General features: G+C 36.7%; 1 protein-coding gene and 2 long non-coding RNA genes across 3 annotated transcripts; 2 read left to right on the top strand and 1 right to left on the bottom strand.

Annotated features, from left to right (window-relative positions):
- Positions 1–16,406: 16,406 nt before the first annotated feature.
- Positions 16,407–37,714, top strand: LOC123661105. The gene is made up of 4 exons (XR_006744295.1): positions 16,407–16,417; positions 21,484–21,493; positions 22,282–22,284; positions 37,643–37,714. It is a non-coding gene; the product is annotated as an uncharacterized LOC123661105 (long non-coding RNA).
- On the bottom strand, positions 34,483–35,421 carry LOC123661104. The gene is made up of 2 exons (XR_006744294.1): positions 34,886–35,421; positions 34,483–34,733 (listed from the first exon to the last, which is right to left on the bottom strand). It is a non-coding gene; the product is annotated as an uncharacterized LOC123661104 (long non-coding RNA).
- A 7,360-nt stretch (positions 37,715–45,074) lies between the features above and the next one.
- On the top strand, positions 45,075–55,161 carry LOC123661176 (SKI family transcriptional corepressor 2-like). The gene is made up of 7 exons (XM_045596162.1): positions 45,075–45,149; positions 50,050–50,136; positions 51,554–52,148; positions 53,891–54,465; positions 54,537–54,616; positions 54,702–54,727; positions 54,887–55,161. The coding sequence occupies exons 1-7, from the start codon at positions 45,075–45,077 to the stop codon at positions 55,159–55,161; spliced, it is 1,713 nt and encodes a 570-aa protein (XP_045452118.1).
- Positions 55,162–63,728: the final 8,567 nt, after the last annotated feature.

Genomic DNA, 63,728 nt, shown 5'->3' on the forward strand with positions numbered 1-63,728 from the left:
ACCAAAAACCACCCTCACCCCCTCCCCCCCCCCCCAAAACCTTCGATTTTCCCGGATTTTCTTGCGCCAACGGCTTCTCCGTTGGCCTTTTACCCTTATCCCAAATTTTCATCCTCCTGCCTCACAAGGGGACTACAATAATCCTGTTTCAATATATATTATTTAAACTCATAACTTCTTTATATAGATAATCGGATATTCGTGTTCTAAAAATAGAATTCTTTAATATTTTATTAAGGAAATATTAAAGAATTCTATTAATTGCTATAACTCAGCCATTTCTTAACCGATTTGGCTGCGGTTTTCACCTTTGACACCTACTTCACCCCCTTTACACAACCCCCCCCCTCACCACCCCCCCCCCCCCCCCCCCCAAAAAAATTTTTATTTTTTTTTTTAAATTCTTTATCTATCTTTTAGTTTCACCATTTCTACAAAACCCACCCCCTACCACCCCCCCCCCCCCACACCCCCACCACTAAAAATTTTTTTATTATATTTTCTCCTTTTCTCTACAGTAACCGCACTCACCTAGCAACCCCCCTTCTTCACAACCCCCCCCCCCCCCAAAAATTTTTTATTGTTCCGATTTCTTATACCTTACATTTGACTTAGTTTTACCTCACCCTGACACCATCCCCCTTCCCCCGTCATGGCTGCCCCCGCGGGGAAAAAAGATAAAACGAGCAAGAAGCTTCCATACCTGGGCTCCGACGTTCGAAGTGAGGCCAGCTTCCGCACAATTATCGAACAGCTTACTGAGACAATATGTCACGCTGTCCGTGAGGGTAAAAGCGTGACTTCGGTCAATAAGGACCTCATACAGTGCGCCGCCCAGGAGATTCGCGTGGCTTGCGAGACCTACCTCGAAATAAACATAGCAGAGCAAGAAAAATACGACCCAACATTCAACTCGCCCATGTGCTACAAAAATGTAGTCACCGATCTGACCCAATTAGTAAAAGACGAGGTCTCCAAGCTGCGCGAAGAGATCAAGGCCGAACACTCTGCGACTTCCAAAAATATTATTTCGACATATGCATCTATCGCCGGACGCCAAGCCCAGCCCAGGGACCTGCCTGGCCCTACCGCTCGACCTTCCCCGGCGGTCAAAGCCGCCTCTACCACACCGCCGAACACGAAACCAGCAATCGTCGTCGCCTCTAAAACTCCGGCCTCCTCCCGAGAGGAAACATTCAGAAACCTGAAATCTACAATATCCTTTCGCGAAACTAATTACGCTCCGGCCAAGGTAGCCCCACTATCTAAAAATAAACTTCGCATCGAGTTCGACACGGAGCGCGACCGCGACGATGCCCTGCAACGTATTAAAGCGGCTAACGACGCCAAAGTCTCCGCTGAGGTGGCTAGCCGCCTCAAGCCTATGATTATTCTGAAGGGTGTGTCCTGCGACGTCGCCGTTGAGGAGCTTACGGACATTATTATGCGACAAAACCCCGAGCTTAGTGAATTCGACTCCTCATATATTAAATATAAATTTAAAAGGGATAACAGAAACCCATTACTCTACAACGCCGTTTTCATAACACACCCCACAGCCTTCCGCACCTTACTGTCCCTCGATCGTGTGCGCGTTGATTATCAGCGCGTACACATCGAAGAATTCAGTCCCTTCTTACAGTGCCACAAGTGCCTGCAGTTCGGGCACACTGCCACCCACTGCAAGTCCTCTTCCACGCGGTGCGCGCACTGCGCGGAAGATGGACATATTCATAAAGAATGCCGACACAACACCTCCGTCTCTGTCGACGGCTCAACTGTCGCAGAGACCGGCACCTACAAATGCTTCAACTGTGTGTCTCATAATATGAAGTTTAATAACAAACACCCTACAGAACACAAAGCCACCTCTACCACTTGCCCTATTGTGCGTTCCATGCGTAACAAGACAAGGCAAAACATAGACTACGGAACTGCTCCGACACCCTCACCGAACAGTGCGGCACGGGCAGCTCCGTAAGTTCTAAATTGTTCGTCTTGTCTTGCTTCTCATTCGTACACTTTACACACCACACTCTCTTCCCACGAACTGCAGGTACCTGTTCACACTACTCTTTACCCATATATCGCTCAGACTCCTTTTACATTTATATATATTTCTATCCTTACTCTTACATATATATTATCCATTTAGTTAATATTTATATACATAATTCCTTTACACTCATACAATCATAATAACCACTTTAACTCTATCTTTTACACTCACGCATAACACTCCACATACTTCGCTCAGCTCGGGATTTTTCCTACTCTTACTTACACTTCTCATTATTCTAACGCGGCGACGCTTCAGGACTCACCCACCAGGGCTTCGCGGGAGTGCTCCGAGTCGAACTTGACTGTACTTTTAATCTATTATGTTTTACCTTGTCTTAAGATTAATAACTTATGTTATGATTGTTGTTCTTCATTTTTATTTTTATTTTTATTACCTCTTTTTGATTTTTATTCTACTTTGTCAATACTATATAAGATATATTAATATATAATAGTTTTTAAGATTAATTTTGTTCTTTAAGATTACTTAATATATTATCTATATTATTATATTATACAGAGTGGGGATGACAATACGACAAAAATTGATAACACAGGTAATACTAGTTTATAGGAGTATTTCAAAACCATCAAAAAAGTTCTAACGTCAAAATCAAAAAAATGATTTTTTCAAACAAACTAAATAAGAAAAATATAATAAAATTATACTACAACATGTGTGACTATAGGTTCACTGACCTGTTATGACGCGCGGTGACACAACGAACTACTACGAACTAGGTACGTTGGTTTGTTTGGTCGGTCATAGTAGGTTACTAAATTTTTAAATTCTATCTAAAATAATTATCTTCTTATAATTTAATTCATTAATTTTGACATGATGTCGCCATTAGTGGCCATATTTTTTAATTTATTAAAAGGTCTAATAATTCTATTTTTTAACTCATCAACTGTATTTACGTCTGTTGAGTACAAGTCGTTTGTTACAAAACTTCACAGAAAATGCGGGATTAAGCATTGATCTTCCCGTATCTTCTGAAAAGCATTTGAAATAGTGCGGCCATCGGTTGGACAAATACGGGTGTTCCCATATCTCTCCCGGTACTTCTGTATTGCTAAATTAGGCTTGCAGTGGCATTCTCCGTAAACAAAAATCATGTACTCCGAAGCTGTGTAATTATAACGTGGCATTGTAAATAAAATAAAAACTATTCTTACTATTAACACTAGCGCCTAATTTCGCACAATTCACCTAATAACTATTAAACTAGGCATTTATTCTACGTTAATGTTCTTGTCACTATAAAAATAAAGCGTTGAAATATCGCACAATCACTCCAAGTCTTTCGAGATAATCCAATAATTAATTAAAACGAACAAAACTCGTGCGCATATGTAGAAAATTGACAAATCAACGCGTATGACATCAAGAAACATGAGTACCTAAATAAACGGCACAGAGACCACTGGCCGCTTGTCGCGTACGCGGCAACTCAGGGAAAAACTAAAAACATGTTATAACATGTTTTGTTTACGCTAGCCTACGCACCAGGGCGGACAGATGTACGATTTTAATCGATACTATTTTTTTTTTTTTAATTTTTACTCATGTACGATCGCTAGACTAAAATCATACGCAAAATGTACGATTTTTATATTCCTATTACCTGGAAGCATTTCATAATTAAAAAAACATCATTCACCGGCAAGCTTGAATTTCGTTAATTTCCCTTACTTGAATGAATCTACCACTTTTATATGAATGAGGACTCTTTGAAAAATCATATAAAGGCTGTATTTGTTTGATTTCTAATGAAACCTATAATTTATCTTGTGGTAATAATTGCGACTTGAAAAAAAATACATTTTGAAATAAAAAACAATTTGAAAATTATAAAACACTGGCTCAATTGGCTTAAAATTTGTTATGTTTTTCCCATTACAGTGCAATCTGTAATGTGAACGAGAATTCAGCGAAGTTAATTTAATCAGAACAAAACTTAGAAACAGTTTATCCAATGATACCCTTAAGGGCACATTATTAGCCTAGCAATTAATAAGAAGAAACGAAAATGATACGAATTTTAAGCCAACAAATTCTTTTGTTAGAAAATATGCCCACAGAAAATTTTGTATGAGTGTGACAAATTTTTCTAGCAGCCCTGGCACAGCCAGTTGTCCTTTACACCGTTAGACGTTCTCAGGGTCATTGCAACACACGTGCCACGTTGATTGTTTTTTTCAGCTGTTGCAAGATTTAATATTTTAATGTAATAACGTGGTATTTTATTATTAATAATTGTTGTTATTGTTATTTGTTGTCTTTATCGCATTTGTTGAACTGCTCGAGCAAAAGTTTCGCGAATATTTTGATCTTGAAATAAATATAGTCAATGAAATACTTAAATTTATTAAATATTGTTGATATGCCATGTGTGCTCCCCGTGATATTACCTTCTTGCAAAAACTATGTTAGATTCAGAATTTAGATTTTCAGAATTTAAAATTTAAGCATTAAAAGAAACAATAAATTTTTTAAAAACAAACAATTATAAAAAGAAAATTATTAGAATCGTACTGAATATTAAAACTATTTAACAAATGTTTTCAATATGTCTAACACAACACTGACCTACCAAAATAGATAACAATTTTGCACGTTTTTAAATTACGCGTACGCGTAATATTATGTTTGTACCGATCGCGCTCAAAGGGTCGTTAACCTGCGGGTGACCGTTTATTAATGTTATACAACACGTAGTAATTTTAAAAAATGAAAAATCATATTTTTTGACTAAACTACTGGATGAATTTTATTGATTTTTTGTATGTGGGCTTGGAATATCATTACATATACGATGTCAAAGTTATTGTCGTATTGTCATCCCCACCCTGTATAAAAAAAAAAAAAAAAAAAAAAAAAAAAAAAAAAAAAAAAAATACTCTGTAAATCAATAAAAAACATAAATGTATAATCAAAAAGATCAATATACTCAAATAAAAAAAAAAAAAAAAAAAAAAAAAAAAAAAAAAAAAAAAAAAAAAACCATATATACTTTACTACCTTAGCTTAAGTTCATTTTGTTTATAATCTCCATCTTTTGTATATCTCATTTTATAATCACTTGTTAATTCATCATTTCATCACTTTGGGCCGGGCGTAAGGGTTACTCGGAATTGTAATATGGCCTTAACCCTTTGCCCACTCAGCCCACTCATCATCATCTCCATCATTCGCGCTGCATGGTCTGTAGGGGATTGAACAATTGTATCAAATCGCAAGTTCTGCCCCCCTGCACCCATGCAGCGTTCCATTTCAAGTCTCCACTGGGGCTACAAATTCAAGCATTTATTAGTCCATTATAGTTAAGCGAATTGACATAATTTTCTACACTCTTTTTATTCTATTACTGGCCGGAGCGTATTCATCTTACTCATTTATTACAATGTCTCATGTCATTCATCCTCGAAATAAAGAACCCAATTGTTTACCAACTTATTTTAAAAAAAAAAACCTAACCTAACCTAACCTAACCTAACCTAATCTAACCTTTTTTTTTTTTTTTTTTTTTTTTTTTTTTTTTTTTTTTTTTTTTTTTAACGTGGGGAAAATCCATCATGGACACCCTCCGGTAGGGGGGGCTCGGAGGGGATTCAGACTCTTACTGAATAAAAACCGCCACGTGTGTTCTGCCGTACGCCAATGTGGCGGGGTCACAAGGACGCTGTTAGCTCTTTCGCAACCCCGCCGGCGCTTGCCCTTTCGGGCCCACCGCGGTGCAAAGCACCTCGGAGGACGCACTCGAACACGAAGCGCGCCCTCCCCTCCTTGGGGGGACCGTGCAAGTCGGACGACGAATCCCCCGACCCATCGCCCGCGTGGCCCCCCCCGCGGGCAGGGGGACACCCCCCGCCCGCATTGCGCCGGTGGGTACAATCCCGCGCCGCCCTGGCGCCCCAGGCCTAGCCCGGCGTTGAGAGACACCAGGCACCTAGCCCGGGGCGGACAATGTCAGCCCGACGAAGCCGACAAAGGCCAGGGTGGCCGCAGTCTAGGCCCTCCAGCCGACCGCAGCCTCGGCGCGAGAAAGCGCCCTCGCACGCCTTAGGGCGGGCGAGCGAACCCGCCCACCCCGTCCTCCGCGTGGGGGAAGGAGAGACCGACCCCCACGTCACCGCGCCGTCTCAGCGCCACACACACCGCCGCGCCTCCGCGCCAACACACCCGCGCTCGCGGGACCACCCCAGTACTAGACCAGAGCGGGACCCGGAGCGCATCGTCTGGTTTTGGTCCGCGGGGATCCGGAGACCCCTACCGCCCGCAGTCGTGAAACCGCAGGCGGCACTCCCCTATCCGCCACCCGGGGGACGCGCCCAGTAGAAGTCCAGCAACTCCTCCCCTTGGAGCCCAGGTCCCAGACCTAAGTCTGGGGCCTGGGCTCCAAAGGCCTGGGAACCTCACCTAACCTAACCTAACCTAACCTAACCCAAACCTAACCCAAACCTAACCCAAACCTAACCCAAACCTAACCCAAACCTAACCCAAACCTAACCCAAACCTAACCCAAACCTAACCCAAACCTAACCCAAACCTAACCCAAACCTAACCCAAACCTAACCCAAACCTAACCCAAACCTAACCCAAACCTAACCCAAACCTAACCCAAACCTAACCCAAACCTAACCCAAACCTAACCCAAACCTAACCCAAACCTAACCCAAACCTAACCCAAACCTAACCCAAACCTAACCCAAACCTAACCCAAACCTAACCCAAACCTAACCCAAACCTAACCCAAACCTAACCCAAACCTAACCCAAACCTAACCCAAACCTAACCCAAACCTAACCCAAACCTAACCCAAACCTAACCCAAACCTAACCCAAACCTAACCCAAACCTAACCCAAACCTAACCCAAACCTAACCCAAACCTAACCCAAACCTAACCCAAACCTAACCCAAACCTAACCCAAACCTAACCCAAACCTAACCCAAACCTAACCCAAACCTAACCCAAACCTAACCCAAACCTAACCCAAACCTAACCCAAACCTAACCCAAACCTAACCCAAACCTAACCCAAACCTAACCCAAACCTAACCCAAACCTAACCCAAACCTAACCCAAACCTAACCCAAACCTAACCCAAACCTAACCCAAACCTAACCCAAACCTAACCCAAACCTAACCCAAACCTAACCCAAACCTAACCCAAACCTAACCCAAACCTAACCCAAACCTAACCCAAACCTAACCCAAACCTAACCCAAACCTAACCCAAACCTAACCCAAACCTAACCCAAACCTAACCCAAACCTAACCCAAACCTAACCCAAACCTAACCCAAACCTAACCCAAACCTAACCCAAACCTAACCCAAACCTAACCCAAACCTAACCCAAACCTAACCCAAACCTAACCCAAACCTAACCCAAACCTAACCCAAACCTAACCCAAACCTAACCCAAACCTAACCCAAACCTAACCCAAACCTAACCCAAACCTAACCCAAACCTAACCCAAACCTAACCCAAACCTAACCCAAACCTAACCCAAACCTAACCCAAACCTAACCCAAACCTAACCCAAACCTAACCCAAACCTAACCCAAACCTAACCCAAACCTAACCCAAACCTAACCCAAACCTAACCCAAACCTAACCCAAACCTAACCCAAACCTAACCCAAACCTAACCCAAACCTAACCCAAACCTAACCCAAACCTAACCCAAACCTAACCCAAACCTAACCCAAACCTAACCCAAACCTAACCCAAACCTAACCCAAACCTAACCCAAACCTAACCCAAACCTAACCCAAACCTAACCCAAACCTAACCCAAACCTAACCCAAACCTAACCCAAACCTAACCCAAACCTAACCCAAACCTAACCCAAACCTAACCCAAACCTAACCCAAACCTAACCCAAACCTAACCCAAACCTAACCCAAACCTAACCCAAACCTAACCCAAACCTAACCCAAACCTAACCCAAACCTAACCCAAACCTAACCCAAACCTAACCCAAACCTAACCCAAACCTAACCCAAACCTAACCCAAACCTAACCCAAACCTAACCCAAACCTAACCCAAACCTAACCCAAACCTAACCCAAACCTAACCCAAACCTAACCCAAACCTAACCCAAACCTAACCCAAACCTAACCCAAACCTAACCCAAACCTAACCCAAACCTAACCCAAACCTAACCCAAACCTAACCCAAACCTAACCCAAACCTAACCCAAACCTAACCCAAACCTAACCCAAACCTAACCCAAACCTAACCCAAACCTAACCCAAACCTAACCCAAACCTAACCCAAACCTAACCCAAACCTAACCCAAACCTAACCCAAACCTAACCCAAACCTAACCCAAACCTAACCCAAACCTAACCCAAACCTAACCCAAACCTAACCCAAACCTAACCCAAACCTAACCCAAACCTAACCCAAACCTAACCCAAACCTAACCCAAACCTAACCCAAACCTAACCCAAACCTAACCCAAACCTAACCCAAACCTAACCCAAACCTAACCCAAACCTAACCCAAACCTAACCCAAACCTAACCCAAACCTAACCCAAACCTAACCCAAACCTAACCCAAACCTAACCCAAACCTAACCCAAACCTAACCCAAACCTAACCCAAACCTAACCCAAACCTAACCCAAACCTAACCCAAACCTAACCCAAACCTAACCCAAACCTAACCCAAACCTAACCCAAACCTAACCCAAACCTAACCCAAACCTAACCCAAACCTAACCCAAACCTAACCCAAACCTAACCCAAACCTAACCCAAACCTAACCCAAACCTAACCCAAACCACCAAACCACCAAACCACCAAACCACCAAACCACCAAACCACCAAACCACCAAACCACCAAACCACCAAACCACCAAACCACCAAACCACCAAACCACCAAACCACCAAACCACCCGAAAACCGAACCATCGCTTACCATATGTTTTATGATTATCACAACGTTAGCGTGATTTAAAATACAACCACTGCCATCTAGTGTGAAGACGACAAACATATTTTTTTTTTTTTTTTTTGTTTAATTAGTTCTTTCTTTAAATATCGATCACAATACAAATTAGTGTATAAATCTTAATGATGAAGATTCTTTGTCTGTTTTTTTTTATATATAGCATATAATAACTTACAATTGGCAAGAACTTTAGATAATGTTTTACAATTAAATTAAATTAACTACAATTAAAGATGAAAACAACAGGAATCAAAGAATTGAAGAGAAATAAATGAGAAATAATTTGTTGTCGTTAAATAATTGTGTTTGCTTGCAAACGAAAAAAAAACCGACTTCAATTACATCGACAAGTAATACAACGTAGATCGACGAAAAAATAGTCAAGCAACTACGCGTTATCAAAGATTACTCAAAAAGTAGTTATCAGATCTCGATAAAATTTATATGTGACCACATGATAAACACCAGCTTTCGATTAAATTAAAAATTATCAAAATCGGTACACCCAGTAAAAAGTTATTACGGATTTTCGAGAGTTTCCCTCGATTCCTCTGGGATCCCATCATCAGATCCTGGTTTCCTTATCACGGTACCAAACTAGGAATATCCCCTTTCCAACAAAAAAAGAATTATCAAAATCGGTACATCCAGTAGAAAGTTATGCGGTATAATACAACGTAGGTCGACAAAAAAAGCGTCAAGTAAAAACGCATTATTAGATATAACTCGAAAAGTAGTTGTTAGATCTCAAATAAATTTAAATGGGACCAATTGGCACACATCACCTTTCGATTAAAACAAAATTTGTCGAAATCGGTCGACCCGGTCAAAAGTTCTGATGTAACATACATTAAAAAAAAAAAAAAAAAAAAATACAGTCGAATTGAGAACCTCCTCCTGTTTTGGAAGTCGGTAAAAAAAAAAAAAATCTATGTCCAGGTGTTTTTAATTAATGCAGTAGGATCTCATCATACTGTTTAAAGGCGTCTGAGAACCCAAGTTAGAACAAACTGTGGTACAATATAGTAGCATTCGTTTATTTATACGTAGACATTTACATATCTATTATAAATATAATTATAAAGGAATATATTCTTTTGAGTTTGTATATTTGTATAGTAACTTTTTTTTTTTTATAGCAGTAGTAATATGTATTGTTTTATAAAGAGATTTTTGACACTTCATAATAATCAAATATAAAAGAAATATTTAATTTTAATTTTATGTTTAGGAATTGGTAAATAACTTTAAATGTCGTTTCTTTGTTTTTTCAGGTAGGTTAAGGGTTTTTATAATTAATTTTGTATCATAATGTATAAAGAAAAATTGTAAAATAAAATCTTTGTGTTTTCAGAGCAACACATTGTATAATTTTCCGATTCCAATTTTAAGTAATGAGTAAGTCAACCTACCATCCCCCCTTTTAACCCCAAAAAGAAATGGATTTCTAAAGATACATTATTTGGACACCTTCTTACTATCTATAGAGCATACATTTTTAATTTCAAGTCTCTTACTTCAAAAACATAGGACTTTCATACAAACTTCCAAACCCCGTTTTATCCCTTTAGGGGTCTAATTTCGTAAAATCCGTTCTTAGCGGATGCCTACGTCTTATAAGAAGCCTACCTGCCAAATTTCAAGTTTGTAGGTGTTATAGTTTCGGAGATTTCGTGATGAGTGAGTGACCTTTCGCTTTTATATATTATATAATGTTTTATTTTATAATTATTCTAGTATATTATGGTGAACAGTAAAACAATAATTGTCTTGCTCTGAAAAGAGAAGTTTTTTATTTTAGCATATAAACTAATTTTACAAAATATTATTTAATATGTAATTATTTACAAACTAACCTAAAAGAGAAACAACATTTAAAGCTATTGCTTCACCAGTTCTTAATAATAACTATTATTTAAATATTTACAATTACAATATAATTCTCACAATCGTTTAATATGAAAATAATTGTGTTTGCTCGCAAACGAAAAAAAACCGACTTCAATCAATTACATCGACGAGTAATACAACGTAGATCGACGAAAAAATAGTCAAGTAACTACGCGTTATCAAAGATTAGTCCAAAATTAGTTGTCAGATCTCGATAAAATTTATATGTGACCACATGACAAACATCAGCTTTCGATTAAATTAAAAATTATCAAAATCGGTACACTCAGTAAAAAGTTATTGCGGATTTTCAAGAATTTCAATCAATTTCTCTGGGATCCCATCATCAGATCCTGGTTTCCTTATCATGATACCAAACTAGGGATATCTCCTTTCCGACAAAAAAAAAGAATTATCGAAATCGGTACATCCAGTAGAAAGTTATGCGGTATAATACAACGTAGGTCGACGAAAAAAGCGTCAAGTAAAAACGCATTATTAGATATAGCTCGAAAAGTAGTTGTTAGATCTCAAATAAATTTAAATGGGACCAATTGGCACACACCACCTTTCGATTAAAAGAAAATTTGTCGAAATCGCTCCACCCAGTCAAAAGTTCTGATTTAACATACATAAAAAAAAATACAGTCGAATTTAGAACCTCCTGCTTTTTTGGAAGTCGGTTAAAAACAGCTCCATAGCAACCAATTCGCAGATCAAATATCCATCAAAGAACAATTACAAATTATACTAATAACTTAAATGAAGTGTCACGCACTTTGTTTACACACATATATATATAGATAGATGTATACAGAGTGGGGATGACAATACGACAAAAATTGATAACACAGGTAATACTAGTTTATAGGAGTATTTGAAAACCATCAAAAAAGTTCTAACGTCAAAATCAAAAAAATGATTTTTTCAAACAAACTAAATAAGAAAAATATAATAAAATTATACTACAACATGTGTGACTATAGGTTCACTGACCTGTCATGACGCGCGGTGACACAACGAACTACTACGAACTAGGTACGTTGGTTTGTTTGGTCGGTCATAGTAGGTTACTAAATTTTTAAATTCTATCTAAAATAATTATCTTCTTATAATTTAATTCATTAATTTTCACATGATGTCGCCATTAGTGGCCATATTTTTTAATTTATTAAAAGGTCTAATAATTCTATTTTTTTTAATTCTATTTTTTAACTCATCAACTGTATTTACGTCTGTTGAGTACAAGTCGTTTGTTACAAAACTTCACAGAAAATGCGGGATTAAGCATTGATCTTCCCGTATCTTCTGAAAAGCATTTGAAATAGTGCGGCCATCGGTTGGACAAATACGGGTGTTCCCATATCTCTCCCGGTACTTCTGTATTGCTAAATTAGGCTTGCAGTGGCATTCTCCGTAAACAAAAATCATGTACTCCGAAGCTGTGTAATTATAACGTGGCATTGTAAATAAAATAAAAACTATTCTTACTATTAACACTAGCGCCTAATTTCGCACAATTCACCTAATAACTATTAAACTAGGCATTTATTCTACGTTAATGTTCTTGTCACTATAAAAATAAAGCGTTGAAATATCGCACAATCACTCCAAGTCTTTCGAGATAATCCAATAATTAATTAAAACGAACAAAACTCGTGCGCATATGTAGAAAATTGACAAATCAACGCGTATGACATCAAGAAACATGAGTACCTAAATAAACGGCACAGAGACCACTGGCCGCTTGTCGCGTACGCGGCAACTCAGGGAAAAACTAAAAACATGTTATAACATGTTTTGTTTACGCTAGCCTACGCACCAGGGCGGACAGATGTACGATTTTAATCGATACTATTTTTTTTTTTTTAATTTTTACTCATGTACGATCGCTAGACTAAAATCATACGCAAAATGTACGATTTTTATATTCCTATTACCTGGAAGCATTTCATAATTAAAAAAACATCATTCACCGGCAAGCTTGAATTTCGTTAATTTCCCTTACTTGAATGAATCTACCACTTTTATATGAATGAGGACTCTTTGAAAAATCATATAAAGGCTGTATTTGTTTGATTTCTAATGAAACCTATAATTTATCTTGTGGTAATAATTGCGACTTGAAAAAAAATACATTTTGAAATAAAAAACAATTTGAAAATTATAAAACACTGGCTCAATTGGCTTAAAATTTGTTATGTTTTTCCCATTACAGTGCAATCTGTAATGTGAACGAGAATTCAGCGAAGTTAATTTAATCAGAACAAAACTTAGAAACAGTTTATCCAATGATACCCTTAAGGGCACATTATTAGCCTAGCAATTAATAAGAAGAAACGAAAATGATACGAATTTTAAGCCAACAAATTCTTTTGTTAAAAAATATGACCACAGAAAATTTTATATGAGTGTGACAAATTTTTCTAGCAGCCCTGGCACAGCCAGTTGTCCTTTACACCGTTAGACGTTCTCAGGGTCATTGCAACACACGTGCCACGTTGATTGTTTTTTTCAGCTGTTGCAAGATTTAATATTTTAATGTAATAACGTGGTATTTTATTATTAATAATTGTTGTTATTGTTATTTGTTGTCTTTATCGCATTTGTTGAACTGCTCGAGCAAAAGTTTCGCGAATATTTTGATCTTGAAATAAATATAGTCAATGAAATACTTAAATTTATTAAATATTGTTGATATGCCATGTGTGCTCCCCGTGATATTACCTACTTGCAAAAACTATGTTAGATTCAGAATTTAGATTTTCAGAATTTAAAATTTAAGCATTAAAAGAAACAATAAATTTTTAAAAAACAAAAATTATAAAAAGAAAATTATTAGAATCATACTGAATATTAAATCTATTTAACAAATGTTTTTAATATGTCTTAACACAACACTGACCTACCAAAATAGTTAACAATTTTGCACGCTTTTAAATTACGCGTACGCGTATTATTATGTTTGTACCGATCGCGCTCAAAGGGTCGTTAACCTGCGGGTGACCGTTTATTAATGTTATACAACACGTAGTAATTGTAAAAAATGAAAAATCATATTTTTTGACTAAACTACTGGATGTATTTTATTGATTTTTTGTATGTGGGCTTGGAATATCATTACATATACGATGTCAAATTTATTGTCGTATTGTCATCCCCACCCTGTATATAGCAACTTAATTTTTTCATTCATGAAGATTTTTTTTTTCGATTGCTCTTCAAGCATTTATACTGTTTAGGACTCATAACTAACACACTTTTAATCTGTATTAAACGAAAGAGTAACAGTAACTGAAACATGACTAAACAAACCAATTCGTGCTGAAGTGTGTCAAACTCATCATGTCAGTCTATTGCAGTCCACTGCTGGACAAAGTGCTCCACAAGTTCGCGCCAAAAATGCGTGAACCCGCTATCGGACACAGCAGCAGTGTGTCAAACTAATTAATAAAAAAATGTATAGATTTGGTTCGAAATATAAAGAGATTTTGTAGTGAACTCGAAATGACTTTGAATTATAGAGAAGTTCGATTTATCGCAGGTTGGAATTAACGAGAGTCGACTGTATCCGCTTATTAGGTTATCAATTATAACAATATATCTTTATGTTTAAATACTTGATGTCAATATAGTACTATTATAGACACACTACACAACTTCTTTAAAAAAAAGAAAAAAAAAGAAAATCATTTAATCCTGACGATCCTTATTTCTAAATAATAATCTGGTAATCTTCAATCTTTAGTAAAATGTCAAATCATTGGGATACTGATATAAGATAGTGTTTATAAATCAAATCAAAAAATTTTTGAAGTGGGTCAAAATGAAGTCCAAAGGAGTCGGTTACAAACATACAGGTGAAGCTAATATAAAGCGTGTATATTTACACGTTTTATATTAGCTTATTATTAACACGCTTTATATTATTTATCTTATGACGATCCAATAGACGAGTACAACGACAACAAGGAACACGTTGCGGGAATGTAAGGTCTATGCTTCAATTTATTATTGCGGGATATATTATACTCGGCGATTTCTTCCAAGATTTGCTTTGAAATTTATTAGTAATATTCTAAAAAAACTAAATGGTAAGGCTATAGACAATCGGGGTCTAATTATATTTGCGTTACAAAAAAAAACGCGCTAACGCTCACTCATGCTCCGTTCCGCAGCGGAGGCTGCCTCAGCCGCTCCTCTACGCATTCGTTCGCGCGCTTTCGCGCGGCGGGCGAGGGCTTCCCTCCATCGGCGCCTCCAGCTTCAAAAAAAAAACACTAGGGGTAGGGCAGACCAAGACCACGTGGACAGTGGGGTGCTCCGATACGGTTTTGGGTATTTCGCGAATTTATATACCTATATTCTAGCACCCCCCCATTCATCACCTCTCCCCCCAAACCCCATAAATTAGATCCCGATTGTGTATGGCCAAGGCATTAATGTATAACGACCACTGACCTGATGGCATCGCATTATTTTGCTGCGTCGTTGAGACCAACGCTGCAAGCAGCAGGCGTATTTAATCTCCAATTACGTAGTTTCAACCAGAGTTCAAACAATTCGACTTACATACAGTTATTTTCACGAAACATTTCACTTCACTTTACACACAAATTATTACGACGTAAAAAAATGTCTAAATAAAATTCTATTAAGTCACATATCGTTAATAACTACGATTATTTTTACGATATTTACTAACGAATACATAAACAAAAGGCGTTCGGAAGAATAAGGTCTAATGACTACCGGTCTTTATGACGCACAGGAGTAAGGCTGTCATATTAAGGTTGTTCAAATTATTATTAGCCAATTGTACAACGCGCTGAAACCGTTACTCGTACACCTTTTTCAAATCGGTTCTTTCCCTCTGGGAATGTTTTTGGGGATACATTTTTTTTTAGGGTATTTTCTTGGGAACTCTTAATTCGTCAGAACATAATATATTTTTAATACTAAATAAAATTCTTCATTTATCCATTTACGAATATATTTTAGCAATTTATAATATATAATTCCTTGCTAAAGCAAAGTATAAGAAGAAAAGGGAAAGTATAAAAAAAAAATTCAATTTTAAAATCCTTTGAAAAATAAAATCTTATAAGAAAAACATTAATCTGACTGATTTTTAAATAATTTCAATTTTTGGTTTAGGCGGTTTTGTTTCCAATTTAGCGCGTACATACAGATAATCTACCTAAATGATTTGACAAGTTACGCGTATTTGAATGTCACTTAAATTATGCATTTAATTTCATACTCAACTTTATATTTAATTTTTTTTTTTTGTTCTTAAGCCAATCAAATGTTACATGAAATTAATATGAACCAAGGTTTAGTAACGTTACCAATTACCGTTAGAAAATAAGTTAATATTTATTGGCATCTTACATTAAGTTTAATTTTTTTTAACAGTAATAATGAGACGGAAACGCTTTAAAACGCTAAGTTTTACCGGTAAATAGAAGACAGATTGATTGTCACATAAAACTCTCGTAGATAAGCGAGTTTAACTTTAGATAATTTACTTAGACCGGTTGATAATACGTCGTTCACGCCATCTACAGCCTCCGCTCGTACTATTGCTGGTGAAAGCGCCACACGTTCACTGTTGTCTTAAAATGACTAAATAATAGGTAGAATAATTATGTACTATTAAATTAATTACATTTTAATTAGAAATAATTCAGACATTTTAAATAAAAATGTATTCGTATGCGGCCGCCAGTAATTTGAATATAGCATGTCTTGCGTTTATCAAACACGTAATATTCAGGTCACACTATGACATGATTGAGATTTCCCTTCAACGACAGTAGCAAAAAACCTTAAACATTATTTATATTATCGTCTTCATCATAAAACAGCAGCAACTCATCTTTTTAACCGACTTCCAAAAAAGGAGGAGGTTCTCAATTCGACTGTATTTTTTTTTTTTTTTTTTTTTTTTTTTTTTTTTTTTTTTTTTTTTTTTTTTTTTTTTTTTTATATGTATGTTACATCAGAACTTTTGACCAGGTAGACCGATTTCGACAAATTTTGTTTTAATCGAAAGGTGGTGTGTGCCGATTGGTCCCATTTAAATTTATTTGAGATCTAACAACTACTTTTCGAATTATATCTAATAATGCGTTTTTACTTGACGCTTTTTTCGTCGACCTACGTTGTATTATACCACATAACTTTCTACTGGGTGTACCGATTTTGATAATTCTTTTTTTGTTGGAAAGGGGATATCCCTAGTTTGGTACCATGATAAGGAAACCAGGATCTGATGATGGGATCCCAGAGAAATCGAGAGAAACTCTTGAAAATCCGCAATAACTTTTTACTGGGTGTATCGATTTTGATAATTTTTACTTTAATCGAAAGCTGATGTTTATCATGTGGTCACATATAAATTTTATCGAGATCTGATAACTACTTTTTGATTAATCTTTGATAACGCGTATTTACTTGACATTATTTTCGTCACCTTACGTTGTATTATACCTCATAACTTTTTACTGGGTGCACCGATTTTGACGTTTCTTATATAAATTAAAAGCTACTATTCGTCACGTGGTCCCATTCAAATTTAATTGAGATTTGATTAGTAATTTGTGAGTTATATCTAATATTGCGTATTTACTTGACGGTTTTTTCGTCACCCTACGTTGTATTATACGTTATATCTTTTTACTGGGTGCACTGATTTTGATCTTTTTTGTATAAATCAAAAGCTAATACTTGTCATGTCGTCCGTTTTAAATATGATTGAGATATAATGAGCAATTTTTGAGTAATCTTTGATGACACGTATTTACATGACGATGTTAAGACGACTGTGGTCATGTTCAATACTTTGCCACAACGCCATCTATCAAAATGTAATGAAATTACTTCGTTCACTATCGATCAAATTACAATATTCCACTAGAGTAGAGAGTAGCAGTTTATTCGTTATAAATATATTTGAGCTTTTAATTTTTGAGTTATCGCTAATACTGGGTATTTACTTGGCTATTTTACGTCGACCAACGTTATATTAACCTCATTACTATTTTACTGGGTGGACCGATATCGATGATTCTTTTTTTAATCGATAGGTGGTGCTTGTCATGTGGTCCCATTTAAATATAATTTAGATTTGACTCGAACTTTTTGAGCTATATCTGATATGGCGTATTTACTTGCCTGTTTTTGGAGTTTTCTCCTTAAGAATCGATTTTCATTTAAGGCCCCGGAATGAAAAAATTGAACAGTAAAATCTACTGAACGAATGACCTTGTTAGAGATGGCGTTCAGACGTTTTCTAATAACGCAATTAGGTTCCGATAGATGGCGTTATTGCATTCATTTATTTACAATTTGATATAGTAATAATATATTTCTTAGACTAGTAAGCCTTTTTGTGCCTATTTAGACAGTTGATCTGAAGGGGTAAACTCCAGTCGTGCATCGGAGCTGTGTGAAAACATGAACATTACATATTTTTAATAAAAAAGACATAAACCGTAATTCAATATAAATCCGCTTCAACTAAAAAACCCGCCGTAATAAGCGATGTCAGCGCTTCGCGCGAATCGACGACGGGCCTTTTATGAAATTTCTGCCTACAATTGCTAAAAAAAGATAGAAATAACAGTAGAACATTATATAATTCTACAATTTTATAATGTCGCGTTATATGGAATACGAACAAAGTATTACTATTTTTTCGTCGATCTACGTTGTATTACTCTTCGATGTAATTGAAGTCGGTTTTTTTGTCGTTTGCGAGCAAACACAATTATTGTGTAAAAGAAAGCACATTAGAACTACATAATTATTGATATCTACCAACAGATGGCATGAGGTGCCGTTTAAATCGCGCTAGCGTTTCGTTTAGTTTAAAATGTTTGTTTTTACATCATATTTGAAACAAATTTTCTTATAGACAATAAACGAGCTTACAAGCATTTAAGCACAGGTAAACAGGGATAAAAGTAAAACGACATTTTCTCAAAATGAATCCTAGCTTACCTAGCTATATCGATTTATTTCCCCTGAAATCCCCTGCATACTAAATTTCATGAAAATCGTTAGAGCCGTTTCCGAGTTTCTGAGAGAGATATATATAAGTGTGTGTGTGTGTGTGTGTGTGTGTGTGTGTGTGACGTTAGGTTTGAGATATCCTATTTTTTTTTTCTTAAATTACATTCAAAGTACACTTGGCAATTGGGGATGACAGATTATTTGTTTTTTTTTTGTAAATCTAAAAGTTAAAACTTTGAAGACTGTCCCCAAAATTTGAAGAATTTCTTATAATTCACGGACATGGGTTCACAATTTGGATTCAATTTCAACCGAACGTAGGAGGACTTATGACTGTGTACTTTGAAACTAAATATATAATTATTTTGAGGTCTGTCCTGAAAATTTCTACTTATTTCCAGGACAGTCTTCGAAATTTATACATATATCATTACAGCCTAATTTTTCAGCCTTTATACATATATAATGGAATATATTCCTTTGAGTTTGTATATTTGTGTACAGTACCTTTTTTATAGCAGTAGTAATATGTATTGTTTTATAAAGAGATTTTTGACACTCCATAATAGTCACATATAAAAGAAATATTTAATTTTAATTTTATGTTGAGGAATTGGTAAATAACTTTAAATGTCGTTTCTTTGTTTTTTCAGGTAGGTTAAGGGTTTTTATAATTTATTTTTGTATCATAATGTATAAAGAAAAATTGTAAAATAAAATCTTTGTTTTTTCAGAGCAACACTGTAGAATTTTCCGATTCCAATTTTAACCCTAAACTTGGCAGCGTATCTAATAATGCACATTTTATTTAAAAAAATCTGCTGGGTTACAGCGATTGCTTTATAATATATTTTTGTCATATAATGGTAGCATGAGTTATAAACTTTCTACCAATAAATATATTTTTGTGCCCTGGTTACACAATTTGACAGTAGCTCGTAAGATCTCGGATCCTGCGCGTGCGGCTACGAGGCTCAAGGCAAGAATTCACTAAATTTTCTTATTTTGCTTATTTAGGAAGTAGCTAATGTATTTATTTAATAGTTCAATAATTGAACTATAGGTTTTAATTTGTATCTGATAGTAAATAGTTTAATTTCCTGGTAAAATACAGACGTCTTTCCTGATGTATCCATAAATGCACATTGCCAGGTTCATTGACGGATTACATTGATTTTGTCGTGTGCACTTAGAGATACATTGCCATGTTACGAATATTATTGCTTGGGAGTGGTAATGTGCATTTTTGGATGCATTGCCAGTGATTCGGTGAAATAAATAAATACATTTTTTTATCTTTTTCTTGACATAATTAATAAATTAAACACTATTTAGTTAATTAAGTCTTGTTTGAATCTTCTACGTTGTTTTATCATTAATAATTTCATGGTTTGCAATCAATCACAAGATCTCAGCGAATTTTGCCATTAGTAACTAAGCCAGGAGCAGATTCATATTTAGAAAAAAGCGAAACTTCGGAAGACGAATTGAAACTTCCTGCACATATATCTGATTCTGACAGCTCACCTGTTCCATCTAAAGCTCCATCGTTAGAAAACTTACATTTGCTTTTAGACAATGATAGCGAAACAGAAGAAAATGTAATATCAACTAAAGATGGAAATCAATCAGTCGTTCTACCTACATCGACTTCGTCTTGTCCTGATGTTACTACGTATAGTCCACTGGCTCCAACACATTCACCTCTGACTCCATTAGTACAGTCTAATTCTCCAGCTGCACGAAATGTACAGTTCCAACATAATGTAGCAGTTTTTGACATAAATCCACACTTACCATCAGTTGCAACAAATAGCTTGAGCAGTTGTCCGGCCGTTTCCTCTTCTAATGCAACTCAGTCCGGATTTAAAAAAATCTACAGTTGTCATAAAAAACCTAGGAAAAAAATGGACAACCCAACATATTCGTGGGAATGCAGAAATCGAAAAATATTTAGCAAACCTCCTAATACACAGTCTCCTGCAGAATATTTTGCTATCTTCCTATCTGACGATATAATACAAATGATGGTGGAACAAACGACCTTGTACCATTTCCAATTAAAAGGTACATTGTTGGCGTACAATACTACTGACTATTGGTCAGCCTTTTTAAGATTCGATAAAGTAGCTGATGTAATGAGCATTAAACGGTTCCAGCAAATTCGAAGATATCTGCATTTTGCAGATAATCTACGAGACAACGGTGATCGATATTACAAAATCCGACCATTTCTTAAAAGTGTTCGTCTTAGTTGTTTGATAGTCGGTTTATGACGGAAGGTCGTAGGAAGAAGGAAGGTAGAAGCCACAGAAAACACATTTTATGTGTGCCATGATAGAAAAAAGTACGTTAATTTTTTAAGTTTTGCTTTGTAATTGTTCTGACGCGAAAAAAGATGTTAATAAGCATTATTATTCTTCATACTTCATGTTTAAAAAGTAATGTCATATTAAAGTACTTTGTCTTAAAAAAAAATATTTTTCTCTTCCCTAGGCAATGTATCCTTAAGGACACACATTGATTTTCAAATAAAATGTAGAAGACTTGGCAATGTATCTTATAAGATACATGCTATATATCATAATATATAAAAAATATATATTTTTTTTAGATTTTTCTCATATATTATTATGATTATATTATATTGATATTATTCTTATTAACTATATAGATTAAAAAAAATATGATAAATTGATCACTTTTATCGCTGCCAAGTTTAGGGTTAAGTAGTCAATAATGTCTTATACATATTACTGTTATAGTACATAGGTACATTGCTAAAACTTCTGAGGACAGACCAAAAATTTTGTTATCATTTTTGAGAATGCTATTAAAATTGATTTTCATAGATATAGTTTCTAAATTTACATTTCGGGAATGAGCTGTTTAATTAAAAGAGAGGCCCTGGGAAAAACGTTTCTTCTGAAAATGTAAATTTTGAATCTAACATAGTTTTTTCAAGTAGATAATCTCACGTGAAACACACGTGGCATATCAAATTTACAATCTTTAATACGTTTAAGTATTTCGTTGCCGACGTTGACTATATTTATTTTAAGATCGAAATATTAGCGAAACCTTTGCTGGAGCATTTCAACAAATGGGATAAAGGCAACAAATAACAATAACACACTAAGTTAAATGTTGAAAAAGTATATTAAGTATAATTTCTACTAATCAATTTTACACAAAAAATTTCGTAATCTAGTTGAGTAACGTAACGTAGTTTTTTTTTAATTATGTCTATTAGAAATATTTGATTGAGAATAAAAAAGATGTTTAACTTATTACTGACAGTCAGTTAGCTCGACCATTAGTTTTAGTATCAGCTGTTTTGAAGCTGGTTAATTTTATAAATATTTTCAGGACAGACCTTGTAATTTACATCACTACATAGTATAAAACAAAGTCGCTTTCTCTGTCCCTGCACATGTATGTACGCTTAAATCTTTAAAACTACGCAACGGATTTTGATGCGGTTTTTTTTAATAGATAGAATGATTCAAGAGGAAGGTTTATATGTATAATAACATCCATTAAATAGTGGAGAAATACTGTTATTTTTGAGTTTTCTAATGTTATGTCGTAAATAAATTTTTTTTTTTTCGCTTAAATTGCAAACGCAGGCTGAACCCTACGAGATTTATCAAAATAATGTACTAAGTATTGTACACATTAAAAAGGTCTACAGAAAACTCCGCTATGGTGTATGTCTATCTCTTATGGATATCCCACAATAACATTTTTTTGTCATTTACTTTTTACGACAAATAATGCCTAATTTTCAAAACGATTTTAACCAATACAGCATTAATCCTTATCTAATTAAATACCTTAAGTACATTGTTAATTTAATATAGATCTATATGTCCCTTTACAGCATATGATTTAAATGAATATTTTCGAAGATATTACAGATTTAAAAATTGCGGTACGTAGCGTTTGCGGCGGTTCCGGCCGGCTTTTACTCTAAAGTTAACGCGAGCGGGCCACGGGCAGTAATGAATAAATCAAAATTACTGGATCGATTTTAATCATTTTTTCAGTGAATGATATAGGCTATAGTTATATTTTATACCCGTGCGAAGCCGGAGCGGGTCGCTAGTAATTTATAATTACTTTCGGGACTGTTCTCAAAATATGCATAGCATAATAAATAATAATTTACCTAGCTAAGTGTTTGCTCATTTTTTTTTTCTAACGATGAGCTATTTTTAAACGTAAAAAAAGTTATCATGATCCAAGAAGTAAAACAAACTAAGAATACTATTTTGAAGGCGATGATTTCCTTGATTCAAGAGCGAAACTTCAAATTATTCGTCATTCAAGAATTTTTGCGTTTGGCTCACGAAAATTAGGTATTTTCTTTAAAATGGTATTCATATTTCAAGATTCTTTTCTCTTTAATCAAGTTAGCTTTCTTATCAGTGTATAATTCATATGTATAAAATGATTGTCAGGGTATATTCTATATGACAAAACCTTAACATCTCTTAATATCTTCTTGATTATTAAGCCATAATAAAACATACCTTTGCGAACCCGCTTAAAACGCCCAATAATAATTTACTATAGCAATAATAATAATACACACACATTTGACAAGCTAGCAAATGCGTGTACGATCTCATTGACGACCTCCGTAGCGCGGTGGCTGACCGCCACCGCTATGAGTCTCGTGAGTTCGAGTCTGGGGAACCCCCCTAGTTAATATGTAGATTTTTTATTATTTTTAGTTGGTACATATAACTTTTAAAAAATTGCGTGTACATACCTACAGTTTGGCAATTCATTTTTATTTATATAAAGATATCATAATATAAATAAATGACAAATAAATTAGTATTATCATAGAGAAATAAATAATACCTAACAATAAAATTACTGAAATAATCTCAATTCAATCTCAAAAAAACATTAAACAACGAGTCACATTATTAGCATTAAATCGCTACATGGTAACCCATAACAAGACTGCATACTTTAGAGTTTTAGATTTTATTTTTTGAACACCAATGACAATAAAATTGAAAGAAAACATAATATGGGTGCAATGGTAGGTAGATAGGTATATGTAGGTATAAAGCGCGCGTCGGCATCGGCGCGGCTCATTCTAGAATATAACCTGTTTCTTTTCAAGATCCTTTTAGATATGAGCCATCACTTTCACAGTATAAAACAAAGCCGCTTCGCGCTGTTTGTCTGTCCCTCTGTATGCTTAAATCTTTAAAACTACGCAACGGATTTTGATACTGATTTTTACTACATAGGGTGTTTCAAGAGGAAGGTTTACATGTATATTACATGCATAATATAATAGCGAAATACTGATAATTTTAGAGCTTTTTAATGTGATGTCGTAAATAAACAACTTTTTTTGCGCTTACATTGCAATTTGCAAGAGCTGGCTGAACCCTACCTTAAAAAAATCTAAAAAAACTCCGTAATAGTATATGTCTATCTCTTAGGGATAACTCATAATAACCATTTTTTATCCTTTACATTTTACGAGAAATACTGGCTTATCTACGAAGCAATTTTAAGCAATACACCATTAATCATTATCCAATTAAATATCTTAAATACATTGTGCATTTAATGTAGATCAATATGGCTCTTTACAGCATGTAATTGAAATGAATATTTTCGGAGATATTACAGATTTAAAATACAGGGACATAACGGTTGCGGCCATAGAGCAACACGGAGGGGAGTAGCCATGTACAGGCGTTCCCCTCTGTCAAGGTATAAGGCCAAATAGCCATATGCAAACAATAAAACTAGTTGCCGCCGCACTGATCACTAGACTAAATCTAGTTGCGCGATTGAATCAACGTCCTTCAAAAAATGCCAAATTGTTCTGTTTTTTACTGCAAAAAAAGTTCTGCCACGTCTAAGTTACTAAAACATGGCGTTACCTTTCATACGTAAGTATTTTTTAATCACATTATTACTTGTATACTTCTTTTAAACCTTTTTTAAACTTAAAAATTACAAATATTATCGTTCGTGTTGACTCGATTTGTTTACCAACACAGGCCGCTCGCCCGCATACAATATGCGGATCAGTCGAGCGACTGATCGGAGTCTATTTCCGAGAAGTCACTGTCGCCGAGCGATAGTGTTGTTACCGGTTTGTTTGTAGATGGTTATCGACAAAAATGGCAAAGGCAAAAAAGGAGACAGACATATTTGAGATTTTGATTTATTTAAAATATTATATTGCTAGCTTTTTTAAATAAACATAGTTATATAATAAAATTGCATTAAATTAAATATAATACACGTATTATGAGTATTAATACATTTTACTAGAATTACTTAATGTGAACTTCCACCATAATGTTTTATATAAAAATTTGGCAGGTTTTCTAAAAATCCAAATTTAAGGGATACATGGAAAAAAATGGTAATAACAGATTAACCTGGACGCCCACAAAAAATAGTGTAATTTGTTCAGATCATATCAATACCACTAACTTTCATGTATTGGCGAACAATAGAAGGATTAGTCGAGGGCACCAAACCAACACTAACGCCACACTGTTTTTGTCCCGTAAGTTTTTTTTTTGTCTCGTGTACAAGATAATCAAGATATGGTTCACCTTAGTCATAGTAGTGAAATGAAGCTTAGATTTATCAACTTTGAAAATGAACAATGTCCATCCTTTCAGATTCATCAACAAATCATTAAATCTAGCAGATGACAAGCTATCATCTTATGATGCCATTAGTGTTGCGCTCCCTACTCCCGATTCGTTGACATCACCGTGTACATCACCAACTCCTCAAAATATATGTTAACTTTAAAACGTTAATAATTTTAATCGTTTTAATTTATTGTAAAATGGCATTGTTTGGCACAACAACGTTGCACCAAACATATTGTGACATAATTATAATAGTTAGACATAGGCTGTCGCGACACTTTTTAACTGACTTCCAAAAAGGGGAGGTTCTCAATTCGACTGTATTTTTTTATGTATGTTACTTCAGAACTTTTGACTGGGTGAACCGATTTTGATGATTTTTAATTTAACAGAAAGCTGATGTTTATCATGTGGTCGCGTTTAAATTTCATCGAGATATGATAACAACTTTTTGAGTAACCTTTGATAACGCGTGTATATTACGTATATTGTATTACTTGTCGATGTAATTGAAGTCAGTTTTGTTTTCGTTTGCGAGCAAATACAATTATTGTAGATAATGATGTGTTGTACAAAGTCTTACTACATTATATATTTCTATTATCATTAGTTTTTGCAGCGTACGCAATGTAAGGAATTTTTTAGGTTATTTTTTTATCCCTTGGGTTACATTATTGGAGTTTTAGTAAGGATCCCTAATATTTTTGAAAATATAGTATAACCTATGTCGCTCAAGGATTATGTAGCTTCTCAACGGTAAAATAATTTTTTGAATCGGTCCAGTAGTTTCGGAGCCTATTCAATGCTAACAAACAAACAATCAAATCTTTACTCTTTATAATCGTTTATTTTACACGAAGATGTTTGATTTGTAGTATATAATAAATTAAGCCTATTTTTATAATAACATCTTACCTTTGTATCACTATACCTTATCTCCCTAACCGAGTACTTGAATTTATCGATAATGGATATCGACAGTTGTTACAACCATGGCTGTAAGAAACTTGTCAGTGTAGTTGCGGCGTGTCATTATACTGTAATGACACAGAATGTATCTATGTGTGTGTGAAAAATGTAAGTGTGATTTTAATTTAGTATGTGTGAGTTTCGTAGTGACAGACGATTATTTTTGTGTGGGAATTAGATAAAGTATGCATGTGTGTAATTTCCCCCCGCAAAAAATGACAGACAATTTTGTATCGGTAGCAGACGCAATGGCTACTCCCCTCCGTGTTGCTCTATGGTTGCGGCGGTACCGGCCGGGCGGCGCGTGCCTAAATAAATAATAATAAAAACAATAGCGCTTCGAAGGCCGCGCTTCGCTTACCACACCGACTTTGTCCTAAGCCGAGTTGCGTTCTCGCTAGGAGACACTCTTCAAATCTTAATTTAATTTAAATGGGAATATAGTTGTAGTACCTATATTTAGTGTACTGTGTGGCTACGGTACTAAAGAATATAGCCACCCCCTCTCTTCCCGTGGGTGTCGTAAGAGGCGACTAAGGGATAACATAGTTCCGCTACACACAAAGCCAAAGCCAGCCCTGCGGTCACCAACCCGCCTGCCCAGCGTGGTGACTATGGGCAAAACACATGAGTTCACGCTATTTTTGGCGTGGGCTTGTGGAGGCCTATGTCCAGCAGTGGACTGTATAGGTTGTAATGATGATGATAATGATGATGACCTATATTTAGTATCAGCATTGTACCCGTGCGAAGCCGGGGCGGGTCGCTAGTAATGTATAAAATAGTATAATTACCTACTAATTGGTGATAGTTTATGTTGATTTATAAGATTTGAGAAGTAGGAAAAAACAAAGTAAATTTTTTTTGTACAACGTAATCTGTATTAGTATTATTTTTCTTTATTGATCTTATCCTGTCCTGTGTATCCGTTTTACTTAGTTTGCAATAAAGATTAATTGTATTGTAGGTATTGTATTTGTCAGATCTGATAGGTAGATTTCGAGATTTCAGTTCGAGCCGAACTACTGATATTATGCTATACTTGTACCAAGTAGGTATAGCATAATATTCTGAAGATATTCCTATGCTTCATTTAGTCTCAAAGAGTGTCAACTAAAAGCAAAGGCTTGTGTTATGTTACCATGTACCTAGTGAACTAGTGGTGATCCTAGAATATTCATACATAAATACATACACACCTAGACTCGGAATATACATATTGGTTGAACTTTAGATTATGCTCACTAATCCCCATAAATCGACGGTCCATAATCTAAAGTTTTTAGCCTACATTTTTTTTTGTTGCGCCGTGCGGGAATCGAACCTGTGACTTCACAAGTCGCTCAGCTGGCGACTTAGCCACCGCGCTACGGAGGTTGTCAGATGTATGTAGCTTGTAAATAAATTAAAGCTACATAGGTACGCTGCGGTAGGTACTCATTGCCTACAGGATCCGACAAGGATTACAAATTAGGTACAATTAAAGGGAAAGGAAATTTACCGCAATTGTAAACTATTTTCTATAAATCACGATAAAAACAAAATTCCGATTAAATTGTTTTTCTTTTCGGAGTATTAGAGAAAGTGATGATTTATTATAACCCAAAATCCCCTTTTCCCAAGTGCCCCAAAGATATCATATAGTTAAATAGTATAATTAATAAATATAGTTTTTAGAATAATTTACTTCAGATTACTTTCTAGTTTATTTCCTTGTAGAACGCAATAAAAAATTAAAACCACAAAATATTTTTCACACTACTTATAAATTTCGCGCGGACACGAACGATTTAAATATTATACGTACTTACCTTTAATGTAGGTACCTATTGCCGCGACACGAGACAACGCCGCGACTATTGCCTATTTCTTGTCAAAAAAATATTTTAAACGTTTTAGCAAGGACGTCTAATTGTCAGCATATAGGTATATCAGTTTCGCATTCGAGGCTATGTTCACAAAATTAATAAAAATTTGCGCGTCTTATATATACCTATTTAGTTATTGTGTAAAATTTTGCAGGCAGGTTAGGTTAGGTTAGAGAGAACTTGGTAAAGACTAGGATAGGTACTTTACTTATTGACAAGCATTAATTCCGCCGATAAACTGTCATACAGTTTGGCGGATTATAAAATTGTACAGTATTTGGTCAAATAAAGAATTTATTATAATAATAATAATAATTATTATTATTATTATTATTGATTGTTTTATAGAGAAACAATATAGGTACAAGTCACTTCCCTTCACTATACTAATAATAGCGATTAGCGAGACAAAGTCAAAATTCAAACGCAACATAGGTTTCACTCATAATAGGAATTCAAAGTATTAAAAATAATAATTAAATAATTGTGTTTGCTCGCAAACGAAAAAAAAAACCGACTTCAATTACATCGACGAGTAATACAACGTAGATCGACGAAAAAATAGTCAAGTAACTACGCGTTATCAAAGATTACTCAAAAAGTAGTTACCAGATCTCGATAAAATTCAAATGTGACCACATGATAAACATCCGTTTTCGATAAAATTAAAAATTATCAAAATCGGTACACCAAGTAAAAAGTTATTGCGGATTTTCGAGACTTTCCCTCGATTTCTCTGGGATCCCATCATCAGATCCTGGTTTCCTTATCATGGTACCAAACTAGGGATATCTCCTTTCCAACAAAAAAAGAATTATCAAAATCGATACATCCAGTAAGTAAGTAGAAAGTCATTTTTAATTTAAATCTGACCAATTGATTGACACACACCATTTCAATTAAATTTTTTTTTGTCGAAATCGGTCCACCCAGTCAAAAGTTCTGAAGTAACATACATAAAAAATATAAGTCGAATTGAGAACGTCTCTTTATTGGAAGTCGGTTAAAACTAGGAAGCGCCTTTTTGACTTTGTGGCGGCAGTCACCTCATAGAACAAAATGTTTATGAAGTTATAATATGATTGTTTGTCTGAGAGTCGGAAACGTACAAAGTTAATTTTGTTTAAAGGTAAATAAAGATTATGTCAAATTACGATAATGGATTTTTATTTTACTATACTCCACTACTTTTAAATTACCAGAAAAAAAATTGCTTATTTAGTATCGGCTACATATCAGTTCTGCATATCTATATAAAAAAATGGGTTGAGAAAATTTAAATCAAATAGTTTTTTATTCAATTTGAATTTATTTTAATTAATTTTCTAACACTATTTTTTTTATCTACGTCGTAACTCATTCAACTTTCGTATGCATTCAATCCAATGAAGTAGGTATGTAGATACAAAAACTATGTCACTTCTGCGCTGTCAATCTATAGTAGTAGTAACATTGTTCTTACATACGTTGAACAAATCGCGTAACTGCCATGATGTTCACGGCACTTACGACGTTTTGGTCGTGAGAAAAATATAATCTCTAAACGGCTAAACGCCGAAAATTTTAAAAACTTGTTTAGACAATAGTCTCTGGGCTTAGCACTGCAGCACAGTCCGCTCACGCCACGCTCCGCCCGCGCGGGCCGCTCCCCCTTGTCATCAAGATGCAACAAGTTTTTCGTTTGGTTATAGCTTCTCTATACGCTAGTAATAGTAATTCAATAGTTGCAGACTATAACCTACGGAAATCGCTTCCCTGATTGAAATATAAAAAGTAGCCTATCTGCTTTCTCATTATCTAGACTATCTGTCATTTAAATCGGTTCAGAAGTTTTGGCGTGAAAGGCCGACAGACAGACAGATAGACAGAGTTACTTTCGCATTTATTATATTACTAAGGATTAAGATGCTATATCATAATATTTATTAATTGTATTTCATTAATTTGAATATAACATAATTATATCACGTAAATTGTTATCATATGGGACCCCCCCCTTTGTCACGCTCATAGATCCCCTACTAAACATTACTTCAAAACAACCACAGCCCAACCATCCTCCTAGAATATAAATGTCGTGTCACGATGTATGTTAGCAATAAACTCCAAAACTACTGAACCAATTTTTATCAAATTTTGTAAGTATCTGTAAATTTGGTCTAACTTGGGAGGTAGGGTAGTTTTTATCTCAACTATTGATATCAATATTTGTTATTGCAAATTAAATATTATATTTAAAATTCTCGTGTCGCGGTGCTCCTCCGAAACGGTTTGACCGATTTTCATGAAATTTTGTGTGCATATTGAGTAGGTCTGAGAATCGAACAACATCTATTTTTCATACCCCTAAGTTACAAGGGAGTGGGGGAGGGGGGTGGAGGATTAAGGGGTTAATAATATAAATGGCAAAACAACGTTTGATGGGTCAGCTAGTGTTTATGTAATATATGCGATTTACCACTGACTGACATCCCGAATGCTTACCATGGTAACCGTTGCCATGGTATCCGTTTTTTTTATTTTGTAAAAGTTACTTCCATCTATATATTTAGTATCAGCATTGAACCCGTGCGAAGCCGGGGCGAGTCGCTAGTATTTATATAAATAAATACTTATAGGAAGCTATCAGCGGGTGCTATTCTACTTCCGCGATTTCGCCGGCGTTCGCCCAAACTACCGTACCTACTACCAAAGGCCCGTGCGTGACCCGTCGCAGCCTTCCCCTTATTTTTGCAAACGTATTTGACGGGACCCAAGACAGGATAGGACACCTAATGAGAAAAAAATACTTGTATATTCAGTTTTTCCGCAATAGATTATTATTAAAGTACGTGAATTCAGTTGGTAATAAAAACAACTTATTCAAAGATATTGCAATAAAATAAATAATATTAAACAATGTCATTTTGTTTATTCGCAAACGAAAAAAAAAACAACTTCAATTAAATCGTTAAGAGTGTATGCTACTTCAAATTGCTTATTTTCCACTCGGCAGGATGTCCATATCTTCCAAACTACTGAATATTTAAGTTTGAAAGAACAATGGCAGCTTTCCATACAACGTTTTACCTGATATCCATTTGCGGCGTCTTGAAATAAAAAAATGCTAAAGCGATAGGAATAACATAGCAGAAGCTTAATCAGAAATATATATTTTTTTAGAAAGCCACAAAAAAAAGATATTAACGTTTTTACTTTATAATTTGAGGTTAGGTACCTGTCAATAGTAGCTGTCACTAATTATTGTAGATTGACTATAAAAATTGAAAAATAAAAAGTAAACGATATAGGTACTGTATGAATAACGTTTTTAGTTTTATTATCATGGTTGAACAAAAGATACACATCTAATAGAACAAGTAGGTACCCATAGCAATTGCAGACTTACATAGGTTACATTACAAATTAATAGTCTTATTAGTCTCCTTTGTAAATATGTAAAAATGTGTGTCAGAGATAGGTAGTTAAGTACTTACAATACGAACTATTTTAATCAAAGTTTTTCTCTGGTTAAAATAATTATTATGGTTATCATGTATATATAGGTACTTATTAGTAAAAATAAAACAACATTTTAAGATTACATTTTATTCTTCATCATATAGGTCTCTTACGACTATCTCGTCGAGAAAGTCTGCTGGTGCAGATATTATGTTTGTTTCGTGCCTGGCCCATCCTAGGTACCACACGACTGTCATTACGTGTGCGCAACAACCTACAGTACGCCGACCAACTAAACAATTGCAACAATATTCCACTATACTCGATCTGCTACAATTATTGTTTTCGATTAGTATATAAACATAATATTGTTTCCTGGAAACGTGTCGCGATTTTATTTTTCCTCTTATTAAAGTCGTTTCTCCAGTTCCCCTTAAGTTATATACAGAGGTATCAATTCTTTCGCTACAGACTTCAATTCTATACCCGCCATGAAAACGTATGTGCTCCCCATAATAGGAGCGAGCTTGACGAATTTAGTAGGTTCCCATGGCGAATAATATGAGATCTCTATATTCAAGACGGGGAAATAATATAACATTGTTTCGGTCAGCTGTAAGACTCCGGAAGTTGGTTGATCTTCGGTTCATGTTTTCTACTTCTACCATATTTGCTAGATTGTTTTCTAATCCCATTTTTTCATTTATTATATTTAATATTTCATTGGCATACTCATTATTTTTTAAGCGAGTACCAAAGCTGTTTAATAGAGCCGCTGCTATTTGAACATTCTGCATCATATGTGGTAGAGACCGATGACAATATTCTTGTCTGAGTATTTTAAAGTCTCGTTTTAAATAACCATTTACCACCTCTACTACCCATCGACACATGGTAACGCAGCGGCTCCGATTTGCTTGAGCTGTGGTTAATTGGTGCTCACCTTCCAAAAGAGAATCTGGCATATATGCTCGATAGCCACATTCTTGTAATAAACCAATACTGTCTCTAAATCCTCTATCTAAAATAAAGATATCATTTTCTCTGAAATAAAACCTAAGGGCGGATGACTCATTTCTAAATAATGAAGACATAATTTCAGTGTCTGAGGTTGTAGCTTTGTATGGGCCAAAGCAGTCAACAATATAGCCATCACAAGTTACAATTAAAAATATCTTTAATAAGTTTCTGTATTTATGAAGAGAGTAACTATCTTTTTGAAACATGTAATTACTACTCTTGTTAGTGTAAATATAGGTACCATCACAGATCACTATGACATTATTACTATTGCCATATATGCCATTTGGTATAACCAGATTATGGCCTAGTAATTGTTCCCTAGAAATATGATTAATACCTAGATGTCTTGGTACATAATCATGCACAAGTACTTCCCGAACTTTGTCCATTAATACCTCTAAACTACGACGTGGCTTTTGCACTAAAGTGGCTATCCTTTCATCAGACTCTCCTGTTCTTAGTTTTAGAAGCAAAATCACAAGACCTAGCCTCCCGCTTTTCATTTCTGAAATTCTTGGTACTTCCTCTAATATTAAATAAAAGTTTTCTTTAGATAGCCCCACCCAATATTCAAATATCTGGTCATCCATTTCTTGTAAATTTTCAAAGTCTAGTGTAGGATTAAATGCATTTACAAATGAAAATATGTGTTGAACATGCTCAACATTAAATACGTTAATGCTATTCTCTGATTCGTACAGACTATCCCATGAATTTCTAAATAAATGAATGCTACAGATTCGGGCTAGTTTTGGAACATAATATTTATGGTTACTTAATATTACAGATCTTAATTTGTCTGAAACACTGTGCAAAGTACCAATATTATTGCAGTCAGGAAAGAGGCAATGGTTACCAGTATTGGCCGCTCTCCTGTAATCTGGTAATACCATAGTTCGAGACTCTATATTCTGAGTACCTGATGCCCTGACAATATCTTGGTCATGTGGATTTCCATGAGATTGGTGGTCTTCCAAAGATATACCTGCTTCAGGTATAGAGATATACTCTGCAACAGTAGGCTCATTAGGTAGTTTACTATGTGAGGCATTATCGTCTCCGTGCTCAATGGCTCCTCCCACTCTTAATTCGTCGACACGATTCATACGTAGGACCTCTCTTTTGGTTCGCAACCAACAGACATGGCATGCTTTGTCTTAAGTTGTTACCTAGAAGTAGTAGAAGAAATATTAATGATTTTAGCAAATAATGGTGTAACATTTATGAAAATAATGCGGTTAAATTGATAAAATAATATATGATTTGATCGACTCTGACTCAGTCTTAATAATATTGATTGTGCAAAGAATAATTTATATTATTTCCTAATAATAAACAAATATTTGAAAAGTAAAAGATCCTTAAGTATCCTGTATATTGTACACTAATAGGATAAAATAAGATTTAAACTTAGTTTTGATTTAATTGCTATAATATGGTACGGTATAGATATTAAATGATACTATGGTATGCGACGCAGTGGCTTGTCCGGATAAGCTCTTGTGAGTTTTTGTGGCATGCTTATGTATGAGTGTTAAGTATGTCTTTTTGTGTATTTTTAAACAAAAAAAAAAAAACTAATATGCACACACCTGCTGTGGTTCCTTATAGCGTTTAATTTTTTCAATCATCTGCAGTTGGATTTCAGTGGGATTATCTTTTAATATTTTGTCACTTTGTCTTCGTACCAGGGAACAGCCACATAAAATACAAACATTGGTATGACCGCGCTGACTTGTTCCAGCTTGTAGTTCATTAGCAGTATTTTGTTGAAGATTCTGGTTTACTGCAGCCATCGAAAGTTCCCAACATTCTTCACAAACATAATCGTCATCAGTAATCTGAAAGTAATATTAAGTGTTGATTCATGATATTATAACTTACCATGTATAACAATCAAACCTTGTTCAAACATATACATAACAAGTTAGATTAATAAATTCCACTTTTTTTTTTGAGATAAAGACGGGCAATAACGTTTTTTAGGACTTACGATTTGTGGATAAATCCAGTTGCAGAGCACCGTACACACTCTCGTGTTTTGATCGAAAATCCGATATCGGCGAAGAGTATTTACGCAGATATTACAATTCACGCACAATATGCGCGTACGCCTGCTATCCATGATAAAAGCGCACAATATTCAAATCGAAGGCACAATCGGAGTCCGTTAGAGAAAAAAAAGTATTTGTCGTAGTTATTCGTATAAACCAGTGATTATTCGTGAGAATGCACAAGTCGTAGTATGGGGCACAGAAAGAAGTCCGAGGGTGAAGCAAAGATCAAAACTTAAGAAAAACTAGGGTAATCACGTGATGTGTAACAAACAGCGTTGAGCGTACAATGGCGTACAACAGAATAAATCAGGCGAAGCTTTATTAGTCAGTTGTCAGTCAATGCCATTGTCATCTGCAGTGCTGCCATTACTATAATTTTAATTACCGTATTTTAGCGTATTTGATTAATCTTACAGCTTAATATTTACGACGAACACAATTATTTAGTTATTTTATTATGTTCTAATTGTAACAAAAAATTATTAGAATTACTATTTATCATTTTAAATACTTTATGAAAATATATTTTTAATAAATACTGCATTATTTTGTGGAAATAGTTTTAACATCTTTTGTAAAGACAAAAGTATTCAACCGGAAGTACGTAAAAAACGAATTAAAAGCTTATTAAAATAAACATTTTTTCGTGGCCTTGCCACGTAAAACTAACAACGTAAAAAAAACGGGCAAATAATATAATTAAGTTTCGTTTATGCCTTAATCTTAGACGCCTTTTAAAATATTCAGGTAAAAAATTGCCATTGTTCTTTATGTATGGTAAAGTTCAGGACATAAACTATCTTTCATATGTTTTGAAAACACGATTCCATAAAATTTTATCGATACAAAAAAATCGCATAGTTACCTCTATTTTTGTATTAAAACCTTAATATCTCAGTAAATATAGAAGTTATGGACTTGAGATTAAGCATGGTAACTGAAATAAGTATGAAGAACATTTTATATGTGGCGTTTTTAAAAAAATAATTATTGGTAATGTTTGTGGGGAGATAATATAATTGTGTTTGCTCGCAAACGAAAAAAAAAAACCGACTTCAATTACATCGACAAGTAATAAAACGTAGATCGACGAAAAAATAGTCAAGCAACTACGCGTTATCAAAGATTACTCAAAAAGTAGTTATCAGATCTCGATAAAATTTATATGTGACCACATAATAAACATCAGCTTTTGATTAAATTAAAAATTATCAAAATCGGTACACCCAGTAAAAAGTTATTGCTGATTTTCGAGAGTTTCCCTCGATTTCTCTGGGATCCAATCATCAGATCCTGGTTTCCTTATCATGGTACCAAACTAGGGATATCCCCTTTCTAACAAAAAAAGAATTATCAAAATCGGTACATCCAGTAGAAAGTTATGTGGTATAATACAACGTAGGTCGACGAAAAAAGCGTCAAGTAAAAACGCATTATTAGATATAACTCGAAAAGTAGTTGTTCGATCTCAAATAAATTTAAATGGGACCAATTGGCACACACCACCTTTCGATTAAAACAAAATTTGTCGAAATCGGTCTACCCGGTCAAAAGTTCTGATGTAACATACATAAAAAAAAAAAAAAATACAGTCGAATTCAGAACCTCCTCCTTTTTTGGAAGTCGGTTAAAAAAAGGTTATAGTGAGTCAACCTTAAAAGATAGATATTTGCAGTCGCGAACTTTTTTTTAGAACTTTTAAAGGGGAACAATTCTGTCATACATGATTTTTGCAAATTTTACGGACCAGTAGGAGTTTCTGAGATTAGTGCGTTCAAACAATCAAACAAACAAACAAACTCTTCAGCTTTATAATATTAGTATAGATTACTCGAAAAGTACTAGATCACCATAATATGACAAGCACCACCTTTTGATTAAAAAAAGATTCATCGGAATCGGTCCACCCAACAAAAAATATTATAAAATGACGGGTCAGATTTTTATCATTAGATACTAGGTAGTTTACGTTCCCTTAATTCAAAATTATAATGTATTCCGAAATTATAATGGCGAACTCAAAACAATAATTAGGTACCTATCTACTGTTTTAAATTTCGTGTGACTCTGGTTCAATACTCATTTTTTAATTTAATTTAATTATTTTTGAAGTTCATAAAATAATATTTAAGTACCTATGTACTTAATACAAGAAATAAAAAAATATGCGACTATATGTACCTACTTATATGAAACAAAATTAATGTTTCACGTATTATAATGTTTCTAGATATTCATGTTGTATTATTATGTAACAAATGTCCGTTCTAAGAAAATGACCGTTATTAGGCGTAACAGACGTTAATCGAATGTCCGTTGAAGCGTCGACGGCCTCACCGTACAGCGCAACCAACGGCCGCGCTCCCGCGCCGCCGCCGCCGCTACGCAGTATTGCCTATTTAGGCTACTCGAACTTCGAAGTGGAAATCGGCGACAAAACTATCTAATTAGCTACTGGTCGCCTTTTAGGCTACTGAAAATTTTCACAGACATCAAAAAAAAATTCGGTCCTTTTAGTTGAATGAACCAATCACAACACAAATGAGCATAAACATAACATACAAATTGGACCCCACGCAAAATATAAAATGTGTGAGAAAATCTAGAGTAAAAGATGGCCACAAACGTCGTTATTTTCAGGGAATATCCTGTAGCTATAACGTAAACAAATTTATGATGCAATCAAGAAACAGTATTTGCTTCGTTGTTCGTAACTATTGTAAATGTATGCATTATACATAACGACTAAATAGTTTGGTAATAATAATTAATACCCATTTAATCTAATATATAAAATTCTCGTGTCACAGTTTTCGTTGCCATACTCCTCCGAAACGGCTTGACCGATTTTGATGAAATTTTTTGTGCTTATCCGGTATCTATGAGAATCGGCCAACATCTATTTTTCATCCCCCTAAATGTTAGGGGTAGTCCACCCCTAAATTTTTTTTTATTTTTTAGACAAAATTTTTAATTTCTATTTTTTTATGATACAACATTAAAAAATACATACAACCCTAAATTTTCAACCCTCTACCATCAACCCCTATTTTTAAATAGCGTTTAGCGGCAAGACAATGTTTGCCGGGTCAGCTAGTTTTTCTATAAATATTTATTGAAGTAGTTTAACTTACTTTAGGTAGATGGCATGGATGATATTCATTGAAGTAGTTTAACCTGATTCAGATAGATGGCGTTGTTGCGTTTTTTTTGTGTACAGTTTACTCCGCTAGCGCGCATTCCACATAGGCAGAAAGATACTGCCTACCTGACAAGGTAGGCAGTATCTTATCTTATCTTTGTCACTAAAAATGATATATAAAACATGAACATTACATATTTTTGAAAAAGATATAAACCATAATTCAATTTAAGTCCGCTTCAATTAAAAAACCCGCCGTCATATTTATTGTGAAATCAGCGCTTCGCGCGAATCGACGACGGGCCTTATATGAAACTATTTATTACTACTTTTTATAATCCTACAATTTTATAATGTCGCGCGTCATATGGAATACGAACAAATATTGTGTTTTTAACATTGGTCGGCTTAACAATGACAGGAGGCACGGCCTAAGAATAACCTGTCCAATCACTAATCTACTAATAATTATGATTTTTGACACGGTCGCATAATCGCATCCGCCATCCGAATAATTCCACAGAGTAATATTATGACTCATCATCATTTTGAATTTTTCGTTTGTGCGTTCTTGTTATTAGTGAAAATATTAATATATTAGTGATGAATAAGTTTATTTGTGAAGTATGTAACGGAGATGCGTGTTTAATGAAAGTAAATAGTGCATCCAAATTCAACACATTCGATTTTACGAATAAATTAAAAACGCCATCTAGTAGAAATGATACCAACTTTTATATGAAATTAATGTCCTTTAAATATACGATATACGAGGATTAATTATAACGAATAATGGCATGTCCTATATATAAAATGACCTGAATTTACTCGTTTTAACGAAGTTTTATTTTTTTCAAAATTTTTGTGTGAAAATTAATTTCCAAGATATGTGTTGTTACACAAAGAGCAACACGGAGGGGAGTAGCCATGTACAGGCGTTCCCCTCTGTCAAGGTATAAGGCCAAATGGCCATATGCAAACAATAAAACTAGTTGCAGCCGCACTGATCACTAGACTAAATCTAGTTGCGCGCATGAATCAACGTCCTTCAAAAAATGCCAAATTGTTCTGTTTTTTGCTGCAAAAAAAAGATCTGGCACGTCAAATTTACTAAAACATGCCGTTACCTTTCATACGTAAGTATTTTTTAATCACATTATTACTTGTATACTTCTTTTAAACCTTTTTTAAACTTAAAAATTACAAATATTATCGTTCGTGTTGACTCGATTTGTTTACCAACACAGGCCGCTCGCCCGCATACAATATGCGGATCGGTCGAGCGACTGATCGGAGTCTATTTCCGAGAAGTCACTGTCGCCGAGCGATAGTGTTGTTACCGGTTTGTTTGTAGATGGTTATCGATAAAAACGGCAAAGGCAAAAGAGGAGACAGACATTTTTGAGATTTTGATTTATTTAAAATATTATATTGCTAGCTTTTTTTAATAAACATAGTTATATAATAAAATTGCATTAAATTAACTATAATACACGTATTATGAGTATTAATACATTTTACTAGAATTACTTAATGTGAACTTCCACCATAATGTTTTATATAAAAATTTGGCAGGTTTTCTAAAAATCCAAATTTAAGGGATACATGGAAAAAATGGTAATAACAGATTAACCTGGACGCCCACAAAAAAAAAGTGTAATTTGTTCAGATCATATCAATACCATTATGTAGTATGTTACATTTTTGTATATATATAAATTTTATTATCTTTTATTTTATTTATTTTTTCTTTGGTGTTTTTTTGTATATTTATTTTTTTTTTCTTCTTAATGAATACTTCTTGCACTGTTTGCCTCGCTATATGAAACACTTACTCATGACTATGGGTTGACTGGAAGAAATCTCTTTCAGAGATAAGTCCACCTTTGCCACAAACCTTTCTATTATTTTATGTTTTATATCTATTTTTTGAGTGCATTAAAGTATATAATAAATAATAAATAAATATTTACACAATACACACACGGTCGTCTGTTCCTAAAGTAAGCAACTATTAATGCTTGTGTTATAGGTTACAGCCGACTGGTATATAGCTAGATATTTTTTTTCGATAAACATACTTATAAATAATACATATATAAATATATAAATAAATATTTATATTACACCCAGACTCGGGGTGGGAATCGAACCCACAACCCTCGGAGCAGAAAGCAGGGTCCCTACAAACTGCGCCAACGGGCTAGTCATGATATGTCATATGTCAAATAAATAAATAAGTACCACTAACTTTCAAGTGTTGGCGAACAATAGAAGGATTAGTCGAGGGCACCAAACCAACACTAACGCCACACTGTTTTTTTTGTCTCATGTACAAGGTAATCAAGATATGGTTCACCTTAGTCATAGTAGTGAAATGAAGCTTAGATTTATCAACTTTGAAAATTAACAATGTCCATCCTTTCAGAGTCATCAACAAATCATTCAATCTAGCAGATGGCAAGCTATCATCTTATGATGCCATTAGTGTTGATTGATTGATTGATTGGTTTAATGGCTTTCAGTTGTGCCAAAGTAGCACGGTTGATTCCGCCAATGACCATTAGTGTTACGCTCCCTACTCCCGATTCGTTGACATCACCGTGTACATCATCAACTCCTCAAAATGTATGTTAACTTTAAATCGTTTATTGTAGACTGGCATTGTTTGGCACAACAACGTTGCACCAAACGTATTGTGACATAATTATAATAGTTAAACATAGGCTGTCGCGACACTTTTTAACTGACTTCCAAAAAGGGGAGGTTCTCAATCTGACTGTATTTTTTTATGTATGTTACTTCAGAACTTTTGACTGGGTGAACCGATTTTGATGATTTTTAATTTAACAGAAAGCTGATGTTTATCATGTGGTCGCGTTTAAATTTCATCGAGATCTGATAACAACATTTTGAGTAACCTTTGATAACGCGTATATATTATGTATATTGTATTACTTGTCGATGTAATTGAAGTCAGTTTTGTTTTCGTTTGCGAGCAAATACAATTATTGTAGATAATGATGTGTTGTACAAAGTCTTACTACATTATGTATTTCTATTATCATTAGTTTTTGCAGCGTACGCAATGTAAGGAATTTTTTAGGTTATTTTTTTATCCCTTGGGTTACATTATTGGAGTTTTAGTAAGGATCCCTAATATTTTTGAAAATATAGTATAACCTATACCGCTCAAGGATAGTGTAGCTTCTCAACGGTGAAATAATTTTTTGAATCGGTCCAGTAGTTTCGGAGCCTATTCAATGCTAACAAACAAACAATCAAATCTTTACTCTTTATGATCGTTTATTTTACATGAAGATGTTTGATTTGTAGTATATAATAAATTAAGTCTATTTTTATAATAACATCTTACCTTTGTATCATTTTAAAAACCTTATTTCCCTAACCGAGTACTTGAATTTATCGATAATGGATATCGACAGTTGTTACAACCACGGCTGTAGGCAACTTGTCAGTGTAGTTGCGGTGTGTCATTATACTGTAATGACACAGAATGTATCTATGTGTGTGTGAAAAATGTAAGTGTGATTTTAATTTAGTATGTGTGAGTTTCGTAGTGACAGACGATTATTTTTGTGTGGGAATTAGATAAAGTGTGCATGTGTGTAATTTCCCCCCGCAAAAAATGACAGAAAGTTTTGTATCGGTAGCAGACGCAAAGGCTACTCCCCTCCGTGTTGCTCTATGGTTGTTACATGAACATTGGGCTACAATTTTCCACGAAAAAAATGTAGTGTCCTAAAATGTACGTTATATATATATATATATACTATAATACTATATATACATATAGACTGTGGAATATGAAATTGAGAGGCAAGCTTTGTCTGTGATAAAAAATAGTTTATTAAAATTTAAACAAAAAACTACGGAAAATAGATATAAAAAATAATGATTATTATCATAAGTACAAAATTTTAATCGAATTAAAAATTATAAAATCATCAAAATTTCTTGAACTCTGAACATAAGATCAGGCGACCTTAGAGCGAAAGACTTGTTTCCAGCTCTCAATAAATTTAAAAAAAAAAATCAGGCGACTAATCACGTTCGTGTAGTCATAGAGACCAATCAGAAGCACGTATTAGATGCTTCTCAAAATGTCTATGTCAAAATGCTTCATGCTTGACATGCTTCACAACAAAGGCCAATTTTTTTAAGACAGGATTTTTATTTCTAGTAGTAACGACATATTTATAACTAAAAACATAGCCCTACATAATATTATTCAATATTTGCGTATTTGAGAAATATTCGAGAAGTCGGAAACTACTTCTAATGATATTATCAAGACCACAAGCCAAATGGTGATGGCAACAGAGGTTTTACACTCTGGGCAGCAAGTTGATCATGAGGTAAAAACTTCTGTTATAAGTTTTAATAATTTATTGTTCTAGGTATCTATTTATGACTTTACACACTGCTACACTACAAATACACATTACTACAACTTTGTTTTATTTTGTGTAAGACCATAGGCTAACGCACTGTTGGTTGTGTGAGAACTTTGAACCAAATATTGACTTAAATATGTGCTTACAAACAATATGACTGTTTATTACATTAAAAATAAAACAAAAATTTAATTTTGTTGTAACGTACTGTAATAAGTTTTTACTTGTACAATGTCGTAAAATTTAAACATAGCTTTTCAACGGTAACAGTCAAACAGTTATTTTAGGTTATTTAGACTAAAAATATTGATTGTTGTGTTTCAGTCAGTCATAATTTATTAGTAATGTAGTCAATGTGTGTTTCAATGATATATAATGAAAATCAAATGTGCATAAAGAATATTTAATTTTCAAATTATAAATTTTGACATAAACAAATGTTTTTCATAAAAATCTTACAAACTTTATTTAGTCGAAGCAATGCAATAAGTATTAGGGCAATTATAAAATTAGTTTACATGATTTTTAAAGTACATTTTAGAAATGTGAAATAGATTTTTCTTTAATAATATGAGATTTTTTTTCATTATCAATATCTTGCTCCACACTCGCAACCCGCATTGGAGCAGTGTGGTGGATTATTTATTTATTTATTTAATTTTGAGGAGAAACAACAGCTAAAATACTTTCACAAATACACAATTTACGTAGAAACATAAAACTAATAATAGTTCCTTACATATAGAAACAGAAATTACAACAGAAATACATCACTAACCACATATCACATTTTATCTCTAAGATACATCAATGTTGTAAAATTAATAATAATGTTGTTATCACAATACCAAAATCAAAGAGAGTTAAAGAATGAGTCGCTAATCAACTTTCTAACAGGCACAGCTAGTGTCAAAGAGATCTATATCAAATTTATTCACAAACATATTGAATTTGTTACCTGCTTGCCAAATGAAAGTATTTTGTTTATAGCTCGAGGAGACAGAGGGTAGGTTAAAGGGTTTTTCCGCAATGTTTTTGATGGAATATTAAATGAGATTTGTGACAATAGTTCAGGTCAGTCTATTCGATTTGAAGTAAGATGAAACAAGTAAGTTAAGTCAGCGATTTCTCTTCTCAGTTCAAGAGGAAGAATATGGTACTTCTTACATAGGTTTACATAGTTACGAGAATCATATGGTTGATTTGATTTAAAACAAATGTACTTTAGGAATTTCTTTTGAATATTTTTGAGGCATGCAATATATAAAGTTCCATACCTAGGATACCAAATTTGCGAGGCGTACTCCAAGTGACTAAGTACAAGTGAGCAATATAATATTTTTAATATTTTGATTCTAATAAAGTCCACCAAAGTACGCATCACAAAAGCTTATTATTAAGCGAAATACCAAAGATAGCTGTATCAAGGAATAGTAATTGTATAAAAACTTATAATGAATTAATAAATTATACAGTGACGTGTGGGTAGATAAAAAGTAAACAATGACAATAAAATATTCAACTTTTAAGCTAGCAGATACGTATAGCGGGTAGTAAGATGGCTGCATAAAGTAAGATAAGCGATTTAATAAGTATGATTACGGTAGATGTATACTTTGCAATTCCGTCTTTAATGATACAATAAAACAATAGCCGTGCGTCTGGTAAACAACAAAGCTTGCGGTTCGAAAACGATGATAAAAAATTATATTTAAGCTAATAATGATGAGTATAACATAAAAATTGATAGTGATGACAAACAATATTGAAAAATTATGTAAATAATCTCTTGATGCGAAATATGAATAGAAAATCTTATATTTAATTAAACAATGCAAACCACATACTAAACTATTTTGTTTAAATCTGCTTTTCTGGAAATAATTTGGACCGGGGATGTATCTTTCCCTTGTATGTGAATTTTACAGAATTTAACCCAGACATATTGGCAGCCCTTTTGTTTAGTCAGCTCTTTGACTTTCGTAAGAAACTTCTTCAAATCAGGAATCAGATGATCGTTGATATAAATTAACTGATTGTCTTCCAAAAATCCAATGTCTTTTGCGGTTATGTGTTTCCGAGCGCGACACACAGCGGCAAATTCTTCTTTAATATAGCTATTTATAAAACTGACGATGATAGACTTTTGGTTCGAGCCGTGTGTCGGAACACGCGCAATATAATTCATTTGGGTCTTTGGGAAGGGTTAGTCTACTACTTTAGCAATGATGAACAGATGTTCTGTAATTTTAAGAGGTACACCTGTATCTCAACATTATTCATGCGCGACCATTGTTCCCAGTTGATGTTATCCCTCTTAAGTATTTCAATGTTATTAGAATAATTCAAGTCAGATTGTTGAATATGAAGGACCTTATTTTCAATCTCCATAACTCTGCATCTAAGTTTTCAAGTTTGGCACTATTAAAGTCGCAAACCGTTTTGAGCTCAATAATTTCATTCTTATTCAACTTTACGTCTTGAAGGAGCTCAGGAAGTTTACTGAGTTGTGTCTTAGGGTAATGTATCTCCGTCAGAACCATCTCCAGAGTAACAGGTTCAACAATGGCCGCTTCAGGAACTTTTGTTGATTTCGAACTTACAGAGGCCAACTTACAAACTCAAGGGCACCTCCAACCGGCTCGTCGCTCCGGGCCGAGCTTACGGTAGCCAGTCTCCGAAATCGATGCCCAAGAAAAATCCATATTTCTTTTGCAACTATTACAAAATACTCCATCAGTAAAATTAGCATTACAGTTATCGCACTTCATTTTGCTTGGTGTAAAAATGTATAGCAAAAAAAATTTGAGAAACGTGACTCACTTGCGAATAATAAACTTAAGCACTACACTAGATATGATGTAATGCGTGCGAAGCGTACGGTGGTCAATGACGAACTTAATTAAGCTCTGATCCTTCTCCTACATGAGGAAAGAGGCCCATGCCCAACAGTGGAATATTATAGGCTGAAATGAATATCTCGCTAATATTGATTTTTTATTTGTCACTGGTTTTGCTTCTCTAGACTGCTGCCACTATGTTTGTTGTTAGTAATCTATATCTATCTATATCTATATCTATATCTATCTATATCTATATCTATCTATATCTATATCTATCTATATCTATATCTATCTATATCTATCTATCTATATATTATATAAAAGCGAAAGGTCACTCATCACGAAATCTCCGAAACTATAACACCCACAACCTGAAATTTGGCAGGTAGGCTCCTTATAGGACGTAGACATCCGCTAAGTACGGATTTTACGAAACGCGACACCTAAGGGGGTTAAACGGGGGCTGCAAGTTTGTATGAAAGTCCTATGTTTTTTTAAGTAAGAGACTTGAAATTTAAAATGTATGCTCTATAGATAGTGAGAAGGTGTCCAAATAATGTATCTTTAGAAATCAACTCCCTTTTGGGGTTAAAACGGGGGATGGTAGGTTGACTCACTCATCACGAAATCTCCGAAACTATACACCTACAGACTTGAAATTTGGCAGGAAGGCTCCTTATAGGGCGTAGACATCCGCTAAGAACGGATTTTACGAAATTCGACCCCTAAATGGGTAAAACGGGGGTTGGAAGTTTGTATGAAAGTCCCATGTTTTTGAAGTAATAGACTTGAAATTTAAAATGTATGCTCTATAGATGATGAGGATGTGTCCAAATAATGTATCTTTAGAAATCAACTCCCTTTTGGGGTTAAAACGGGGGATGGTACGTTGACTCACTCATCACGAAATCTCCGAAACTATAACAGCTACAAACTTGGAATTTCGCAAGTAGCCTTCTTATAAGACGTAGGCATCCGCTAAGAATGGATTTTACGAAACTCTACCCGTAAAACGGGGGTTGGAAGTTTGTATGAAAGTCCTATGTTTTTGAAGTAAGAGAGTTGAAATTTAAAATGTATGCTCTATAGATGATGAGGAAGTGTCCAATTAATACATTGTAATCTATATATACAAAAGAGAAAGGTCACTGACTCACTCATCACGAGAACTCAAAAACCGCTGGATGGACAAATATGAAATTTGGTCGGGAGGTAGATCATAGTTAGCAGACGTCCGCTAAGAACGGATTTTGCGATATTCCACCGCTAAGGGGGTTTAATTGGGGTTGATACTTTGTATGAAACATATACAGCAGCTATAAGTTCGCCTGACAGGTTATTTATACTGCAGTCTGAAAATAAAACTAAAAATGTGGTGTATAGAGAGGTTTTATAAAAATAACTATTAAATTATACTAAATTGTGCCTTTTAAAAAGTTACTTAGTGTGATAAGCATTTCAAGTGACTGAAATAAAAAAATAATTTGCGTTAAACATCTTAATAGTAATGCATATCTTCATAACGACGCGGACGTAATCGCAGGCAACAGTTAGTGTATTATAAAACAAAGTCCCCAAAAGTGTATGTGATCGATTCCCTCAAAATCTACTGAATGGATTTTCATGCGGTTTCACTAATGGAGAGAGGGCTTCAAGAGGAAGGCTTACGGAACGGCTAAGCCGATTTTGATGGGAGTTTCACTGGAAGTTTGCCGGGAAAACTTTGTCACATACTTATTTTAACGCGGGCGAAGCCGCGGGCACTGCTAGTAAGTTTATATAGAAGTTTTGTAGTTTATTCTTAATCAATTATCTATACTATTATAAAGTTGAAGAGTTTGTTTTTTTGTTTGTTTGAACGCGCTAATCTCAGAAACTACTGGTCCGATTTAAAAAATTATTTTAGTGTTAGATAGCCCATTTATCGAGGAAGGTTATAGGCGATATATCATCACGCTAAGACCAAAAGGAGCGAAACACCAATGAAGAATGTTTCAAAATCGGGGGTTCTTTTTTCCTTTTGAGAGCTTCCTCTGCGTGCGTTGCGGAAACAGTTAAAGTTTCGCAAAAATCATGTATGACGGAATTGTTCCCCTTTAAAAGTTCTTAAAAAAAGTCCGCGACAGAATATGTCTATCTTTAAAGGTTGGCTCACTATAACCTTTTTTATGCTCACCAAGTTTGTTTTAAAATATTGCATTATTTGCGAAGATGTTTTTATAAACATGATATTAATCCTTATCTAAATAAATACGTTATTCATCACAAGTATTTAATTTAAACTAATATTATAAAGCTGAAGAGTTTGTTTGTCTGTTTGCACGCGGTAATCTCAGGAACTACTGGTTCGAATTGAAAAATTGTTGGTGTGTTGGATAGTCTATTTAAGGCTCAAGCCTTCCTCGATAAAGAGATGATAATAGAATGTAATAATGAACGTAATGATTTTTGAATTTCTTTATTGATTACTTTTTTTCTCTCAATGGTTGTTAATCAATTTATAGTAATGTTTTTAGTATTATTATTAAGTTTTTGATATTGAACTATTAATGTGAAGCATCTCTTCTGAACTTGTCATATGTTCTCTTGAAACTATTTTTGGTTAAGTGATACTATTTTGTTGCGTATTTCTGTATTTTTATGTAATACCGTTTGTTTCCAAAATAAAGTAAAATAAAATAAAAATAAAATAAAATAGACCAATAGGAGCGAAGAATCAGTGGAAAATGTTGCATAAACTGGGATAATTATTCATATTTGAAGGTTTCCCTTTGCGTGCGCTGCGTGAACGGTTGAAGTTACACAAAAAATATGTCTGAAAGAATTATTCATCCTTAAATGATCTAAAAAAATGTCCGCGACAGTATATTTATCTTTTAAGATTGACTCACTTATAACCTTTGTATGATAATCAAATTTGGTCGGAATGAAGGCATTAATGCCAATTATTTTCCAAAGAATTTTATCAATATAATTATTATTAATCCTTATCCTAATAAATGTATTGTTGATTAAGAGTATTTAATTGTAAACAAAATTTTCCTTGACATCACCTAATTTTAATTAACATCTTAGAAGATAATACAATTTAAAAATCACTCCGCAACAAAATTAACCCGCGCGCATGATGCGCAAGATAAGACGCGGCGCTGGCCGGCGAGCGAGGGGAGGCAGGAGATATAGAACTTCCTAATTGCGATCATAATAACAGAAATTGACGCGGACGAAGTCGCGGAAAACAGCTAGTGAATATTAATAATAAAGCTCTTTATTCTGGGATTGTACTGTGTGGCTACGGTACTAAAGAATTTAGCCACCCCCTCTCTTCCCGTGGGTGTCGTAAGAGGCGACTAAGGGATAACACAGTTCCGCTACCACCTTGGAACTTATAAAGCCGACCGATGGCGGGATAACCATCCAACTGCTGGCTTTGCAATACACAGCGAAAACGAAAAAAAAGCGAAAACTATTGTTTCTTAAATCAATTTTCAAATAAATTTTACCAGCCCAAAGCTGATTTGTACTGTGTGGCTACGGTACTAAAGAATATGGCCACCCCCTCTCTTCCCGTGGGTGTCGTTAGAGGCACACAGTTCCGCTACCACCTTGGAACTTAAAAAGCCGACCGATGGCGGGATAACCATCCAACTGCTGGCTTTGAAATACACAGGCCGAAGACGGGCAGCAGCGTCTTCGGTGCGACAAAGCCAGCCCTGCGGTCACCAACCCGCCTGCCCAGCGTGGTGACTATGGGCAAAACACATGAGTTCACGCTATTTTTGGCGTAAACTTGTGGAGGCCTATGTCCAGCAGTGGACTGTGATAGGCTGTAATGATTCTGGGATTAGAGATACTTGAGTACGTGTTTGCATATTCATAACTTATTTGTCTCTAATCACAATGTGCCACTTTGCATAGGCTAACAATTTCCACTGTGATCTGTCCTGACCCGTCTCCTTGGGTCAGCTGTCATTTTGATGTCATCCTCCTACAATGTCTTCACGGCTTCTCTTCCCATCTCTTCGGTACCACTTTGAAACTGCCTTACACCATTTTCCTTGTTTGTCGACATCGATTGTTGGTCGATACGTAGTAGAATATTAGTTAGTTTGATTTTCATCCTAATGTTAGTATTTTTTTTTTGTTTTATAACACTAGGTCGGCAAACAAGCGTACGGCTCACCTGATGGTAAGAGATTACCGTAGCATATAGACGCCAGCAACACCAGAGGCATCGCAAGCGCGTTGTCGACCCAATCCCCAATCCCCCCAAGAGCTCTGATCACCTTACTCACCAACAGGAACACAATACTGCTTGAAAACAGTATTATTTACCTGTGATGTTCTGTAAGGTCGAGGTACTACCCCAGTCGGGCTGCTCCAGATTTTGAGCAGGAAATGCCTGCTGTGCCCTACCATTTTTCTGACTCAACCTTCACATTTTGTCCCTACTGTGTTGCGCTCGATTGCTGTTTGGATTTGATTCAAATATAAAATCAATGATGAATAAAGTACATTTAAATGTTTCTTAACAATTTCATTAACTTTCTTCATAATATCAAATAATGATGGAAGTAAAAAATCAAAGCTCTGGTGTAGTAGAGTATACTGTGGAGGCGTCTAAACACCTGCGGTTTGGGGTTTAATTCACAAGGATAGATATTTGTATTTGTACAAATATTTATATTATGTTACAGGACACGGAGCTGGACGGGGATACCGGGGAGGCATCGGTGCTCCACGAGCAACTTGTACGACATGTCCTCGCTATCAGCGGAGAGTTGGTGAGTTTCCCACACCACTCCTACTTATGGAAAGGCATAGAAAAATTCAATCATTTCATTTTTTTATGTGAATTATTTTCATCTCAATTTTGTATAATCTTAATATGGAACAACAAAAGTAAAAAACTATGTCGGGTCGCGGGACACCAGATAGGAACGAAGTAAATACTATAAACACTTATAAAGAAACTAGTTTCACTAGTTGGCGGGCGTGTGGTCGGCGCGCAGCAGTTCCAGCGCGTAGGTCTTGCAGCGCCCGCCACGTCGTCGGCGGCGAGCGCGGGCGCGGGCTAGTCGTCGCGCCGCGCCGCGTCCGCCGCCGCGCGCGACACACTAGTAGCTAGCTGCCGTGTGGTTTCTGGCTCAAAAGAATAGTACCACCCCATTTCTTCCTCGGGAGTCATAAAAGGCGACTAAGGGAACTCAAACTAGACACACACACACACACACACACACTTTGGTGGCTATACTTTGTATATGCAAAAAATCTTAGATCTGTTGCTGTGTGAAAAATGACACCAATAAACACACATTCGTATTTAACATAAGTAATGTTAACTTTTGAGTTAAATTAAAAATGAAAAACGATGAATCTTGTGACTTAAATTTGGTACAAAAAAAAGTAAAAAGGTTGACAATCTGTGAATACGGCTGTCACTACACCTGTGTGAGCGCAACGGCAATATGTTTATACGCGAGCGACAAAGACAAAAGATGAGGGGTCAATGTACGAAATTCTTCGTGCTCCGCGTCCGTACTTTAGTATTCCAGGTCTGTTTCTTGAGCACGCTCTTGTACGGAGCGAAAATGTGGATGTCCTATGCGAAGCAAGAACGCCAGATCAACACTTTTTATATGCGCTGCCTTCGGAACATCCTGGGTATAAGTTGGAAAGACAGAGCGACCAATGAGAGGGTTCTACAAATAGCGCGGATGACCAGTTTTACTGCCATGCTTAAACAGCGTCGGCTGCGTTAGTTGGGGCAGGTGTACCGGATGGATCCCTCTCGATTTCCGTGGCAGATCATGAGCAAGTAGGGATGTTGGGAGGCTTTTGCTTTGTTTTAAAGACTGCGTCAAGCGCGATATGGTGGCTTATAACATACACCACAACAGCTAGGAAAAATTGGCCGAGAACAGAGACTAATGGCGTAAGAGCGTGAAGGATGATTAACAACATCATTATGAAGTCTGGTTTGGAGTCTTATCGAACAGGAGAAACAAAAAACATCAAAACAGCGACATCAATGACACTAGTGCATCTTTTTCCTGTTCGGTGTGTGGTTGTCTGTCGCTCCCGTATCGGCTCGTACAGCTATCAGAAGAAATGCTCTTCAGGCACCGTTTAAATCGTCTGGAATAGACGTAAAGGCCTATGAATGAAGTTTCACGCATTCAGCTCATTAACGTCTTTTAGGAATCGCGATCGGACGTATGGGGGGAGCACTCGTATGCGAGGGCGCGCGGCGCCGCACCCAACTCGCAGATCCGCTCGCTCCTGCCCGAGACGGAGCCCGAGTCCGACCCCGGCGACTTCGTCGACGTCGAGACGGTGCCGCGGGACGCGCCCACGCCGCCGCTCGACCGCGACGGCGAGGACGAGGAGGACGAGGAGCGCGCCGAGAGGACCGGCGACGAGTGCGACGAGGACGACGACTGGGAGCGGCGCGTGACCGCGCTCGCGCCGAGCGCCGCGCACGCGCGCCTCGCCGCCGCCGCCGCGGACACGCTGCGCGCGCTGCGCCTGGAGCGGCTGGCGGGCGCGCGCGGGCGCTGGGCGCGGCGCGAGGGCGCGCGCGCGGCGGCGGGCCGCCTGCGGCGCGCGCTGGCGCCGCACTGGGCGGGCGGCGCCGCCTGGCTGCACGCGGCGCTGCGGGCGGCGCTGCCGCGCGAGCTGCGCGCGCTGTACGCCGAGCTGCTGCGCGAGCTGCGCCGCGCCGCGCCGCGCCTGGCCGCGCGCCTGCAGCCGCGTGCGCCGCCCGCCGCGCCCGACCCGCTGGACGCGGCCGCAGGTGAGGCCGGGGGACTTCTTGCTTCTCGACGTGACGACGGCTAATCAATCGATGAACGCCGGCTGCGTGCACGAAAAGGGGTGACTCATTGCAGCGTCACGCTCATTGTCCCGTTACGCTTATTGTACGCTTACGCCGCTTCTATCTCGTTCACTCGATTGGCCTAGGCGTCCGAGAAAATGTTTTGTTATGACGTTGTCACGTTAAACTATCGTCCGTATACCAACTTTACAGACGACCAATTTTTTCATTTGTTTTTCTAAACGTCATATAGGCTAGTTTAGTTTCAGTTTCTCCATATAAAAGTATTTTTACACAATTGGGTCCTTGCTCCCTTGCTCATGTCCTAATGTCGTGGTATTCTTAAAAACATTACTTTTATCGTCTACTTACGTTGCATTACCTGTCGGTGTAATTTAAGTTGGTTTTTTTTTATTAAATAGTGGTGCGCCATTTTTTTAAAGCATCTATCTCAGTCGTTAAATATCAGTTGTAGCGTTTATTAAAAAACCGTGTGAAAACGTTAAATCAACGTGTGAAATGTGAAAATAACGTGCAAAATGTGAAAATAACGTGAAAATTACGGAACGTAGCATGAGTAACGTAAGTTGTATCATTTGTTGATCTTGCAGTCGAGATCGTTTTCACGTACTCCTATTCAGAAGTAAACTTGTAAAAATAACTTGTGAAATGTAAAAATAACGCGTGAAATGTGAAAATAACGTGTGAAAGCTGCAAAATTCTTCTTCTAATTTCAAAACTTTAACCATGGATATCTCCATAACCATGGGGTTCCGATGTGTGGCAGATTTACAGGGGGTAGCGTACCCCACCCTCCCTCCCCCCTTCCCCCCTAAAGCCCCCAAATTTGACGGTTCTTAATCTAAGGCTTACCCAAGTCTGCACCGGAAGGCGATTTAGTGTTCATAAATAATTTGGTTAAGAAACTCATATGTAGAAATTACAATATAACAATGTCAAAATAAAATATCTAGTCAAAATTCAGAATTCTGTTTATAAAAATACATTACTGTCAGAATATTAGATATCAAAATAAAAACAAACATGAAAATTAGAAAAATAAAATATTACTAATGTCAGGATTAAATTATACAATAAAATAAAATAACGTACAAAAGATAATTTATAGCTATTTCTACAGAAAACAGAGATTTTATTGGCAAATAAGTCTAAGACCTCACAATGAGTGAGCAAATCGCTGATCAAATGTAGAGCGCGTATTGTCGGGGCGTGCGCCGCGTACCGCGTGCGAGTAGGGGGCTTGTGCAGTGAGCGCGGACGACGCTGCGGTGCGACAAGGCCGAGATTATTTTGGGGAATACGGGATAGAACTAGAATATTTAAGCTCTCCAGTAACACTAGACTATCCACTTTGTTATGTAAAATGCGAAGATAGAATTGTGATTGCTTCATAGCATACTTAACCACATACATTATAATGTACAACAGCTTGTAATTAGGTACCAAACTATTGTATATAAGCGAAAACTTTCAATTATTCATTTCTATGTTATATATGTTTTACTAGCTGTACGAGTAAGTTTTCTAAAGTGTAACACCAATAAATTATTTAGTTTCGATGTCGTACTATTTGCAGCCACCGATTACTCATTATACTTTACATACAGCATGCGTACTTAATACACTTTACATACAAATATATTTAAAAAGCGTGAGTTAAACGCCGCAGTTCGTCTCTGAACCGTTCACTGCTCGCGCAGAGCCCCGGGACGCGAGTGCGCCGGGCCCGTGGCTCGCCTGGGTGCCGAGCGGCTCCGACGCGGAGGACGAGCGCTGGACGCGGCGCCTCGGCGCGCTGCTGCACGTGCGCGTGCTGCGGCCGCCCGCCCCGCCGCCCGCCCCGCCGCCCGCCCAGTCGCCGGAGCGCTGGTGCGCGGCGCTGGCGCACGACGCGCGCGCCGCGCTCGCCGACGTGCTCGCCGAGGCGGGGCGCTCGCGGCGGCGCGCCGTGCTGCTGGGCGGCGTGGGCGCGGGCGCGGCGCTGGCGGCGTGGCTGGCGGCCGGCGCGGGCGCGCGCGTGCGCGGCGTGCTGCTGCTGGCGCCGCCGCCGCACACGGCCGAGGGCGCGCGCGAGGCGCTGCGCGAGCCGGGCGCGCCGCTGCTGGCCGTGGTGGGCGGCGCGGCGGCGGGCGGCGGCGCGGCGGCCGAGCTGGCGGCGGCGAGCGCGGCGCGCCGCGTGCTGCGCCTGGCGGGCGCCGACGCGGCGCTGCGCCTGCCGCGCGCGCGCCGCCGCCGCCTGCGCCTGCCGCAGCAGGCGCTGGACGCCGCCGTCGCGGTGAGGGCGCCCGCTCCACATGGTTATTTGCCTCAAAACTCCTTATACTAAACGCCCGCACTGCGCCGCAGGAGGAGTGCGCGCGCTGGGCCGCCGAGGTGGCGGAGGCGGAGCCGCGCGCGCGCCGGCCCGACGAGCCGCGCGCCGCCGGGTGAGTGGCCAGGTAGTGGCCGAGTAGCGGTCGCGCCGACTGGGGCGCCCCACTGACTTACTTATCAAACTTTCTCTGCTTTCAGAGGGACCCGGACGTTGGAGGTGATCGGTGAGAAAATTTTCTATTATTTTATAGCAAATAATAATTGACGAGTCGATGCCCATCCGTTAATCAGAGTGAGAAAAATTAAAAAAAAATTTTAGACCGATTATAGGGGCTTTACACGTTCTTGAACTTTTTCAATGAGCGTATTTCCCCCCCGTGCAGAGGGCCGCGTGATGCCGCCGCGGCGCGCGGAGTTGGCCGCCGCCGACATCATGCGCCTGCCCATCGTGTTCGCGGACGACGAGCCGCCCGCCCCCGCGGCGCCCGCCCCGCCCGCCCCCGACGAGCCCGCGCTCACGGTGACGAGCGCGCGGCGGGCGGGCGGCGCGCTGCAGTACACGCGCGTCATCGTGGCCAAGCGCGGCCCGCGCCCCGTGCTGCTGCGGCGCCGCGCCCCGCCCGCCCCGCCCGCGCCGCCCGCCCCGCCCGCGCCCTAAACCTAAAATAAATCCATAATCCGCCTACACCATGTCTTTTTTTTGTACAAGAACTCCAAATTTACATATTGTTAGTGTGACAACGATTCTGCCCGAAGACAGTACAACAGACGCAGTCCTCGTCACGGGCTGAGATATGAGAAGGCGTGACAACGATTGTACGGAATAGTTCGAATATTTTAATATACCATTGATAATAAACAATACTTGCTATGTAGGTATACAAATCAAAACTAACATATACCTACGTGTATCGAGCTGTTGTGGAACCACGATGTGTAGTCGTTCCCAAACCACCGTCAATATTACTTCACAGGCTGCACTGTATCAGCCGAATTTATCGTTCGAAAAATGTCCTATCACTGGCGCCTCACTGCTAAAATACCTGTGTATTTGTTTTGTTCACCAGTGACGAATTTAGCGTTCATTTCGTACATGTATAATGTTTAACGACACAACTAAGGGTTACGTATATAATGTTAATTGTAATAAAATATTTCATTAAAAAGTCCTTTTATTTAAAAACTATCGATACCCGTGCGAATAATTCGCATTGAATAAAGTAAATATTTACCGACCATCAATCATGTAGACGTTATTTCAAAATTAAAGCCGTCTTATAAATAATTTTAATAATTAATTTACAAAAACAATAATATTTTTTTTAGTTGTTGATGCCGATAAAACAAGTAATATATATCTATAATCTATAATAATAATATAATATATAATATAATAATAATAATATATATAAACGCGAAAGGTCATTCATCACGAAATCTCCGAAACTATAACACCTCATTACAGCCTATACAGTCCACTGCTGGACATAGGCCTCCACAAGCTTACGCCAAACATAACGTGAACTCATGTGTTTTGCCCATAGTCACCACGCTGGGCAGGCGGGTTGGTGACCGCAGTACTGTGTGGCTACGGTACTAAAGAATTTAGCCACCCCCTCTCTTCCCGTGGGTGTCGTAAGAGGCGACTAAGGGACATCACAGTTTCACTACCACCTTGGAACTTAAAAAGCCGACCGGTGGCGGGATAACCATCAAACTGCTGGCTTTGAAATACACAGGCCGAAAACGGGCAGCAGCGTCTTCGGTGCGACTATAACACCTACAAACTTGAAATTTGGCAGGAAGGCTCCTTATAGAGCGTAGACATCCGCTAAGAACGGATTTTACGAAACTCGATCCCTAAGGGGATAAAACGGGAGTTGGAAGTTTGTATGAAAGTCCTATGTTTTTGAAGTAAGAGACTTGAAATATAAAATGTGTGCTCTATAGATGGTGAGAAGGTCTCCAAATAATGTATATTCAGAAATCAACTCCCTTTTGGGGTTAAAATGTGGAATGGTAGTTTGACTCAATCATCACGAAATCTCCAAAACTAAACACCTACAAGCTTGAAATTTGGCAGATAGGCTCCTTAAAAGACGTAAACATCCATTAAGAACGGATTTTACGGAAATCGACCCCTAAAGGGGTAAAAGGGGGTTGGAAGTTTATATGAAAGTCCTATGTTTTTGAAGTCAGAGACTTGAAATTTAAAATTTGTGCTCTAAAGATAGTGAGGAGGTGTTCAAATAATGTATCTTTAGAAATCAACTCCCTTTTGGGGTTAATACGGGGGATTGGTAGGTAGACTCACTCATCACGAAATCTCTGAAACTATAACAGCTATAAACTTGAAATTTGGCAGGTAGATTCCTTATAGGGTGTAGACATCCGCTAAGAACGGATTTTACGATACTCGACCCCTAAGGGGGTAAAACGGGGGTTGGAAGTTTGTATGAAAGTCCTAGTTAGTAGTTTGTGAGTAAGTCCTAGTCTAGTTTGTGATGAAAAATATGAAGATTGGATAAAATGCTAAAAATGTAATTTATGGGTCCATGAAAAGTGTAAGAGTGGTGAAAGTACATCAAAAGGTTTTATATGTGATGATTAGATTATGTCCGTAATTACCCCCCGTACTGTGGGGTAATCCCGAACCCCATAGTTTTGTTGTCGTATTAATATTTTATTCTATATTGAAAATTTATATATGTTGCTTATTAGAACTTAAGGTTGATTAGTTAAAGTAAACGTTAATTAATAAATGACATTCGTAACTGAATCTGTTTTTTTTCACTTTATCACAAATGCGCTTATGAGTCCCGCAATAATATCTTCTCTCACCACCATGGGTAGACTGGTAGAGATCTCTTACAGAGATAAGTTCGCCCTTGCAAACATTCTTTGTAAAATAATAATAATAATAATAATAATAATGCTTTATTCATAAAAATATTTACATATAAAATAATGAGTTCCCTGGTTCTTGTGATAGGCAAGGCCTGTGCCACAATGAACCAGTGTGCTCTTCCATTATTGATTTCTAAAGCAATCTTTAAATTAACTAATATACCTTTAAGCAAACTAGACATAATCAAAAAGTAAAAAGTAAAATATAGTACAGGATAAGGTGCATTTCTATGTGTGCATATGTGTATGTGTGTATGTGTTTGTGTGTGTGTGTGTGTGTGTGAGAGTGTGTGTGTGTGGGTGTGTGTATGAGTGGTGTGAGTATGAATGTTTTTATGTCTGCGCAATAAAATTGTTTAAGAAGTGCATACTAACTCCAGTATGCCTTGAGGAGATCTTCAGTTTTTTGGTAGTCCAGCGAGGACAGCCACTTGAACACAATCGCTTTAAGTTCTTTCAGGGATAGAGTATAGTAATTTTATATTCTATTAGCCCGATTGTACAAATAAATGGACAGATAATTGCTCTGTTTTCTAGCCAGAGCAGTGCGAACCTTGGGACTAGTACAATAACATTCCTAACCACGCGCTTACCGCTGCTCACACTAGGTTCGTACGGCGTGTACTGATGTTGACGAACAATAGACTGCATTATGAACAGTTGCCTAACAGTTAATACTGAGCATTTCTTATACAATTCCACAGTAGGAAATCTGTAAGGGCTGTATGTCATAGTTTTAAGCAGTGACCTTTGAGCTCTCTCAACCAATATCATATGTGATTTAGAGGCACCCCCCCAGACAACCACGCAATAGCTTAAAATAGATTGAACTAAAGCATAATAAACGCTACGCAAAGTATCGAGGTCAACTACATCTCTGAGTTTCTTAAAAATCCAGATGAGCTTGCGAATACGCGTTGTTAATAATTCAATATGCTGCCGCCAGCCAAGCTTATCATCTATTAGAACACCCAAGTATTTGATCGTAGAGGATCTCAAAATAGACAAGCACGCACAAGAATCAGTCATAGACGGATGGCATGTATGGACCCTAAGTTCCACGTCAGGGGTACTAATTTTAGCAGTAGTAAATTGTAAAAACGTTGTCTTTTTAATATTTAATGTTAAGCGATTTGTCCGTAGCCAACTAGTAATCCTAAGTAACCCTTCCTGAGCCCTATCCCGTACATCCTCCCAAGTTGCTCCATGAAATACAACAGCTGTGTCATCAGCATAAGTAAAAACTTTGCCAGCAGTCAGAGTCATCTGGCACAAATCGTTAATATAAATCAAAAACAAAGTCGGGCCCAGAACACTACCTTGTGGTACTCCATATGTGACAGGTGCCTCATTAGCAAATAATATTATCAATTTTGACTTGTTGTGTACGACCAGTGAGAAAACTAGTGTACATAGACAAAGCAGTACCCCTTATACCAATCCTTTCCAGTTTCTCCACCAGGGCTGGTGTCGAGAGAGTGTCAAAAGCCTTCGCTAAGTCGAGAAAGATACCGATACATTTATGCCCAGAGTCAATATGGTTGGTAACATAGTTAAGTTGCGTACCGCATCTACAGTGCTTTTTTTGGGTCTAAATCCAAATTGATTATTAGACAGAATTTTGAATTTTTCTAAAAAGTTCATAAGTCTCTTTTTTAGCATAATTTCCAATATTTTTGATAATGATGTGAGTACTGAAATCGGCCTGTAGTTTGTGACATCCTCTCGACTCCCACCCTTGTGGACCGGAGTTACTAGAGCCCTTTTGAAAACTTTGGGAAAAATTCCTTGTTCAAAACAAAGTTTCAATAGAATTGTAAGTGGAGGAACGATTATGTCCTTAGATAGCTTTAAGAATTTACTAGAAATCATGTCGTAGCCAACAGCACAATTAGTTTTAAGGCTATTAATTATTGATCGAACCTCAGCTTCATCTGGCGGTAAGAAGGCCATAGAGTTAGGTAAGAATGGAGTTTTAGAAGTTAATAGGGTACTACTATAAGAGCGTTCGATGTTACTCGCTAAGTTACTGCCAATGTTTGCAAAATAATTATTTACAGCTGTCACGGCATTAAAAGGTTCATCGCCCTTATGTAAGAGTTCTTTAGGTGAAACTTTATTATTTGAGGTACCAACTATTTCTCTGAGAGCAGACCAAGTTTGTTTATTGTTACTAGCGTTTTGAATTAAGGATCTTTCGTATTGGATTTTTACTTTTTTTATTAGTGAATTACAAAAATTTCTGTACCTTTTATAGCAAATTTTCATAACAGCATTATTAGGTTCTGCTCTGAGTTTTTTGTGCAACTTATCACGGTGGCGAATGCATCTAAGTATGCCAGGGGTGATCCAGGGCTTAATAATTCTTTTTCTACTAGGGATTTTGATCTCTTTTGAGGTACTAGTAATAGCAAAGGAAAGTTTTTCAACGAAAGAAGATGCAGCCAAATCGGCATTAGTGGATAGCGTAATAAATGAGAAATCGGTGTTTTTTATATAGTCTAAGGCAGCATCTGCATCATTACAATGACAGTAGCATCAAATTTTGTTTTAATCAGTATATGGTCTAAACAATTATTAACTCTCGTTGGAAAGTAATGACCTGGAAGAAGTCCGAGTTCCGCCATTAGATTGAGATATGACGAGCTATTTCTATCATTATTTCCGCGCTTGATGTCAATGTTCATGTCACCCAACAAAAATACGTTAGCAGAGCGAATGGGCCTAATAATACTGTCCAAAGAGTCAAGAAATGTATCTGCATTATAAAAAGAGGGGGATCGATATGTACATATAAGAACTATATCTGGATTTAGTTTTAAAACCGCAAAATTTCCACCGTGTCCCTCCGGCTCCGAAAAAGCACAACGCAAACCATCCCTAACGTAGATAACGATACCATCATTCTGATTATGCAGAATTTTAGAAAAGTAATAAGTATAGCCATTCATAGCAGGCGGTGGTTTATGTTCACAAAGCCAACATTCTGTTAGGATAATGACGTCAGCCGTCACACTTAGTCTCGATAAGTGGACAATGAAATTGTCAATGTTCTTATAAATACTACGAATATTCTGAGTGATAATGTTTTATTTATTAGTTGACGTATTAATAAGGTGGTTACATGACTCAGTATCACAGAAATGAGCTTCAGCTACAGTTTAATTATCAATGTCCTGAGAAATATTTTTCAAGACTGGATTAGGGAATGTATTGACTAATAGAACACATTTCACAATTCGTGGGAACCAAAACCGTACATAATTTATGAATATAAGCTGGGCTAGCAAAAACAAATGATGATATCAAAATAAAGCGATTCTTTATTTGAAAAACTGACCTCCAGAGTTTTATGAATTTTGTGTGTACATAAATTGAGGTATGTGTATGAGTGTGAGTGTTGTTTTGTTTATGTGGCGTTAAAATAAAACTAATTTTGCGCAAAACTATTGCTAAAACAAGTAAAAAAAATGTGCTTAAGTATATGTGTGCAAGTAAATGACAATTAGAGTTTATCACGAACAGTTTTGAAACCAGTGGTGCTATCAATACACAAATTAATACTAGTCACTTGTCCAGACGTAATTTTGACAGGTCTTCCTCAGAATCAACGCGAGTGTACCGTTCGTTTGTATCTCGGCGGAGGTATACTTTACCATAAGAGGTCCAGCAATATTTGTATGCATTATCATTCGCAAATTTGCGAGCGAGATGATACAAATGATGTCCTCGCGGCGTTAGACACTCGGATATATATATTGGTTTCTCAGGACCTTCTATTGAGAGGTGTTGAGTATTAAGTTTATTTGAGCTATTATTACGGTTATACTCTCGGGTTTTCCTAATTATTTTATCTCTCTTTACAGCGCTCACAAGTTCAACAACAACTATGCCCGGTTTGTCCGATTTACTTTTCGTTCGAAAGATATCCTTTATATCTTGTTGCTGAACGGGAACGCCGACAACACTGCCAGTTTTTACTATAATATTGCAGAGATCGTCTTTGCCCTCTTTTTCTTTTTTGGGGATGTTTTTAAGCTCCAGTCTTGTTGAGTACATCGACCGTTCCAAAGATTCAATCTTTGACTCCAGTTGTTGGATATATTGTCGATCAGCTTTTCGTTCCTTTGATGCCTCATCCAATTTTATTTGTAGCTCGTCGTACTTTTTATACACAAACTCAATCGTAGACATAATAGTGTTGTTTTGGGTAATTAATTCCTCCAATTTTGATTCGAGTGTCGAAAACTTGCTTGAAAAAATGACTTGTAATTATGTTTTTTTAAAGTGCAATAAAGAATATATATGTACGAGTATTAATAATTCTAAAACAAAATATATCACGTTGGGGGACCGCTCCTACTTATCCCTAGTTTTCCTTTTTTCCCAGTTGTAGTTCTGTACTTTAACATCAATTTACTTTAACTGTACACAAAAAATAATAAGGCTACATACATAAGTAGGTACTTTAAGATTTAATTTCTTTACTTATTTTTTACTTTTTAAATGCAACTCAGGTTATTGTGTCGGGGGCTTCTTTTAATTTTTAAATTAATTTTTATTTTATACTTTTTATAGGTACACTTATTATAATGTAGATTTTATTAAGTTGTTAATACATAGATTCTTGTCGACTTTTTTAAAATATGTATTTAAGGTAAAGATTACGTTTAAGGTCAAGATTGATCGCTTTTATTTTACTTACTTACTCAGTACTTTATTTTACTTAGTTACTCGGTATACCCAGATTTCGAGAGTTTCCCTCGATTTCTCTGAGATCCCATCATCAGATCCTGGTTTCCTTATCATGGTACTAAACTAGAGATATCCCCTTTCTAACAAAAAAAGAATTATCAAAATCGGTACATCCAGTAGAAAGTTATGCGGTATAATACAACGTAGGTCGACGAAAAAAGCGTCAAATAAAAACGCATTATTAGATATAACTCGAAAAATAGTAGTTAGATCTCAAATAAATTTAAATGGGACCAAATGACACACACCACCTTTCGATCAAAAGAAAATTTGTCGAAATCGCTCCACCCAGTCAAAAGTTCTGAAGTAACATACATAAAAAAAAATACAGTCGAATTGAGAACATCCCCCTTTTTTGGAAGTCGGTTAAAAAAGGATAGCAATTAGGCGCTGGTTTATTAGTATCTATACTTAATAATAGGTAGAACTATTTGGCCTCATAACATCGTCGTCATTAATTAATATTCGGAACTTAAAGTGTTTTAAAAAGCATACAGTTACAGTTTCCTCATAAGTAAACAGTCTACACCGCGCATTACGTCTGCCAGCGTGTCGCGGAGGGCCGGCGGAAGACGGGCGGCGCGCAGGCGCGGCGGCGGGCGCTCGCGAGGCGGCAGTGAGGTGCGCGCCGCAGCGCCGGTGCCAGCGACTGCGACTCGAGCCCGCGCGGCGCCGCCGGAGCGATGCGAGGACAGCTCGCGCTGCCCGACCAGCCCGCCCGCCCCGACCGCCCCGCCCAGCCCGGCGCCCGCCGACCGGCGCCCGGGCGCTCGGCGCTCGCCTACGGAGCGCCCGCCGCCGTGCTCACGGCCGCCGAGGAGCCGTCGTTCGTCCCAAATCAGATTTCGTTCCAATTAATCTCACACTCCCTTGGATAGTGTCGAGCAGGAGTCGGTCGACTCACGAGTGTCAAGTGTCGTGGTGATCGAGGAGCAGTGAACTGACGACTGTGACCTACGAGTGCGATGACGTGAGTTTCGAATAGAGTCGGCGGCTGGTGGTAAGTGTCGCTTACATAACGCTGGAGCACAATGGAGGACGGTGGCAGCACGCTCGAGCACGTGCAGAGAGCGACGCGCTGGTCGGCGCTTCACGTAAACACTAGGTATCGATCGGCCGCCACTGCAGATTGCTCCACGACAACATATTTTTCTCCTCGCGGAACCAATACCATGCCACTCGCTCAATCGATGCGACCTCGACCAGAACTATTAACCTTTATGTCACATGCACATCGCACTGACGGTGCCACAGAATGTGTTTCCGCTTAACTTCGCTATCGAGAGACAATTGTATTCCAATTTTTACAACTCTTTTACGTAATATGTAACTTTTTTCTTATTAATGATGACAGATACACAAAATGGTGCAATTTAATCGGTAAGTACCAAAAGAGGAAATTTTTGTGAAACTTATTAATTTTGTAAAGTATGGATTTTGCAAAGTTTATTACTGAAAAGTGCTCATGTTTCACTGAAAAATAAATAAATAAACAATCTCTAGCCTAATGGTGGAAGCAAATATTGTGATTAAAGCTGCAAAAGAGCCCTGATACCCATTACA

Source organism: Melitaea cinxia, chromosome 16 (genome assembly GCF_905220565.1).
Source record: "Melitaea cinxia chromosome 16, ilMelCinx1.1, whole genome shotgun sequence".
In the NCBI taxonomy this organism is placed as follows: Eukaryota; Metazoa; Arthropoda; class Insecta; order Lepidoptera; family Nymphalidae; genus Melitaea; species Melitaea cinxia.

Bases quoted from the DNA above. Each gene is read 5' to 3' on its own strand.
- LOC123661176 (XM_045596162.1), top strand. From the start codon at position 45,075: ATGGCCGCTTCAGGAACTTTTGTTGATTTCGAACTTACAGAGGCCAAC. The intron at 45,150-50,049 runs GCTCGTCGCTCC...ATTATGTTACAG, and splicing joins CTCAAGGGCACCTCCAACCG to GACACGGAGCTGGACGGGGA. The intron at 54,728-54,886 runs GTGAGAAAATTT...CCCCCCGTGCAG, and splicing joins CCGGACGTTGGAGGTGATCG to AGGGCCGCGTGATGCCGCCG.